This window comes from Hyperolius riggenbachi, chromosome 1 (genome assembly GCF_040937935.1).
Source record: "Hyperolius riggenbachi isolate aHypRig1 chromosome 1, aHypRig1.pri, whole genome shotgun sequence".
In the NCBI taxonomy this organism is placed as follows: domain Eukaryota; kingdom Metazoa; phylum Chordata; class Amphibia; order Anura; family Hyperoliidae; genus Hyperolius; species Hyperolius riggenbachi.
Window position 1 is genome coordinate 355,073,703 of NC_090646.1, and position 72,089 is coordinate 355,145,791.

The 72,089-nt window shown below is 43.8% G+C and overlaps 1 protein-coding gene across 1 annotated transcript; it reads right to left on the reverse strand.

Annotated features, from left to right (window-relative positions):
* Nucleotides 1-22,515: 22,515 nt before the first annotated feature.
* On the reverse strand, nt 22,516-58,658 carry PLVAP (plasmalemma vesicle associated protein). The gene is made up of 5 exons (XM_068234176.1): nt 58,100-58,658; nt 48,792-48,858; nt 39,907-40,478; nt 30,678-30,727; nt 22,516-25,752 (listed from the first exon to the last, which is right to left on the reverse strand). The coding sequence occupies exons 1-4, from the start codon at nt 58,481-58,483 to the stop codon at nt 30,695-30,697; spliced, it is 1,056 nt and encodes a 351-aa protein (XP_068090277.1). The 5' UTR covers nt 58,484-58,658; the 3' UTR covers nt 22,516-25,752; nt 30,678-30,694.
* Between the last annotated feature and the right edge of the window lie 13,431 nt (nt 58,659-72,089).

Here is a 72,089-nt window from a genome sequence, read left to right on the forward strand (position 1 = left end):
AGGGTGTAAAAATTGCATCCCCCCCCCCCACCACCACCACCACCGTGGACTCGTGAACCCTTACTTTTTACGGACAGTCACACAGCCACAGGTCACAAGTAGATCTGCCTACTTACTAGTGACTAGCCGCTCATCCAGGAGGAAGCAGGGACCAGGAAAACACACAGGCGAAGAGAACTAGAAAACCCGACTCTTCCATGGGCGCCGCGCACTGACAGCCCGCAGTACCGCTACAGGACATTAGGTGTCATCACGCAGGCAGCCCAGGAGGAGTCAAGGAAGGTGATCGTGCTGGAAGTCTTCCTCTTCCATTCGGCTGCATGGCACATCACCAGCTCCTTAGCGGTTATGTCCTTCTGCCTGTGCCCCCCCTTCTTCTACTTGCCAGCCTACGCCCAGGGCCGCCCTGCCCGCACTGCCCAAGAAACAGCCCTGCATATGGGCCCTGGTCTCTTTCTCTATCAATATTTTATCCTATAGAAATTAATTTGTGCCCTATATTAATAGCAGTGTGTGTGTGTGTGTGTGTGTGTGTGTGTGTGTGTGTGTGTGTGTGCGTGTGTGTGTGTGCGTGTGTGTGTGTGCGTGTGTGTGTGTGAGTGTGTGTGTGTGTGTGTGTGTGTGTGTGTGTGTGTGTGTGTGTGTGTGTGTGTGTGTGTGTGTGTGCGCGCGTGCGATTTATTTATTTATTTCTGTTTTACAATGGTTTAGAGTTCCTTTATTATGGTGGACTGTTTGATCAATGGGGATGACAACAATCAATGCAGCTAGGGTTAAAGAATGGCTAATACCAATTAACCCTTTCAATATGTATTGGTCATAAAGCTATAATAACACCTATAATGTAGCAGTTATTTTATACAAGATTTTGCTCATAAGGTTTTGGTTTTATCCACTTTTAGTTCTATAAATAATAGCCTGTATATCAGAATGTTGTGTATCTGTTTTCAGATTCCATCTGTGCTAGTTATTCACAATTGTATCTCCTGCAGACCACAAATTGTTCACAGTCTGATAAAATGTCTGGAAAGTATTGAATGAATGGGACAAATGTCTTCACTTGCTTACCCTTCAGATATATTTCACATTTGGGATCAAATGAAGGAAATCCAACTGTGTCACCTATCAAGATGGCCACCAGTCAAGCTTTTACAATCTTTCAAAGCTGAAGTCTGAATCTGAAATGTTAGTAGTCTTTATATGAATGCTCAGAAATTCTGTTTTAAATCATGTAGTTTAAAGATGAACTGTACAGAAAAAATGGGGGGGGGGAGGAGGGAATCAATACATTTAAAAGTTAAAAAATAGAAGCGAGCTCAAGAAATGATTTGATGTTCGCCATGTAATTTATTCATGTTGTCTGATCAACAATGAGCCTGCTAGTCATCATCTTTACCACTGGCAGACAAGAAAAAAAACTAGACAACAGCAACTGCCATTCTCTATAACTACACCCACTAACAAGGTGATAGGCTAAAAGATAGATAGATAGCTACATACGGAGATAATGTTTGCTCGGCAGTGGGAAACAACCGTTTTCTCCCACAATGCAACAAGGTTCACAGACAGGAAACTATTATGACCATGGCGCTGATATCACACTGTGGGAGGGGTTTCACCAAAATATCAGCCACACAGACCCCCCCCCCCCCCCCTTATCTAATCGAGAAAAGGTAAAGATTTCTTGTGGGTAAGGGGGTATCAGCTGATTGGGATGAAGTTCAGTCCTGAGTTAAAGCTGCCTTTTTTAACAACAACATTGTTGTCTATGTTGTGTTGATGTGATGATCATTATTATTATTATTATTAACCACTTCACCACTGAGGGGTTTTACCCCTTGAGCACCAGAGCAATTTTCACCTTTCAGCACTCCTTCCATTCATTCGTCTATAACTTTATCATTAATTATCACAATGCAATGAGCTGTATCTTGTTTTTTCTGCCACCAATTAGGCTTTCTTTAGGTGGGACATTATGCCAAGAATTATTTCATTCTAAATATGTTTTAATGGGAAAATAGGAAAAAATGTGGGGAAAAATTTATTATTTTTCAGTTTTCGGCCATTATAGTTTTTAAATAATTGCATGCTACTGTAATTAAAACCCATGACATTTATTTGCCCATGTGTCCCGGTTATAAAACCATTTAAATTATGTCCCTATCACAATGTTTGGCGCCAATATTTTATTTGGAAATAAAGGTGCATTTTTTTTTCAGTTTTGCGTCCATCCCTAATTACAAGCCCATAGTTTATAAAGTAACAGTGTTGTACCCTCCTGACATAAATATTTAAAAAGTTCAGTCCCTAAGGTAACTCTTTATGTATTTTTTTTAATTGTAAATTTTTTTAAAAAATTTTAATTACAAAAAAAATAAAAATTGGGGACTGTGGGAGGTAATGAGTTCATTTTTTGTGTAAAACTAATGTATTTGTATGTGAAAAATGCTTTAGGGTGTAGTTTTACTATTTGGCCACAAGATGGCCACAGTAACTTTTTGTTTATGCGACCTGCAAGCACGCTTGCAGGAAGTGCTATGAGGCTGGGAAAGTTTTTTTTTTTCACAATGATCACGCTGCTTCTCATAGAAGCAGCGGATCATTGCAGGGCTTAGATCAACGAACGGGAATGGTTTTTCCCGTTCATTGATCTCTGGGCGAGCGGGTGGCGGCGTGCATGCAAGTGGGAGTGCGCGCATGAGCGAGCGGGAGTGCGGGCAGCAGCGGGAGCGCGGGAAGTACGGATTTCTCCGTCCCTGGTGGTAAAAGGATGGAAAAAGGGACGGAGAAATCCGTACGGCTGGGGGTAAAGTGGTTAATGTGATGTCTGCTTTCTGTGCTTGAGATATGAAAGAAACCCAATTTTAGTTATCTGTAATTTTAGAGGGGTAGATGGATTGGTATATTCCCCAAAGAGGTGCTTGGTTGCTCTAAGGTGGTTTGTTTGGATGAAACAGTGAATTTTGGGAGTGGATTAGCAGCAGGTCAACTCAAAGTAGTACAGCATTCAGTTTAGTAGAAATACTTGTGCTGGTAGTAGCACTGCACACAGCAACTTTTAAGCTGACTGATTACTTATATCAACCAGGTACAAGTCCATGTTATTAAAAATGCCTAAATTCTGATGCATATCTTAAAGGGGAACTGAAGAGAGAGGTATATGGAGGCTGTCATGTTTATTTCCTTTTAGACAATACCAGTTGCCTGGCAGCCCTGCTGATCCTCTGCCTCTAATACTATTAGCCATAGCCCCTGAACAAGCATGCAGCAGATCAGGTGTTTCAGTGGTTCAGACTTATAAGTCTGATCTGACAAGACTAGCTGCATGCTTGTTTCTGGTTTTAATCAGATACTACTGCAGAGAAATAGACCAGCAGGGCCGCCAGGTAACTGGTATTGATTAAAAGGAAATAAACATGACAGCCTCCATATACCTCTCTCTTCAGTTCCCCTTTAAGGTGGCAATACATCTGGTGACTTGTCTGCCGATCGACAATCCAATTCGATTATTATAATCAGAATCAGATAAAAATTGGTGCCGCCAAGTGCATGCTGAAATTGGTTGCCTTAATGGGTTGGACATGCTGCAAGATGTCAGGCCGACTGGCTCAATCGGGTGTGTGGTGGTAACGGCAAGCGATATCAGCACAAGCAACAAAACCCCCGGCGCTGTACCTGCAATGTGTGTGTATATCTATGTATGTATGCAATGTATATGTGGTGTAATGTGCATTATACATGTGCATGTGCATGTGCATTATACATTACCTGTCCTGTGTCACAGTGTCCGTCTGTCTGTCTTCCGCCTCTCTTCTATTAGTTCATAGATGCTGCCGCTGCGGGACGTCACACGTACCACGCCAGCAGCTTGTATGCAGCTAATTGAATGGAGTTGTGTAACTCTCCTGCTGATCCTGTGTCTCTAATACTTTCAGCCACAGCCCTTGTACAAGTATGGAGATCAGGTGCTCTGACTGAAGTCAGACTGGATTAGCTGCATGCTTGTTTCAGGTGTGTGATTCAGCCACTACTGCAACCACAGAGATCAGCAGGACTGCCAGGCAACTGGTATTGTTTAACCATTTATGCCACGCGGACGTGAGCCTCACATCCGCAGCGGCAGCTGCTACAGCTGCAGGAACACATTAGTCACGTCCCTGCAGTTTGGGGGGCTGTGCAGGCGATCGTGCGGGCAGATGCCCGCGATCGCGATTTTGCCGGCAACAGGGGGGATTGGCTGCAGGGGACAAAAGTCCCTGTGCCAATCCATACATGTCCACCGAGAATAAACACTGTTTTTGTTCAAAGACAGTGTTTTTTCTTAAATAGAGCCGCCGCGCTTCCTTCCGCCGAAGATGTACGCCGTTGATCGTTACATTTATGAATGGGAACAAACTTCCCATTCATGAATCTCCCCGCAGGACACCGTGATCGCAGGCTTCCATTGAAGCCTGCGTCACTTCCCTAGTTACAATGTAGCAACACATTGTTTCCTATGTAGCGTACTTATACAGTATATACAGTATATTATGCAGGCAGCATAATATAGTAGCGTATATTATGCAGGCAGCATGATGAAGCTGCGCATTTGAAGTCCCGTCTTTGCCCCGCCTCCAGGAAGAGTTTATACTACCCGCAAGGAGATGTGGGGCGGCGGTTTGCTTTAAAGTCTCTTAAAGGAGACTGTGCGGCTGGGATCCCTTGTCCCCCAGGAGTAGCACGGTGGTCTAGTGCGACTGGCCAGGCAGGTGCGGTGATATGACGCAAGGAAAGTCTAAAGGGAAAGGAGGTGGAAATTTACAGACTGCAGACATAGGGGGGTTTATGGAGAAGAGACCAAGGAGTCTGATGGTGGGTCAGTGGAGATGGCGGAGGAGACCTGTAGGGCACCTGGTGTGGAGGGTGCTGCTGCAACTGTGACTGCTCAGGAACCTGCCAGGAAGAGGAAAATGCTGACCAGAGCTGAGCCAGAGGAGGAGGAGGTGAACTGGCGGAGCGGGTGAGATCTTTGCCAACTTTAACAGATATGGAGAAATTGACTGAGCGTTTGGAAAGATCATTCCATAGAGAACTGGTGGACTTGAGGTCTGATATTACATCCATTGGTCAGCGGGTGGAGGCAGTAGAAGTCAGGGAGGAGGAGGTGAAGCAGGATATAACTAATTTATCTGCAAAAGTTAACTTGCAAGAGGAGGGTTATGATTTGTTTGTGCTGGAAGAATAAAGAAAAGGGACGGGAAGACACCGGGAGCCCGATCTGGTGTATTATCTCACGAGCGATTTTATTCGATTGTAAGAAATGATCGCATATACTTACAAAGCCGGGTTGGGCGTGAGGCAACCAGTCTATGTCGCATGTGGGGAAGTACCGTCCCCACTCGGCCTTGTGAGGTAGTATCGATGGTCGCAGCTCCTTCAAAAAGATGCCACCTGCCAAGGTGGCAACCCCTTGTCTCAGGGGAGGTATACAACACGGGAGGATAGGAGGCGCTCTAGAGGGTACTCATAGCATGGCTTTAGAATCAATGAACACATTTTAATGGTAAACAATGGACCGGTTGCTAGGTTGCTATCGATATACACTCTAGTAGTAGAAGTACTGGTATTACTAGGAATTATCCTACCTTAATAAGTAGTCACTCCCATAAGGTTTGAAGAAAATAATTTATTTAATTTATTGGAGCACTTTAACCACTTCTTTACCACTATGGGTTTTGCTGATCGGTGCTGCGTGGGCTCTCCAGCCCGCAGCACCGATCAGATAGCAGCCAGGCTGATCAGACTTCCCCCCTTTTTTCCCCACTAGGGGGATGTCTTGCTGGGGGGGTCTGATCGCCGCCGGCTGCTTGCGCTTACGGGGGGGGGGGGCTCTTCAAAGCCCCCCTCCGCAGCGCTTCCTGGCCTCCTTCCCCTTCCCTCCCTCTCCCTCCCCCTGTGAGCGGCGCAGGACGGATTTCCGTCCTGCGCCTGATGGGATAGGCTTTAGCCTATCAGATGCCGGTGATCCCCGGCCAATCAGAGGCCGGGGATCGCCGATCTCCTCTACGGCGCTGCTGCGCAGCAGCGCCGTATACATGTAAACACCGGGGAAGATTTTCCCCGTGTGTTTACATTTACCCTGCGAGCCGCCGATCGGCTCGCAGGGTGTTCACGGAGACACCCTCCGTGAACTGACATGGAACGGCCGCTCATACGAGCGGCCGTTTCCATGGAATACACTTCAGGATTCAGGGGCGTACATATACGCACCGAGAATCCGGAAGTGGTTAAAGTGCTCCACTTATTAAGGTAGGATCATTCCTTTCCCTCATATTAATAACCTAGTAATACCAGTACTTCTACCACTAGAGTGTATATCGATAGTAACCTAGCAACCGGTCCATTGTTTACCGTTAAAATTTGTTTATTGATTCTAAAGCCATGCTATGAGTACCCTCTAGGGCGCCTCCTATCCTCCCGGGTTATGATTTGTTGCTATCACAGTTTACGATTCCTTCTTCTTCGATTGCGATTTTGAGAATCGTAATGGAAGGCAAAATATCAGATTGAAAGGTCTCCCTGAATCTATCGAGACACCAGATTTGAAGAATGCAGTCTTAAAGATTTTTCATATGTTGCTGCAGATAGGAAGACCAATTGAGATTGAGAGAGTGCACAGATCTTTGGGTCCTAAGAACAGTGATCCCAGTAAACCAAGAGATGTGATCAGTAGGCTGTTGCGTTTTTCAGAGAGAAAATAATGCATAAAGCTAGAGATAAAGGTCCATTGGATGTGGATGGATATACAATCAATTTATTTCCCTACCTGTCTTGGAGAACTTTGGCAATCCGGAGGACAGTGAGGCCTCTGCTAGAAGAGCTTAAAAAAGTGGATGCCATATACAAATGGGTCTTTCAATTTAGTTTAAAGGGAACCTTAACTGAACGGGGGGGGAGGGGGGGGGTAAAGAGTTTTACTTACCTGGGGCTATTACCAGCCCCCTGCAGTAGTCCTGTGCCCTCGGGGCCGCTCTGGAATCCTCCGGTCCCCTGCTGTCACTTAGTTTCGTTTTTGACGACTCACCAGTCGCCGGCCGCCATGCGTATTATTGGACGCATTCACCAATGCAATTAACGCTATTGCGTACCGCAACGCGTACAAAAATACGCGTCGCCGCATTCCGCACGCATAGATATGCGGCAACGCGTATTTTTGTGCGCGTTGCGGTCCGCAATAGCGCTAATTGCATTGGTGAATGCGTCCAATAATACGCATGGCGGCCGGCGACTGGTGAGTCGTCAAAAATGAAACTAAGTGACAGCGGGGGACCAGAGGATTCCAGAGCGGCCCCGAGGGCACAGGACTGCTGCAGGGGGCTGGTAATAGCCCCAGGTAAGTGAAACTCTTTACCCCCCCGTTCAGTTAAGGTTCCCTTTAAGTGCTAAGTTGAATGGACGATCTTTAAAGGGATACTGTAGGGGGTCGGGGGAAAATGAGCTGAACTTACCCGGGGCTTCTAATGGTCCCCCGCAGACATCCTGTGCCCGCGCAGCCGCTCACCGATGCTCCGGCCCTGCCTCCGGTTCACTTGTGGAATTTCTGACTTTAAAGTCAGAAAACCACTGCGCCTATGTTGCCATGTCCTCGATCCCGCTGATGTCATCAAGAGCGCACAGCGCAGGCCCAGTATGGTCTGTGTCTGCGCAGTACACTCCTGGTGACATCAGCGGGAGCGAGGACACGGCAACGCAGGCGCAGTGGTTTTCTGACTTTAAAGTCAGAAATTCCAGAAGTGAACCGGAGGCGGGGCCGGAGCATTGGGAAGTGGCTGCGCCAACACAGGATGTCTGCGGGGGACCATTAGAAGCCCCGGGTAAGTTCAGCTCATTTTCCCACGACCCCCCTACAGTATCCCTTTAAGGACTGAGGATGATTTAAAAAAGATTTGAGAGACACTGGAAATCCCTATAGTAGATTTTGAGGACTGGAGGTCTGCTGGTCTGTCTGCTTCTTTTTCACCCCAGGATGGCAGAGGCATACAATCCGTCCACGCGTGTTTCAGGAGAAGATTACTTTAAAAAATGGAAATGTTAAAAAATATAGATTAAATAGATGGTTTATGCAGCTTTAATTTTGTTGATGTATGTGGTTAGTGGACAAAAGGGGTCTGAGTCTGTATTTTTCTCCCTAGAGGTGGAGGGGAGGGGGGAGTTGGTTGCCTAATTGACTGAGGTTTCCCTTATGGGGTTCTCTAGGGGTGTTGAGAACAGGAGAACTCATGGGATGTTTTTTGGTGGGTTGTTTCTTTGCTTAATTGTTTTTGTTATGTTTATCACTTCCTCCTCCTATGCTTAATGTGTTTATTTTGGATAAGAGTAATCAAATAGATGGATGTTTGAGAATCCTGTCCTATAATGGAAAGGGCCTTTGCTCTCCCATCAAGAGGGGCAAATTATAGATGGAACTACGAAGAATTAAACCTGAAGTTTTGTTCTAGCAGGAAAAGCATTTTAGTGGGGACAAAGTGCCACACATGCCCTTGCACTTTTTTGCTAATTGGTTCTTTTCTAATTCCCTGATTAAAAAAAGCTAAAGGGGTTGCTATTGCTGTAGCTAAAAACTGTTCATTTGTACTTATAGGTAAACAATTACGATTTAGGTAGATTTATTTTTGTAAAGGGTAAAGGAAGGCATGGACAAGGGCATACTTTGGCAGGCACATAAGGCTGTGGTTAGAGGGGTCCTTGGCTAGAGGGGTCCTTATTTCCCAGGGAGCCAGGAAAAAGAGGGAGCATTTAGGAAAAATTCTTAGCCTGTTAAATGAAATTAATACTTTAGAGGTGGCTCATAAGCGTTCTTTAGATCGGGAGGTATTTATAAAACTGAATGAGGTGAGGAGTAAGTTGTCAGATTTACTGGGCAATAGACATTCTGCTAAATGGTTTGAGCAAGGAAATAAATGTGGTAAATGGCTTGCCAGAGCTTTGATGGGACAGTATAAAAGTGTATACATATCTAAAATCAAAGATTCAACAGGAGGTTAGGAGTTGCATGCACAAAAAATTGCAAATATATTTAAAGATTATTATTCTGCACCTAATGGTGGCCACTAATGATCCAATCTTTTTCATCCAATCTTACCAAATCTATGTAGTAGAAGGGTAAATTCAGTGAATATACTGAATGGACACTTCAGGCAGTTACCTTATGTTACATAGAAATGGTAAGATTGGATGAAAAGATTGGATCATTAGTGGCCACTTTAAGGATAAATCCAAAAATTTGGAATCAGATATATGGAAATATCTGAAAGACTCTGGTATGTCTAGTATATCCCAGGATGTTAAAGAGGTAATGGAAAAGGATATATCTGAAGAGGAAGTTGGTGCTATGATTGGGGCAATGAAGTTGGGGAAGTCGCCAGGTCCAGACGGGTATTCTAAAAAAAAAAAATTCTACCTTTAGGGATGTTTTGGTTCCTCCTGTGTAGATTTTTTAATCCACTGAAAAATGGTAATGCTCTGCCTAGAGATACGTTGGAGGCACATATAACTGTTATTCATAAAGGGGGAATGGATCCAACTGTATGTCAGAGTTACAGACCAATTTCTCTGTTGAATTTAGATATAAAGGTTTTTGCGAAAGTTTTAGTGGAAAGAATTAAGCCTTGGTTGGGTAATAAATTATGATCAGGTGGGGGTTGTGCCTGGGTGGGAGGGGAGAGACAATGTGTCTAGAGCAATGGCCTTTTTAATTGGACCTCTTTTAAAGGTGTTCTTTGATGGTGTTATCAACAGAGGCGGAGAAGGCGTTCAACAGGGTGAATTGGGATTTTATTATGTCAACATTGAAGTATGTGGTAATGGTGTCTGATATGTTTAAATGGATTGGTTCTCTATAGTCTAACCCTCGAGTTAGAGTGTAACGATTGTGGAATTATCTCCGTGGTCAGCGCACAAGATGTGCGCTGACACTGCGGAAGTCCTCCACAAGCGTATTAAATGACAGAACCCAGCTTTGGTGCAATGCACCTGGAGTGAGAAAGTGAGCACAGAGACAGAATGTATGTGTGTCCACAAATCTAGTCACCACCCGGCGACGGTGAACACACAACAGCGGAAACCAAGTGGGAACGCAATCGCAAGAGTGGCGATTGCCAACAGTGACACAGGACCGAGTAGAGACAGACACAAGTGTAGCGAGAAAGACACAGCAAACAACAATGATCAGAATGCCAAGGAAACAACAAACGCACTCGCTAAGCGTCATCACCGCACAAAAAGCGAAACAGCAACAAAACACGCTAATGGCACGGTCTCCGCACAAGAAGCGCAACAGAGACAAAACGCGCCAACCCTAACTAACCAATGTAACACGAAAATGAATAGAGAATACGAACGCTTGTTAAACGGTTACCTCACCGAGCCTACAGCAAGCGTTCGTTCCAGACAAGACAGACAGAAGGAGTACCCAGTAGCCACGGCAGCTCTGGCCTACACTCCCAGACAGAGTACAGAAGGAACCACCGCCACTACCGCTAGGGTGGATGCGATCCAGACAGACAGAGAGATGGAGCAACCAGTAGCAACCGCTGCTCTGGCTTGCACCCCTAAGACAGAAAACAGAAGGAACCACCGCCACTACCGCTAGGGCGAATGCGATCCCAACAGACAGAACGATTTTCTGTCGACCGCCGCAGAGCTGAAGCTGAAAGCTCTGCCCCTTCCAGGAAATGCCGGCGGATTGCCCCCCCTGGCGATTTGGGGGCTCTGCAGCCCTCGTTTAACGGCGGGGATGCGGCGGATTACTTGGGAGCACTGAAACGAACTATAAGGAAGCTTTTGCCGGTGAGGGACACAAAATATTGTATCGAGGGCCGCAAATGGCCCGCGGGCCGCGAGTTTGAGACCCCTGCTCTAAGATAATCTTAGCAAACAATTAGCAAAGGCTGAGACCCCAGGTAAGTTAGCAGGAACAAACCTCTATGACCAGCAGGGAATTCTGGGAGCAAAAGTTATTTATACTGCAAGCCATCAAAGGAAGCAGCTAAGCAATTTGCATGACAAGTGGATGCAAATTCCTCACCAGCAGAGCAACTTTGAAACCTGCAGAGTGAAGACAGGTCTCCTTTCCAGGGACCTGCAGCACTCAGACCTACAAAATGGTTAAAAAGCAGAGCGGACCATTACATAGAGCGAATGGAGCCCTGTCGGACGCCTTCTCCCTGTCTAATGGCACAAGGCAAGGTTGTCCTCTGTCGCCAATTATATTTATTTTGACTATGAAGGTTTTTTTATGCACAATTAGGAGAGAGGGAAGTATTCAGAGTTATGGTGGGAGAGGTGGAGCATAAGTTGTCAGCTTTTGCTGATGACATTTTATTTTATGTTTCTGACCCATGTATATTCCTACCAAATTTGCTTAAAGAATTTGAGAGATATGGAATTCTTTAAAACTTAAAGAATAATGTATCAAAATCTGAATCACTAAATGTTACTTTGAGCCCGTTAATGTTAAATCAAATAAAGCTTAATTTCTCATTTCCTTTTAGAAGTGAAGCAATTAAGTATTTGGGAATTATTGCTACCTGGTGATTTGTCCAAGTTATTCGCTCTCAATTACTTTCCTTTATTGAGTTCTATAAAAAGGGATCTGGAAGGATGGGTGGGGGAGGCTTTTCGTGGTTACATAGTTACTTGGGTTGAAAAAAGACATACGTCCATCGAGTTTGGGCGTATAGATATTATTAAGATGAATGTATTGCCCAGGTTAGTTTTTTTGTATGTCTATGTTGCCAGTTTGTGTCCCTTTAACTTACTTTAGAACTCTGAAATCTATTTTTATCAGGTTTGTTTGGTAAAATAAAGTTTCGAGGCTAGGGTATGGGACTTTAATTTGTTCTAAGGAAAGCGGTGGTTTGGAACTTCCTGATATGAGGAAGTATTATAGAGCCTGTGTATTAGTAAGGCTTTTTGGTTGGACATATGGGGGAAACATGAAGGCTAATATAGAAAAAAGAATAGTGGGGAAGGAATTGGCAGATGCTTTCTGGCTCCCTGGGAATTTTAGAGGCTCCCTGGGCATTTTAGAGGGTTACCGAAGTGGACTCCATCTTGGGAGAAGAATGTATTCAAGATCTGGGATCGCGTTAGGAAAAATCCCGTCTGCCCAACCACATTCTTTACTATGTCAACCTTGGGGGGGTTCTATTTTTTCCACCTGGTTTGGAGCGAGGGTTCTTTGGATTGTGGGCTGGGGAGCTAGAGTTAGTTTAAAGGATATTTTGGTTAATGGTAAGTTGAAATCTTTGGCTAGATTCCGCAAGGAATATGGTCAGTTTGCATTTGATTTCTGGAGGCATAAGCAATTAGAGCATTTTGTGGCGGAGAAGGAGAGAACTTTCCATAGAAATATGGAATTGACAGTTTTTGAAAAACGTTTTGTGCAGGGGACTCCTCCCGTTCATCTGATATCTTTTTTATATAAGTTGTTAGTTCAGAATACATTAATTAAATAGGTGGGAGAAGGATCTTGACATCTCTTTGAGGGCTCGTTCATACTGCAGGCGTTTTCTAAATTTTTTTCTCCTGCATTGGCTTTTTTAAAACGCCCCTGAGAACGCTTGTGCAATGAATGTCTATGAGAAGGTTCATATCAGCGCGGGCCGTGCGCTCTGCGGGCAGCAAAGCGGTGCGTGGACCATTTTTGAGGTGATTCCGCCTCAATGGAAGGTATGAGTGAAACGCAAAACGCTCACAAAATCACTTTGTGCAGCGATTGCATTCGTGTTTTTAAGAATAAATACATTTATTCTTTTCCAGATCAAAAAGTTCACTTCCTGACTTGCGTCAGGGAGTGAATTACAAAACCGCTCAGGAAAAAACACTTAGCACAAAAACCACCCAAGCGCCGGGAATCGAAAAAAAAAATATGCGTCCAAAACCGCCCAATGCTAACGGCCACGCGAACAGAACGCAGTGTGAACAAGGCCTTAGTGATATCCAGAAAAGAAAAGTATGTGTTCTAGCACATGCTACGTCTATTAGTTCTAAGATTAAGGAAGTCAACTTTAAATTGCTAACAAGGTGGTACAGAACGCCTGATAGATTGGCATATATATATATCCTGGTGTAAGTGATAGGTGCTGGAGGGGTTGCGGGGCAACAGGTACATTGTTACATTTAGTTTGGGAGTGTCAGATAATTGCAAGTTTTTGGAAAATTGTTCTAGAGTGCAGATTATTAATGCAAATATTGTTTGGGATCCTTCCATAGTGTTATTACAGGATACGTCAAAGTCTATTAGTAGTTATAAGAGATCATTGGTTCCCCAATTACTGATCACGGCCAAAAGTTTGATTCCAGCTAGGTGGAGATGTCAGGATCCTCCAACCCTCAAGGATTGGGTGGGGAAAGTTAAAGTTATTGAAAGATTCAGAGAACCAGATTGCGCTTCAGCAGGATAGACTGGAGATGTTTAAAGGAATTATCAAGGCTTTTTAAAAGAAAATAAGTGCTACTTACCCGGGGCTTCGTCCAGCCCCAAGCTCCCAGCATGTCCCTCGCCACAATTCCGCTGTCAGCCATCAGCCGCTGCTGCCTCCCGGTCCCTGGCGATGACGTCAGACCGACCTGGAGGTCAACATGTATTGCACCTGCGCGAGCGGCGCTGTCAATCACTGCCACGTGGACTGGAGCGTACTGCGCAGGCGGAGTAGTTCTGCGCCTGTGGCGGTGATTGACAGCGCCGCCCGTGCAGGCACAGTACAGGCCGACCTCCAGGTCGGCCTGACGTCATCGCCGGGGACCAGGAGGCAGCGGCGGCGAACGGTTGACGGTGGAGCTGCGGCGAGGGACATGCTGGAGGCTTGGTGCTGGACAAAGCCCCGGGTAAGTAGCACTAATTTTCTTTTAAAAGCCTGATAACTCCTTTAATGAGAAAAAGGGTAGATGGTTTATGTTTCAGATATCGTCAGATTATGAAACTCAAATGAAGGTGTAGGGGAGGAGTCTCTTTGTGGAAAATTTGGAAATTTTTAGGGCGGGATGATTTCTCAGTTGAGTTGGAAAGCTTAGTGAGATTTTTTTTTTTTTCAAATTAGATGTTGGGAGGGGGAGGAGTGATGGGGAGGCTTAATTTATTGTTTGCTTTGTAAGGGATGTGGGAGAAAATGGAGAGAAGGGTGCTCTGCGGTATTATTGATGATGGTATTTTTGCATTTTGTTTATTTTATGCATGCAATTACTTTTCTACCAATAAACGAAAAATTATATGAAAAACAGCAAATAAATATGGCAGCATCCATATTCTTCTTACTTCAGTTGTGCTTTAAAAAGGAAACATCCATATCCCTCTGAGTTTAAGTTCCCTTTAAACAATATCAGTTGCCTGGCAGCCCTGCTGATCTATTTGGCTGCAGAAGTGTCTAAATAACACCAGAAACAAGCATGTGTGCCACAAAAGTCAATACTCTGTGCCTAAAATGTTCCCCCTGCTTCTGAAGTTATCCCTCTCTTGCCCTTGCTTGTAAATAGTCCCTGTGCAGCCAGTGGTGTAGCTTTGGAGCTGTGGGCCCCGATGCAAGTTTTACAATGGGGCCCCCTAAGCACTCTTTACATAACAATTGATACGGCGCACCAAAACCTGCCAATGGCAACTACAGTGTCAGAGGTGCAAGAAGGGGATGGAGAACAGTTTGTTAATGATTACCACTATTCAAAGTGTCTATAGAAGTAGGGATGCTCCGTTTTCCGTGATTCCGGCTGGAATTTAATGATTCCGTTCCGTCGCATCGGAACGGAATTGGCATAGAGCTATAGCGGAAATTCCGCGGAACGATGCGTAATTCCGGCGGAATGCGGAATTTTGTTCGCCAATCACAAGAAAGCCCCTAGAAGAAGTTTAAACAACAGAATTTCTTCTAGGGATGCTTTCAAGTCGGAGTAAGGATGATCCGGCAGAAAAAAAATATCTCTCCCTCTCTCTTCCTCCCTTGTTTTGTCTTGTCTTCCAGGGATTTGTAGGATGTCAAAAGCAAGCTCACATACATTGGCCAGGAATCGAACCCAGGTCAACTGCTTGGAAGGCAGCTATGCTCACCACTATACCACCGACACAGCCTACATGCTGAATTTGAAGTCTGGAAGATTCCAGGGCAAGGGTGGGAAGGATGAAAAGCTAGGTGGCCATGCAACCATTCCTGCTAACCTAAAGCTTACTTGTGGCTTACAACACATTGGCTTAAGACTTTACCAAATCCAATGCTCCAATATGGGGAAGCTTCTCTGTTTGCTGTTTTTTTCCCGTTTTTTTTTGTGTGGTGTCACAGTTCACTCATCTCTTCAACTACAAGAAAGGCCCAGGAGTAGTCTTAGCTACCGTAATATCTATGTTACGGCAGGGCCCTTATTACACTTTCTCTTCCAGGGCTATGGAAACCGTTTTGCCCATGCAATAAAGCGAGGTGCAAAAATGAAATCATGCCTAGCAGAGGATGGTTTTGATCCACCAACCTCTGGGTTATGGGCCCAGCACACTTCCACTGCACCACTCTGCTTACATTTGTATACAATCTTCAAGTTTAAGAACGGTACATTAGTTGAAATAGTAACACTACAATCTTTGTTACAGCAAGGCCCTAATGACACTTTCTCTTAAGGGGCTATAGCCGCCGATTGGCCCATGTGGTAAAGCAAGATGTAAAAAACAAAGTACACCTAGCAGAGGATGGTTTCAATCCGTCAACCTCGGGGTTATGGGCTCAGCATGCTTCAGCTGCGCCACTCTGCTGCCACACAGTGAATGCTTCGTTGTAGGAAAAAGTGGCGTTAAACTTCTTGGAGCAGACTTACTTCCTCCCTCCAAAAGACACACATACATCCCCATAAAATCATTTAGCAGCAACTGCGTGCACAGTCTCTGTGGGGCAATCGGTTAGCGTGTTCGGCTGTCAACCGAAAGGTTAATGGTTCAAGCCCACCCAGGGGCGGGTGAGATATATGAATGTACATGGCTATCTGGGGTTCTCTTCGGACAATTGTTGAACACAAAAGGCAAGGCCGTCCCTGGGTGGGCTTGAACCACCAACCTTTCAGTTAACAGCCGAACATGCTAACTGATTGCACCACAGAGACTGTGCACACAGTTGTTGCTAAACGATTTTATGTGGATGCATGTGTGTCTTGTGGAGGGAGGATAAAAGTCTGCTCCAAGAAGTTTAACGCCACTTTAAACAAAACCTGTACAGGATCTTCTAAAAAAATTAGCATATTGTGATAAAGTTCATTATTTTCTGTAATGTACTGATAAACATTAGACTTTCATATATTTTAGATTCAAATATACACAACTGAAGTAGTTCAAGCCTTTTATTGTTTTAATATTGTCGATTTTGGCATACAGCTCATGGAAACCCAAATTTCCTATCTCAAAAATTAGCATATTTCATCCGACCAATAAAAGAAAAGTGTTTTTAAAACAAAAAAAGTCAACCTTCAAATAATTATGTTCAGTTATGCACTCAATACTTGGTCGGGAATCCTTTTGCAGAAATGACTGTTTCAATGCGGTGTGGCATGGAGGCAATCAGCCTGTGGCACTGCTCAGGTGTTATGGAGGCCCAGGATGCTTCGATAGCGGCCTTAAGCTCATCCAGAGTGTTGGGTCTTGCGTCTCTCAACTTTCTCTTCACAATATCTCACAGATTCTCTATGGGGTTCAGGTCAGGAGAGTTGGCAGGCCAATTGAGCACAGTAATACCATGGTCAGTAAACCATTTACCAGTGGTTTTGGCACTGTGAGCAGGTGCCAGGTCGTGCTGAACAATGAAATCTTCATCTCCATAAAGCTTTTCAGCAGATGGAAGCATGAAGTGCTCCAAAATCTCCTGATAGCTAGCTGCATTGACCCTGCCCTTGATAAAACACAGTGGACCAACACCAGCAGCTGACATGGCACCCCAGACCATCACTGACTGTGGGTAATTGACACTGGACTTCAGGCATTTTGGCATTTCCCTCTCCCCAGTCTTCCTCCAGACACCTTGATTTCCGAATGACATGTAAAAGTTGCTTTCATCCGAAAAAAGTACTTTGGACCACTGATCAACAGTCCAGTGCTGCTTCTCTGTAGCCCAGGTCAGGCGCTTCTGCCGCTGTTTCTGGTTCAAAAGTGGGTTCATGCTTCCATCTGCTGAAAAGCTTTATGGAGAAGAAGATTTTATTTTTCAGCATGACCTGGCACCTGCTCACAGTGCCAAAACCACTGATAAATGGTTTACTGACCATGGTATTACTGTGCTCAATTGGCCTGCCAACTCTCCTGACCTGAACCCCATAGAGAATCTGTGGGATATTGTGAAGAGAAAGTTGAGAGACGCAAGACCCAACACTCTGGATGAACTTAAGGCCGCTATCGATGCATCCTGGGCCTCCATAACACCTGAGCAGTGCCACAGGCTGATTGCCTCCATGCCACGCCGCATTGAAGCACTCATTTTTGCAAAAGGATTCCCGACCAAGTATTGAGTGCATAACTGAACATAATTATTTGAAGGTTGACTTTTTTTGTTTTAAAAACACTTTTCTTTTATTGGTCGGATGAAATATGCTAATTTTTGGAGATAGGAAATTTGGGTTTTCATGAGCTGTATGCCAAAATCATCAATATTAAAACAATAAAAGGCTTGAACTACTTCAGTTGTGTGTATTTGAATCTAAAATATATGAAAGTCTAATGTTTATCAGTACATTACAGAAAATAATGAACTTTATCACAATATGCTAATTTTCTGAGAAGATCCTGTATATATCAAATTTCTACAAATATTTCTATGATCCTTTCATGATGACAAAGGCCAGAAAGAAGTAGGCAAAGGAGTGCCCATTTTTCCGTACGGCTAAGCGGTCTCACTAACTTTTTCCTACAACGAAGTTTCTGCTGTACGGCAGCAGAGTGGCGCAGCGGAAGCGTGCTGAGCCCATAACCCAGAGGTCGATGGATCGAAACCATCCTCTGCTAGGTGTACTTTGGTTTTTACACCTTGCTTTACCACATGGGCCAATCGGTGGCCATAGCCCCGTAAGAGAAAGTGTCATTAGGGCCTTGCTGTAACATAGATAGTAGTGTAACTCTTTCAACTAATGTTGTACCCTTCTTGAGGACTGCAGGGCTAAACCCCCCTAGTGACCAGGCCATTTTTAGTAAAAAAGGCCACTGCAGCTTTAAGGCCAAGCTGCAGAGCCGCACAACATAGCACACAAGTGATTCCCCCCCCCCCCCTTTTTCTCCCCACCAATAGAGCTAGCTCTCTGTTGGTGGGGTCTGATTGCTCCCCCCATGTTTATTTTTTTAAAAATAAATATTAGTGTTGCTTTTTTTTTTTTTTTAAAACCCTGTTTCTTTAAATACCCTTCCTCCCCCCAGCCAGCCAATCATGGTGATCAGCTCTCATAGGCTTCACCCTATGAGAGCCGATCGCTCTCTTGTCCCCCAGGGGGACAGCCGTGCCCAGTGATCGCAGCGCTGCACCATGTAAATAGACGGTGATCACGCCATCTAACAGTCTCATGAGCGGCAAAAGCCGTTCGGAGACTGAAGGCGGGGCGGAGCTCCACCCCCCAAGCAGGATATGCGCGCACAGCCTGCGCGCGATCTCCTGAAAAACAGAGCCCCAGGACTTTACGCCAATCAGCATTAGGCGGTCCTGGGGCTGCCGCCGCGGCCACGCCCATCGGCGTGACGCGGTCGGCCAGAGGTTAAACTCGAAGGTTATATACAAACGTAAGCAGAGTGGTGCAGCGGAAGTGTGTTGGGCCCACAACCCAGAGGTTGATGGATCGAAACCATCCTCTGATAGGCATGATTTCATTTTTGCACCTTGCTTTATTGCATGGGCAAAACGGTTTCCATAGCCCTGTAAGATAAAGTGTAATAAGGGCCCTGCCGTAACATAGATATTACGGTAGCTAAGACTACTCCTGGGCCTTTCTTGAAGTTGAAGAGGAGGAGGACGAAGAAAGAGAGAGAGAGAGAGAGAGTGTTTTTCCGCCGGAATGCGGAAATTCGCAAAATTCCGCGGAAATGTAATGGCGATGGAATTTAGCGCTGGCGGAATTCCAGAATTCTGGGAACGGAATTTGTCCCCAACTTACGAACACCTGCCGATATAATACACCGCGACGTTGGGTACTTCCTGTCTTATTCTGCTCCCCCGTGTGTCAATAAAAGCAGTGACAGCGCATCTCTCACCTCATCCATAGGAGCTTGAGGTGATTAGAGACCTATCCTCTCCCTCACTTTTCCCCTGATGCCAGCTTCTGCTGATTGCATCATTACACTCGACTGATGCTAGAGGAACAGTGAGGGAGAGCTGCCACTGCTCTTTTCTTTACATGGGAGAGCAGAAGAGGACACGAAGAAGGACACAGAGGACACCAAGGGGGATACAGGAGGACACAATAATTAAGGGAAAACATCTACTACCTGGACCATGGACGCACCAAGATTATTTTTTTCCCTCCTAGTTGTTGTCCTCTAAAACCCAGTGCGTCTTATAGTCCTGTGCATCTTATATTCTGAAAAATACGGTGTTTATAAAAGCACTTATTTGCATCCATTTTTTTTTCATATTTTTCAATTCCTTTTTTTTTTCTCTTTTCACCACTGTCTCGCAAGACTTAATTACCACTTTTTCATCTTCAGTGTGTTTGAGGCCTCATTCACAGTGGGACGTTGCGTTGTAATGTGACATTAAAGTCACAACGCAGCATTACACGCAACGCAAAAAAAGGTGGTAACTCACATTAACCATTTCAGCCCGCGGGGATTTTTCACCTTATGGACGAGAGGAATTTTCACCTGTCAGCGCTACTCCCTTTCATTCCCCAATAGCTTTATCAGTACTTATCACAGCAAAATGATCTATACCTTGTTTTTTTCCGCCAGCAATTAGGCTTTCTTTGGGTGGTAAATTATGCTAAGAATTATTTTAATCTAACTGTATTATAATGGGAATAATAATAAAAAAATAAAAAAATGCATTATTTTTCAGTTTTCAGCCATTACAGTTTTAAAATAATTAATGCTACCATAACTAAAATCCACACATTTTATTTGGCCATTTGTCTTCGTTATTTAAATGTTAAAATTATACCCCTAGTTTAATGTATGGTGACAATATTTTATTTGAAAATAAAGGTGCACTTTTTCAGTTTTACATCCATCACTAATTTTTAGCCCAATATTTATTCAATTTATGTCTTCTTGACATAAATAACCATTTATTTTTATTCCCCAAAGTTAGTAGGTGTGTTATACTATTTGGCCACAAGATGTCCCTACTGAGCAAAAATCCCATTAGCGTACAATGTACGCTAATGGGGATACAATGTATCACTACATTGTAACCAGGGAAGTGACGTAGGCTTCCATCGGAAGCCTCCGATCACAGCAGCGGCGGGGAAGTTATGAATGGAAACATTGTTTCCATTCATAAATTTAACGATCGGGCGGCGGAAACCGGCGGAAATCGCGGCGGGAGCTCCATTTACAGAATAAACACTGTTTTTGAACAAAAACAGTGTTTATTCTCGGCGGACATGCTCGGATTGGCACAGGGGACTTTTGTCCCCTGCAGCCAATCCCCTCTGCTAGCAGCAGCAGCGCGATCGCGGGCATCTGCCCGCACGATCGCCTGCAGACCACCCAAACTGCAGGGACGTGACTAGCGCGTCCCTGCGGCTCTAGCACTTGCCGCTGCGGACGTGAAGCTCACGTCCGCGCGGCTGAAAAGGTTAATGCTGCGTTACCATCGCATACAGTATGTACAGTAAAGCACACAGTGAAAAATATGATTTTCTGTACCTAGTAACGTGTGCGCTAACGTCGCACTGTGAACATCCCATAGGATTAGGATTGCAGTGTAGTAAGCTGCGTTATAAGAGTTATAAAGCAGCTCCACAACGCCCCACTGTGAATGAGGCCTGAGGGTTGCTGGTTTTCCTCTACGTTAGGATATAAACGGTCCTTCTGTTCTCCAACGTTCATGCCTGGTTCTCTTGTGAAAATGCCTAGTTCCCTCTTTATTGTATATAAATCTGACATTAAAACACCAGCAAACATGTTTCAACTGAGAACAAAAAATGGATCCATGCACAGATCACAACTTTATAATTATACACAGGGACTTTAGAGTTTGCATTGGGCTAGGTTCATGCTGGGACGTTGGATACCCCATAAAACAGGATTGTAATGCAAAGGAAGGGAAATGTTGCAACATGTGTTGCACGTGGGATACTACGCATACAGTGAAGCATACCGAGCATGAAAAGTATGCTTCACTGCAATTGTACATGCACACTTTTGTCTTGTACCACACAGCATGCCTCACATTAGTCCAACAGATTCCATTGTACTGCACTGTTAAAGCAAGTGCAAAATGACTCTAAGCATCACTGAACCCACCAAAGTCCTTGAATACCTCTACTCATTATAGATTTACACAAGTATTTAATGGTCTTTTAGGGCCTGTTCACAGCTGTTCGTTTTATATTTTTTAGCGCTGGCGATTTTAATTAAAAATCCACTTAAAGAAAACCTGTATTGAGAAAAACCTCCCCTGGGGGTTACTCACCTGGGGTGGGGGAAGCCTCCGGATCCTATTGAGGCGTCCCCCGTCCTCCTCTGTCCCACGGCGGCAGAGATAAAGCTCCCCGAACAGCTGGGATGTAAATATTTACCTTCCCGGCTCCAACGCAGGTGCAGTATCGGCTCTCTGCTTCGAAGATAGGCGGAAATAGCCTGTGCAGTAGAGCGGACCAGATGGAGATCAGCTATTTTTGCCTATCTCCATGCGGAGAGCCGCAACAGCACCCCCACTGGAGCCAGGACAGGTAAATAAATCAGCGCTCGTCAGGCTTGTCGAGGGAGGATTCCGGAACACTTCGGGGGAGCCAGCGCTGAACTGCCTGCAGCTACAGGGGAGGGGGAAGCCTCATTGGGACCCTGAGGCTTCCCCCTCCCGAGGTGAGTACCCCCCAGGGGAACTTTTTTTTGATACAGGTTCTCTTTAAAAGTGCTTGTGCAATGTTAGCTTATGTGAGGGTTCTCACATAAGCGCTTGAAAAAGTGCTTTGAAAAGTGATATCCCGAGCGCTTTTAATGAATATATACATTGTATTTATTAATTTCCGGGGCAAAGAGTTCACTTCCTGACTGAGATCAGAAAGTGAAAAACAAACGCTACACAAAAGCGCTTAGAAAACGCTTTTCGAAACGAAAATCGTACTGAAAGCGCTTAGAAAAGCACTTTCAAAATCTCTCTACAAATCGCTCAGCCCTTGCGTTTGTGCTGGCGATTTATAATGTGAACAAGGCCTAAAAACTTCTGTTGCTAGTATTATAGTGTAGGTAGCTTGCACAACGTGGAATGCTGGCTTTGTGCTTGTTGCGTGACAGAGGCCTGATGACCCTGTCTCGATCAACACTGAGAAACATTTGTCTTGAAGAGTAAGTGGGAAATCTGTTGTGTATCAGATTAAGAAAACATTTATTGTTCACATCCTTAACAGCCAAGAACTATATACAAAAAGAACAATGTGCTTTTGTTTTTGTGACCAGATAGAGAAAACATCAGGGTGACATAAAGATAAACAAGGCTTTCCTGTTATAACTTCCCTGTTGTAAACTAATTTCAACAAGACTAAAACAGACTGTGCTTCAAGGGCAAATTAATAACAAAAAATACACTTCGAAAAGCATCCTGTTTAGGAATGGTCCAGTTAGTCTCCACGTTATAATAAATGGCTTATATTGGCAATATGTTTTTGGTTTTTTTTGTATAATATGCAAGAATGTGCATGTAGATCATTAGTTATAGATTGCCAAGAAAGTTAATGATGAGCCAGAACTCTGAGGGTTGTGTAAGGGTCTAAAAAGGAGCAAAAGGCCCTCTTACTAAAAATGGTATGCAAAACAGAAATTTGCCTTCATAAAACAGAAGGCATTTATTCAGCTTGGAGTGAACATATGAGGTGTCCCACAGTGCATCACTGCTGAGTATGCAAACCCTCACTTTGTTGTCCCTGAAAGCAGAAGACACCTCCAGAACCGCTGTATGCAATGATGTGTCAGCTTGGTAATATTACAGTAATACTAACAACCTGACACATCATTGTAGTCCAGTGGTGGAGGTGTGTTTAGCTTTCAGGGACAACAAAGGGGCAATTTGCATATTCAGCAGTTTGTGCACTATGGGACATCTCATATGTTCACTCCAACCTGAATAATCACAAATACCTTCTGTTTTAAGAAGGCAATTTTTTGTTTTGTATGTAGATCATCACCATTGTAATAAATTGATCCCTGACATTCTTCATCTTAAAAGCTAAATTTCAGGCACAGATTTTACAGGCATTTCACAAAATATTGTTTCAAATTAAGCCTGCATAAAGCAATTGTAAAAATGATGCTATATTTTGAAAAGAAAAAAAGAATACCCGCTGCATGAGTTCATAATCCTCATTTGATTATCTGCAGTCCACTGCAGTGCCTGCTCACTCCCATGGTCTCAATAAGGCCCGGTTCACATTGGCACTAAAAATGGTCTGTTTAGTAGAGCTAAATGGACCAGATCCTAACAGAGATGCTAATCAATTGGATCCATTCACATTGCTCCCCCAAACGGAAGTTTAGGGAGGCTGCAGATGCATTGCCTTGACTGCACACTAACAGAAAAGATCAAAAACTGATGCCCAATAAACACTGAGGCAGGGAACACACTTGTCTTTCAGTTTTCTGCGCGCGTTTTCCTGCATACTTTTTCTGCACACCTTGGGCCTGATTCACAAAGCGGTGCTAACAGTTAGCACCCTGGTGAAAAGCCCTTTATCACGCCTAAACTCTGTTTAGGCATGATAAGTTTAGGTGTGATAAGTTTAGGTGTGATAAGTTTTTAGGCGTGATAAGTTTAAGCACCAACTGGGTTAGCACCGCAGTGCACAGCTGATCAAAAGTTTTGCGCTAGCAAAGTCTGGTGCACTTTGCATAGAGTTTAATGGCGCTGCTTTGCATGCGGGACTTTGCATGCGATCTAAACTTATCTAAACTTAGCATGCCTAAACTTATCATGCCTAAACTTATCATGCCTAAACTGAGTTTAGGCATGATAAAAATGGTTATCACGCCTAGTCTCTAACTGGGTTAGCACCGCTTTGTGAATCGAGCCCCAAGTGTGTTTCTATGCAGGAAAACGCGCGCGTTTTTTCACAGCAGCTGATGTAGTTGATAGAGAAAACTGACAAAATGTGCAGAATCAGGATGCAGAATGTCAGTTTTTTTTTTGCACGCGAACAACATATTAAGTGTGTACTAGCTCATTGATTAACAAGAGTTCTCAGTTTTTCTGTGCAGAAAACGCGCACGAAAACAGTCAAGTGTGTTCCCTGCCTAATCTGTTTCACAGCTCAGTTTTTACACAGATCAGTTTTTGTTCTGTTCAGTGTGAGCCGAAACTCTGAAGGCGTGTCTCCATACTAGAGTAGTAGAGATGGTCAATGAGATGCAAATGATTCCAAGTTAATGCGAGATTAGAAACATGCATGCAACTTTATGCAACTTGAAAATGGACCAATCAAATTCCACCTTGGTCCATTTTCAAACTGCATAAGGCTACTTGCACACCAAGACGTTGCGTTAGGTGCTACGTTAAGGTCGCATAACGTGCACCTAACACAACGTATGGTGCTGCAAGAGCCGACGGTAGAGTGAGCAACGTTAGGCGGCTCGATGCCTATAATGTCTCCCAGAGTGGCGCTGATTGGCCAGTGGGTCCACGTGATGCGGAGCGAGACACTCTGCATCACGTGGTCCCGCCGGCCAATCAGCGCCCGCCAGTGCAGTGAAAATTAATTAGCCATGTGCGCGGCTACTGTAGCTGGCTCTCCCCGCCTCCTCTCCGCCCCCCACTGCGCATGTGCAAACAGTCTAACGCGGCTATAGCCGCTCCAACGCCGTAGCATGCTGCACTTTGCGGAGAACGTGCAGCGTTACATGTAACGCAACGTGGGCTGTGTGAACAGCCCACTTGTGTTACATTACTGTGCGTTGGGGGAGCGTTACAGGCGCACTAACGTGCGCCTGTAACGTCTTGGTGTGTAAGCAGCCTAAATCTGCATTCAAAATTTTGCATTATCCTACATCAACTTGGAATTGTTTGCATTGTATTGACCATCTCTACTAGAGTGTGACAGCCACACTAGCCTATCAGAAGCGAGGTGTGGCTTTAGCCAACAGACCTCAACAAGCCTCTGTGATTAAAGGCAGAGTGTTTCAGACTCACTAAAAATGCATAAGCAACTTCAGGTCTCCGAAAAGGAGATGAGAATCTGTGAACTAAAGCAGCCGGTATTTTAGTTTTTTTAATTTGTAAAATAATGGGGATACAATTTTACTCCAAATAAGTACATAATATAAGCAGTACAATATAAAAACCTGCAATCTTATTTTACAATCCGTTGTTAACACATTTGCTTTGATATACTATTTGGTATATTTTTTATATTTAAAATGCCATGACTGTCATAAGGATTTGAAAATATGATAGTACTCTCTACATCCATTTTTAATAAATTGATTTTATGTATATAAACAAAGAACACTCTACACCCTTGCCTTACTTTATACACAAAATATGCTTGAGCAAGAAGCATTATTATTATTAATGTTGATTGTAGATGATTTTCTACATCTTCTCTTTTATTCTTTCATTTACATTTCTGGAAGATAAACAGATAATTAGATAGATAGATAGATAGATAGATAGATAGATACCGTAGATAGGCAAAATAGATACTCATATCCTTCTTTAAATCTATTGTATCAGTTAGTTGGGGAAAAAAGTCTGCGCCTCCCCCTTGCTGTCTGAACTACTGGATGACACAATTTAAAAAGCAACAGCCCAGGTCACAAAGCCTGTAACAATCTCTCTCAAATGAGCTCTTTCTGTTCATGTGCTCTAATCTTTATATTGTTACTAGCTGAAGACCCAGCGTTGTCCAGGGTATGTATTTGGCTGTTGTTGGGTCCAGCCACTTTTTGTAACCTTGACACACAGTCAGTCAATAACCAAGTTTGTGAGCTTTGTGGTCCTTGGCATCAATAATGTGAAAATGGAAGCAGTTGAAATCAATCAAACACAACTGTTTATGGCTTTGTCTGTCCCGGTTTTCAGAATTTAAACCCCAGCCACCCAATGATCAACTGTAGCAGGTTTGTGGCCTCTGCATTAACAGTGTAACATTTAAATATTGCCCCAGTTTATCAGTTAAAAAAATCTGATTGGCTGTTTGTGGCCCCGCACCCTTTTCTGAATTTGAACCCAAATTACCCAATGGTCTACTGCAGCTGGTTTGAAGCCTCTGATATTAACAGTGTAAGAATGGGAGCAATTGAAATATTCCCCTTGGAAATCAATAGGTGAATTTTGATTGGCTGTTGTATGCTCCACCCACTTTCCTAAATATTAATGGCAATTATCCAGTGACCAACTGTGCCAAGTTTGAGAACCTTGCCATTAACAGTATAAGAATGGCTGCAGTTTACATTTTCCTATTTATAATTGTGGTTGTATTGGCTCTGCCCCCTTTTTGTAGCCATGACACACATTCACTCAATGACAAAGTTTGTGAGCTTTGGGGTTCTTGGCTTCAATAATGTGAGAATAGAAGCAGTTTATCAATCAAACAAACGTAATTGGCTGTTTGTGGCTCTGCCCCTTTTCTGAATTTGAACCCCAGTCACCCAGTGACCGACTGTATCAGGTTTGAGGCCTCTGCCATTAACAGTGTAAGAACGGCAGCGGTTTTAATATCCCTCTTGAAAATCAATATGGGATTTTTGATTGGCTCATGTAGGCCCCACCCACTTTCCTGAATATTAATCCCAGCCACCCAGTGACCAACTGTGCCAAGTTTAAATTTGTATTCAAAATTGGCATAATCCTGCATGAACTCAGAATGATTTGTATCTCATTTACCATCACTGCTAACTACAGTATATGCAGTAATCACATAGACAAGTAACAAAAACAAAAAGGCAAGTCCACAAACAGAGACATAGCTAGAAATCCTGATGCCCTATAGAAATATTTACACACCCCCACGAACAAAAAAAATATATAATTATAAGATACCTCTGTGCCCCTACATACATCAATTGAAGGTAACCAGTAGTACTCCATAGTAGAGATGGCCCGAACGGTTCGCCGGCGAACGGTTCCAGGCGAACTTCCGGTGGTTTGCGTTCGCCAGTGAACGCACAACTTTTCCGGAAGTTCGGTTCGCCCCCATAATGCACCATTAGGGTCAACTTTGACCCTCTACATCACAGTCAGCAGGCACATTGTAGCCAATCAGGCTACACTCCCTCCTGAAGCCACTCCCCCCCTTATAAAAGGCAGGGCCGGCCATTATACTCACTTGTGTGCCTGCAATAAATAGAGAAGGGACAGCTGCTGCTGCTGACTCTCATAGGGAAAGATTAGTTAGGCTCTTGTAGGCTTGTTAGCTTGCTCCTTGCTGATTCTTATTTCTAAAATAGCACCCCACAACAGCTCTTTTGAGAGCTAATCGTGTTCTTGTGATCTATTTTTTTTTATGTGTGTCCCACTGACACTTTTGTTGCATAGACAGCCTTGATAATTCATACTGTGTGTGTGCCACTGCCAGGCCCAGCACATTCAGTGACTACCTGTGTGTGTGGCAGGTGCACATTGTAATACCCATTACTGCATATACCTACCTACCCGTTGTTCACAGTGCACCCACCCACCTACCTACGTGAGTTGAGCTCACGCAGTGTCACTGTGCCTGTCCGTTACCTGTCTGTGTGTGACAGGTGCACATTGTAATTCCCATTACTGCATATATCTACCTACCTACCTGTTGTTCACAGTGCACTCACTTACCTACGTGAGCTCACGCAGTGTCACTGTGCCTGTCCGTTACCTGTCTGTGTGTGACAGGTGCACATTGTAATACCCATCACTGCATATACCTACTACCTGTTGTTCACTTCAGTGCACCCACCTACCTACGTGAGCGCATGCAGTGTCACTGTGCCTGTCTGGTACCTGTCTGTGTGTGACAGGTGCACATTGTAATACTCATCACTGCATATTCCTTCTACCTGTTGTTCACTTCAGTGCATCCACCTACGTATGTGAGCACACTCAGTGTCACTGTGCCTGTCCGATACCTGTCTGTGTGTGATAGGTGCACATTGTAATACCCATCACTGCATATACCTACCTACCTGTGTTCACAGTGCACCCACCTACCTACGTGAGCGCTGCATGTCTATATGAGTGTCTGGGGGGGGGGGGGGGGGGTGGCACACCAAAGATAATAGGGTTGTTGCTTCATTGTGGACAGACCAAATTTGATCAGCTGGACAGTCACTGTTCTGTCATTCAGCTACCTCAGCCCGGCGACCATATGGGCTGAAAAGCCGCCATCACCTGCACTCTCGTCATGGTGCGCACTGCATACCTTCCACTGCATCTTTGACTGGACATTGTATTATACCTGGCAGTCAGTGCATACCTTTCACTTGAATGGATGGCAGACTTGCCCTCCATAACAGATTCTCGTTAAAGGATTTAAAGTTGATTCATCTCATATACAGCAGGGCCTCGAAAGTCCTCCTGTATTGTTATTTTTGGTCACTACCTCGGGACGTGCATGCCATGCCTGCTGCCTTCCTTAGATGTGTGTGGTAGCCGTTCCTGCTCCTTTGCCCACAGCGTGCCTGCTGCCTTCCTTGGATGTGTAGTGGTAGCCGTTTCTTAGGCTCCCACTCCGGACCGGAATCGAACCAGGATTCCCCGGCCATTACCCGTGGTCGCTTGCAATGGCAGACTTGCCCTCCATAAAAGATTCTCGTTAAAGGTAATAAAGTCAATTAGTGTCATATACAGCAAGGCCTCGAAAGTCATCCTTTTGGTCACTACCTCGGGACGTGCATGCCATGCCTGCTGCCTTCCTTGGATGTGTGTGGTAGCCGTTCCTGCTCCTTTGCCCACAGCGTGCCTGCTGCCTTCCTTGGATGTGTAGTGGTGGTAGCCGTTTCTTAGGCTCCCACTCCGGACCAGAATCGAACCAGGATTCCCCGGCCATTACCCGTGGTCACTTGCAATGGCAGACTTGCCCTCCATAAAAGATTCTAGAAGCAGGTACTGAACAGCAAGCAGAACAAGTATTTAAAAAAATAGATGTAAGCTTTAACAATGGTAGAGAAAGAACCATCGAAAGTTGATAAGGCAGTCAGACATTACCTGACATCACTGAGTGAGGAAGAGCAATCTCGCCATGGTGCGCAGCAGTCCAGCACAGCCGTCACTACGCAAACAGCTGTTTGCGGTACGTTACACAGTGAGTTTGGTGTGTCAGTGTGAAGCAGTACTCTAAATACACTCCCTGATTGATGTATACACATGCAAGATGTTTTAAAGTACTTTAGGCCTGCAATTTAGCATTCATTGTGATTTCTGCCCTTAAAAGCTGCTTTCCCCGGGACTTTTGGCGTCTATCCCACTCCGCCATGCCCCCTCCAGGTGTTAGACCCCTTGAAACATCTTTTCCATCACTTTTGTGGCCAGCATAAATTTTTCTAGTTTTCAAAGTTCGGCTCCCCATTGAAGTCTATTGCGGTTCGCGAAAGTTCGCGCGAACCAAATTTTCCGAAAATCGGAGGTTCGGGCCATCTTTACTCCCTAGTATTCGATAGTTCCACCAGTACAGATAGCCAGAAGCACCCCCCAGTATTAAGTACTAGTGTTGGTGCTTGAATTCAGAACATTGTTCTGTATTCACCGAACACCGCACTTCAGCACCATTCAGCACCAAATCCGCGGACAGGGTCAGGGGGCATTCACTTACTTGCGGTTCATGGTGTATTTTCACATGACTCCAATACCAATACTTTCTCCTTCAGCTTTTGAAAGGAGGAAGTATGGGAGTAACTCCCATACTTCCTCCTTTCAAAAGCTGAAGGAGAAAGTATTGGAGTCATGTGAAAATACACCATGAATCACAAGTAAGTGAATGCCCCCTGACCCTGTCCGCGGATTTGGTGCTGAATGGTGCTGAAGTGTGGTGTTCGGTGAATACAGAACAATGTTCTGAATTCAAACACCAACAGGTAGTTCACTTTCTTGTGCTTCACGTTACATTTTATGTAACATAAAATGTAACGTGAAGCACAAGAAAGTGAACTCCCCCTGATCCTATCTGCAGGTTCAGTGCTGAAGTGTAGTAGTATGTAATTTATTTATTTATTTAGTATGTGTATGTGTTTGGGTGAATTTGAAGGTTGACTTTTTTTTGTTTTAAAAACACTTTTCTTTTATTGGTCGGATAAAATATGCAAATTTTTTGAGATAGGAATTTTGGGTTTTCATGAGCTGTATGCCAAAATCCTCAATATTAAAACAATAAAAGGCTTGAACTACTTCAGTTGTGTGTAATGAATCTAAAATATATGAAAGTCTAAGGTTTATCAGTACATTACAGAAAATAAAAAACTTTATCACAATATGCTAATTTTTTGAGAAGATCCTGTAAATAGGACACCTTTGTACATAGCAATATAAAATTTACAAATCCTGAAAATATTCCTTTAGATTTCACAGATAGATTCTTACCTTTTTTTTTACTCTTTTTAACCTTGGTACCCAGTGTATACTGGCCGTGCCTGCAAAATAAATGTGAGGTAATAACAAGAATGTAGGAGATGTCTTGTCAAGATTGTGAAACCTAGCAATAAATAATGCCAATGCCACACCTAGGTAATGCAATCATTTATGTGGTATATTTACATATTGAGGCACTAAAGCAAAAAAAAAAAAAAAGAAAAAAAAAAAAGATAAAGAAAAAAGGCAAGATAACCATTTTTGCCCAACTGCTGATAATCACTTGGCATTTTTAGTAAGATTAGGTGGGGCTAGCATCCACCAGGCCCTAGGCAACTAGCTAGGTTTGCCTTGTGGATGATCCGGATCTGCACTAAAGGCAAACCCTTTACGTAATTCAGTTCTTATAACTAATAGATGATAAATGGCCAAGAGAGGATGGTTTATGCATGCAATAATGTCAAAGCAGTCATGTCATTAGATATAGCAAGCTTACACACTGAGAATCACATGGATCATAGACATGAGACTGTTGTGTGTGTGTAGGAGATGGCCACTCCTAGTTTCTTTCAGGCTTGGAACTCACTACCAGTACCTTACTAAGCCATTACTAAGCAGTTGTAATTTAAAAAGCTCTTGCTAATGCATACATGTCAAACTCTGGCCCGTGAAGCCCTCAGATTTGGCCCCTTTAGATGATTTTCCCACTTTGCATTATATTTGGCACACTCTAGAACGCCAGCTTTATTGGGGGATAAGCCCTAGATCACCAAGAAAGCCATATGGGGATGGGGACAGCACTAGATACCAGGGAACTGTATAGGAGAGAAGGGCTGTAGAGTCGGAGTCGAGGAGTCGGAGCAATTTTTGGATACCTTAAGTCGGTGGTTTCAATAAACTAAGGAGTCGGATGATTTTTTAACCAAATCCACAGCCTTCGTAAAAATTAGACTAAGGAGTCGGAGTCGAGGAGTCAGAGCAATTTTGGGTACCTGGAGTCAGAGGTTTCATAAACTGAGGAGTAGGAGTCTGATGAGTTTTGTACCGACTCCACAACCTTTTAGGAGAGGGAAGGGGGCCAGTAGACACCACACCAGGGAACTGTACAGGAGAGGGAGGGCCATTAAACATCAGGGAATTGTATAGATGAGGGTTGGGGGAACAACTAAACATCAGGGAACTGTATAGGGGATGGAGGGGGCCGTTAGACACCAGGGAACTTTCTAAGGTAGAGAGGTGGCCACTAGACAATGAGGTTGGCCCGCGACTTGGTCCCATAGCTCAGTTTCGGCCCAGTTTGTATTTGAGTTCGACACCCCTGTGCTAATGTAATGCTATGGATGTGATCCCACTGAAGCGGAGTGCTTTTATAAAAATCTTCCATAGCATTGCATTAGCAAGAGTTTTTTCAAATGACTAACACTTAGGAAAGGCTGCTAGTGGGTTTGAGCCCTCAGAGTTCAGCAGAGATTAAGCAGGCTAAAAACATGCCCCATCTCTACAATACCTCCTAAAGCTATCTACACAAGCAATAAGACTGTCCCCTCAAACAATCGTTTCTGATTCCGTTTAGTAACAATCACTAGGAAGCAGTAAAAAGGGTGCATATGGCTAATGGACAAAAAGGGCGCCGCCATAGACTGCAATACAAAATATCGGCTATCGGGCGCCCGACAGGAAATTTAGGTTGCGCCCGAGAAATAGCGGTTGCAGGGATCGTGTTAACAAAAGTTTTCATTTACTGAATAAGGTTTATTACAAATATTGTTAACAAATTCGTTTTGACTTTGTGTTTTACCTTTTTTTTCGTTTTTAAATTTCGCTTTCAGGACTGTAACAAGTAAACTTTCGTTTACACAGTTTAAGGATTAACTATATTATTGTTTATTTGTGCGTAAGGGTGTTTGTACAGTGGGGATGGTTAGGGTTAGGCACCACCAGGGGAGATTTAGGGTTAGGCACCTCCAGGGAGGTCTTAGGGTTAGGCACCACCATGGGGTCTTAGTGTTAGGCACCACCTGGGGGTGGTTAGGGTTAGGCACCACAAGGGGTGATTTAGGGTTAGGCACCACCAGGGAGGTCTTAGGGTTAGGCACCACCAGGGGGGTCTTAGGGTTAGGCACTACCAGGGGGTGGTTAGGGTTAGGCACCACCAGGGGGGTTCTTAGGGTTAGGCACCACCGGGGGGGGGGGGGAAGTCTAGGAGTTAGGGATAGGTACAGGGAGGGTTCTGTGTGAGAGTAGGGTTAGGTATCGTTACAGTACAATATTTGTAATATATACAATTTATTAAATTATGTATATTTACACAAAGGGGGGGGGTCTAGGGGATAGGAATAGGGAGAGATCTGTGTGAGCCTACAGTTAGGTATAATTTCAGTAAAATACCTGTAAAATCTACCATTGTTTTACTATGCTTAATACAAGTGTAAATACCGTTTTTTGTTATAGACGCTATTTGACATTTAATTTACTAAATCGTTTTTGTTATAGACGGTATTTTGCCATTTCATTTCTGTTTATTCAACCTATTTAGCACTAGAATTTCTTTCATAAGCTATAAACGAAAAATATTGTTTTACATTACAACTTATAATTTCGGCTATGTCCTGTATCCTTTTTTCTAGGCGCCCTTTTTTGAAGCAAGCTAATCACTATACCACTGTACTGCTCAGCCAGTGCGGTACCCACTGCAGTCACACAATGGCATCAACCAAGGAATTTACATCTTGACCAATTACTAAAGGTACTACACTTGTAGCCACTCTAGGGTTTCATCCCAAATAATCTTGAACAATTATTTTGCGTGATGAAAATGAAAAGGGTGAGCGTGGCTTAAACTAATTGGAGCTGGTAGCATCTTCAGCATCTTGCTGACAGTGGTAACTTTAAATGTAACCCTTAAAGAGAATCTGTACTCTACAATTCTTACGATAAAAAGCATACCAGTCTATTCATTATGTTCTCTTGGGCCCCTCTGTGCTGTTTCTGCCACTCCCTGCTGCAATCCTGGCTTGTAATTGCCAGTTTTAGGCAGTATTTACAAACAAAAGACATGGCTGCTAACCAGCTTGTGATAGGCTGAGAGGAGCTCAGTCTGTGATTCACACAGAGCCTGGAGGGGGCTTGGAGAAGGTGTGTAAAGCTTCTGCCTATCACAATAGAGTAGCACATTCCAGCCTCAGCTGACAAAGCTGTCAAAGGAAAGAAGATTTGATTATATAACAGAGATAATACAGCCACTGTGCAACTAGGAAAGGCTGCAGTAAGACAGACCACATTAGAACAGGTATAGGAACATATAGGATAGAAGAAATAAGGCTGAAAATGTTGTTACAGAGTCTCTTTAAAACAAACCTGAACTGAAAATAAAAAGTCAAAATAAACATACATAGGTCATACTTACCTCACGTGTAGTCTACTCATCAATCTCTTTCTCCTCTCCTGCGTCCTGTTTGTCCACTATGATCAATGGAATGCTCCGTCTTCCATTTTGAAAATGGCCATTAGCTCATAACCGCTTCCGGGTCAGCACACTTTTAAACTGTAATATCGCCCACTTGAGCCATGGACATTACCTTGCTCAGCCAGATGTCCTTTCAGTTATAACTGACAGCAACTGATAAATAACGGACAGCAACTGATATATTTCAGTTCTGACCAAATCTTGTCAGAACTGGAAGGAATCATTGTAAGAAGAAAATGGTGAGCATCTGAGAGGAACTGACAGCGAGGTAAGTATGTAATCTTCATTTGCAGGTACATCATGTGTCTATTTATTTTTAATTATTTTACTCTGTTCAGTCTAAAATCTAAAATCGCAGTCTATTTGCCGAATGCAAATAGACTGCAATGATTCTGATCAATGAGCCGGTTCTTTTTGTATTGAATCGAATGAGCCGGCTCATTCGATTCAATACAAAAAGAACCGGCTCATTGATGAGCCGGTTACTATACCTTAGGATGCGTCCTGTGCGGATGCATAGCATCAGCTCCCGCGATCTCTCCCCACCTGCCTGCACCCGTCACCCTCACCTAGGGTGGCACCTGGTGCACCCATTGGTGCACCAGGTGCCAGGCTAGGTGAGGGTGACAGGTGAGGAGGTGGGGGGGACAGCGGTAGCCGGTGCTATGCGTCGGTACGCAGGACGCATTGTAAGGTATAGTATTGCTAATTGGCGTGGGAGATCTTCAATCAAGGTAATTGAAGATCGCAAGAAAGAGGATACTTTATACGATGGATCGTTTACCGAGGATATGGCGTGGGAACATTTTTTTAAAGGTACAGGTAAGTATTTGTGGTTAATTTAGAACATTAAAGGACTTTTCTCGTGGTTGCGTTTTTATTTCATTTAACCCTTTGTGGAAATGGATAAGGGGTACCCCTATACTCATTTCTCCTGGGAGGGGGTGGGCATCTGGGGGTCCTCTTCTTAAAGGGGAATCCCAGATGCCACCATGAACCCCCCCCCCCCCGGGAGTCGTCGCCCCCGCCTCCACCTGGGGCAAGGGAGGCGGGGAAGAGCCCCTTGTCCATGGATTGGACAAGGGCTCCGGGGGGGAGGGGGAGGCTCGGCCGCCCCTCCCCTCCAGAGCCCCCCATACCATGGACCATGTGGGCTGGTATAGCTCAGGGTGCGAAGCCCCAGTCGGCCGGGGCTCCGCATTCTGGCTATCCCAGCCTGCATGGGGGACAAGGGGTTATAGAGGCTCGGGAGGGGGGACCCCACGTCATTTCTTTTTTTAAATTTATTTCCCACATTCAGAACATTAAAAAAAAAAGTTGATAGCAATTTATAAAAAAACGTGGGGTCCCCCCTCCCGAGCCTCTGTAACCCCTTGTCCCCCATGCAAACTGGGATAGCCAGAATGCGGAGCCCCGGCCGACTGGGGCTTCGCACCCTGAGCTATACCAGCCCGCATGGTCCATGGTATGGGGGGGCTCCAGGGGGGGGGAGGGGCAGCCAAGCCTCCCCCTCCCCCCCCGGAGCCTTTGTCCAATTTATGGACAAGGGGCTCTTCCCCGCCTCCCTTGCCCCAGGTGGAGGCGGGGGCGACGACTCGCTGGGGGGGGGGGTTCACAGTGGCATCTGGAAATCCCCTTTAAGAAGGGGACCCTGAGATGCCCACCCCCCTCCCAGGAGAAATGAGTATAGGGGTACAAAGTACCCCTTACCTATTTCCACAAAGGGTTAAATGAAATAAAAACGCAACAACGTGAAAAGTCCTTAAATGTTCTAAATTAACCACAAATACTTACCTGTACCTTTAAGAAAAAAATTCCACGTCAATTAGGTCCCACGACAGTATCCTCCATCTTGCGACCTTCTGTTACATGTTGATTGAAGATCTCCGCAGCCCCGATGTCACACACACCGCCCCCGCCGCACTGCTCTTAGCTATACTTAGTATAGCTTAGAGCAAAAAGCATCTTTAAAATGTGGCTCCAATGGCCCCCATTGGTTTCTTATCAGACCAATGGGAATCAGGAGGATCCCCATTGGTCGATGAGGAACCAATGGGGAGCCTTGGAGCCAAATTTTAAAGATGCTTTTTGCTAAGCTATACTTAGTATAGCTGAGAGTGCGTCTATATAGACGCATTACCGCTGGCTCCTGCTGACCTCCCTGCCTCTCACACCTGTCACCTTCACCCATGCTGGCACCCAATGCACCCATGGGTGCCAGCATGGGTGAAGGTGACAGGTGTGAGAGGCAGGGAGGTCAGCGGGAGCCAGCGGTAATGCGTCTATATAGACACACTCTCAGCTATACTAAATATAGCTTAGCAAAAAGCATCTTTAAAATTTGGCTCCAAGGCTCCACATTGGTTCCTCATCGACCAATTGGGATTCTCCTGATCCACCATTGGTCTGATAAGAAACCAATGGGGGCCATTGAAGCCACATTTTAAAGATGCTTTTTTCTCTAAGCTATACTAAGTATAGCTGAGAGCAGTGCGGCGGGGGCGGCGTGTGTGGCGTCGGGGCGCGGAGATCTTCAATCAACATGTAACAGAAGGTCGCAAGATGGAGGATACTGTCGTGGGACCTAATTGGCGTGGAATTTTTTCTTAAAGGTACAGGTAAGTATTTCTGGTTAATTTAGAACATTAAAGGACTTTTCTCGTTGTTGCGTTTTTATTTCATTTAACCCTTTATGGAAATGGGTAAGGGGTACTTTGCACCCCTATACTCATTTTTCCTGGGAGGGGCGCAGGTATCTGGGTTCCCCTTCTTAAAGGGGACTCCCAGATGCCACCATGAACCCCCCCCCCCCAGGGAGTCGTCGCCCCCACCTCCTCCTGGGGCACCGGAGGCGGGGAAGAGCCCCTTGTCCATGGATTGGACAAGGGCTCCGTGGGGGAGGGGAAGGCTTGGCTGCCCCTCCTCCCCGAAGCCCCCCTATACCATGGACCATGCGGGCTGGTATAGCTCAGGGTGTGAAGCCCCAGTCGGCCGGGGCTCCGCATTCTGGCTATCCCAGCCTGCATGGGGGACAAGGAGTTACAGAGGCTTGGGAGGGGGGAGCCCACGTCGTTTTTTTCCACAAATTTCCCACACCCAGAACATGACACAAAAATTTAAATAAAAAAATAAATAAAATGTTTTAATTTTTTTTTAAATATTGTTTCCCAGTATCTTTTTAACATATCCTGCAAATTTGATGTTGCTATGATTTAAGGGGACTTTGCTATTAACTGATAAAGTCGGCGGGAATTGTTTCCCCGCAGAAATGTCATTAGCGATTTAAATAGATACATTTTCCTCTTTGAACATTTAAAATCGATTTTCTCAGAAACTATAAGGTCTTTTTGAACAATTTCTTTTTCTTCGTGTTCCCACTGTTCTTCTTAACATTCCCACATACTTGGTGTTTCTGGCATTTAAAGGGGCTTTGCTATTAACCGCTAAAGTCGGCGGGCGTTTAATTTTCCCACGGTCAGAAGAAGAATATTCAAAATCGATTTTCTCAAAAACTATAAGGTCTTTTTGAAAAAAAAAAATTTCCTCTTGTTCACAATTTTCTTTTTAACATTCCCTGCAAATTTGGTGTTTTTAGCTTTTAACCACTTAACATCTCAGTCGTTTTCAGCTTATGCATCCGAGCAATGTTCACCTCCCATTCATTAGCCTATAACTTTATCACTACTTATCACAATGAACTGATCTATATCTTGTTTTTTCCGCCACCAATTAGGCTTTCTTTGGGGGGTACATTTTGCTAAGAGCCACTTTACTGTAAATGCATTTTAACAGGAAGAATAAGAAAAAAAAATGAAAAAATTCATTATATGTCAGTTTTCGCCCATTATAGTTTTAAAATAATACATGCCTCCATAATTAAAACCCACGTATTGTTATTGCCCATTTGTCATGGTTATTTCACCATTTAAATTATGTCCCTATCACAATGTATCGTGACAATATTTTATTTGGAAATAAAAGCACATTTTTTTTCTTTTTGCATACATCACTATTTACAAGCTTATAAAAAAAAAATAGAGATAAATATTTCATCTTTACATAGATATTTAAAAAGTTTAGACCCTTAGGTAAATATTTATGTATTTTTTTTTTTATAGTAATGTTTTTTTTGGTTTTTTTTTATTAAACATTTTATGTGGGCATTTTTGGGAGGGTGGGATATAAAAGTGTTTTATTTGGGGAAATATTGGTGTAGTGTAATGTTTTTGGGTATTTACTTGTAGTTTTACTTTTTGGCCACAAGATGGCAATCTCGATTTTTTTTACATGACGTCACTCTAAGCGTACAATGTACGCTTAGAGGGACACAGCTTCAGAAAGAGCGAAGCTTCCGAGAGAAGCTGTCGCTTTTTCAGCGGGGGAGAGGAATCAATGATCGGGCTCCCTAGCCCGATACATTGATTCCGTGGCTACCGACTCCGCGGCCGGGAGTGAGCGTGCACGCGCGCGATCGGCCGCGGGAGCGCGCGGGAGCGCGCCTGTCCTCCTTGACGTTTTTATACGTCAAGGAGGACAAAGTGGTTAAGGGGGCTGTGCTATTAAACGTTAAAGTCGGCGGGCAGACATTTTCCAAAGGGCAGCAAAGCAAGGCTTAAAACGGTAAATATCGCTCAGGCAGGACCAAAAAAAAAAAAGTTTTAAAACGATAAATTTCGTTCAAAAGGTCGGCGCCATTGTTTAACCTTTTAAAACGATAAATATCGTTTGATAATGTAAGTGAATGGGGCGCCATTTTTATCAAACGGTGCTGGGCGCCATTTTTCACTGACCCGGAGTGCTGACCCAAAAGCTGTTACAGGTCATCGCCATTTTTAAAATGGAGCACAGAGAATACCATTGATAACAGTGGACAAACAGGACATAGGAGAGAAGAAAAACATTGATAAGCAGACTATGTGGGAGGTAAGTAAGTCTGAACCAGTGGCGTAACAATAGGCCCTGCAGCCCCTGCTCCCACGGGGGGGCCCGGCCCCCCCTGGGGCCCGCTCGGGGCCGTTTTGTGGGGGCTGGAGGGGTGGCAGCATGAGGGGAAAGCCTTGGCTACAGTCGGCGGGGAGAGGGGAATTTCCCCCCCCTCTCCCTCACCTCAGGCCTCCCCCCTCTGCGCTCCCCTCCAGCTAGTTACAGTGTGTGGGCAGCGGGCAGCGGTGGGCAGATACATACCTTCTTCCGTGCGTTCCATCGCAGACTCCTCGCTCTAGCGGCTGACGTCACTTCCGGAAGTGACGTCACTTCCGGAAGCGACGTCAGCCGCTAGAGCGAGGAGTCTGCGATGGAACGCACGGAATAATGTATGTATCTGCCCGCCGCTGCCCACACACTGTAACTAGCTGGAGGGGAGCGCAGATGGGAGAGCCCCGAGGTGAGGGAGAGGGGGGGAACTTCCCCTCTCCCCGCCGACTGTGGCCAAGGCTTTCCCCTCATGCTGCCACCCCTCCAGCCCCCACAAAACGGCCACGAGCAGGCCACGGGGGGGCGCTCTGAAATTCTGCAGGGGGGCCCGGTGGGGCCTAGTTACGCCCCTGGTCTGAACTAAGCTATGCCCTGCCTAAAATATGAACTGTCTATTATCTCTGGATGGCAATAGTGACCAATCACTAGAAATGACTGGAAGAATAACTTTCACAACCTTCGTACTATATTAATTGGAAGGGGTGCCTTTATATACACAGGGTAGAGCATAATCACAAATACCCCCCTTCCCCTTCAAAAGTGCAACCCCAAATACAGTCCTGCATGTTAGATAACTCTCACCTGTATCTTTCGGCAGTTTTCTAGATCTTCCTCTTTCTTCATGTAACGGCTTGTCAATTTACTGAATTCAATGATTGCTTGTGCTTCCTTCTTTTCTAAGTCTTCTTTCTGCACTGCTATCTTACTTTTCTCTGCAAGGGCAGCATCTTTATCTTGAGTGCACTTCCTCAAATCCTCACTCATTCCTGCCTGGCTCGCCTTTAGCTGGCTGTTTTCAAATACTATGTTGTTGACATTTTGCCTCAGTCTGTCCACTGTGAGTTGCATGTTGTTGATAGTTGCATCAGTAATACATCTCAGAGATGAATAAGCGTTATAAGGTGTTGTATCAATGCTAGCTTTCATCCTCTGGATCTCTTGCTTAAACAGCATATCAACGTCAGTGCATGTGTCCATAGCTAACTTCAGCTGATTCTCTAGGTTTGTCTTTGTTTTTCGAAGCGTTTCATTTTCATCAATGGCCTGACTCCCTTTGGTAGAAAGCTCGCCCACTGTCTTGCTGTTGGTCTCCTTATATTTGCTGAATTCTAATTCAAGTTGTAAAATTCTAGTTTGTAACTTTAGCTTATCATCTGTCCAAAAAAGGAAATTGTTAATTAGAGTGGTATATATACTGCTGAGACTTTTTTACCCACCCACCTCCAATTCTTCTTAGTTCAACCATCCCCCAGAAAGTATAGATATTAGGTTAATCCATAATTCTGCACTTGCTCTAGGGAAAAACAGCTCATGGACCTCACCCCACAGACAATCTGTTTGTGAAGTTATATTAAAATGGTTACTGTAAAAAAATTGATATGACATGTATCAGGGTACGGAAGACATTATGTAGTTCGATTTTATTGAAAATTATATTTCTGTTTCAGTTTGAAGCCTGCTGTGCATGTTTTAACAGGCGTGGAGTCTCAAATAGCAATATTTTTCACCATTAAAGGGTTCTTTCAGACTGTGCATATTGCTTTGCGATAAGATCGCAGCGAAAGGAGCTTAACCACTTTATACCACCACTACAGTAGATCTAGGTCATCTGTGATTTCATCTAAGCCACAAGGACGTAGACATACGCCTTGTAGTTGAAACACAGGTGTGACTGATTGGGCCTGCTTCTGTGCACACCTCCGGCACTATCTGCTGCAGAACTAATTGGTGAAAGGGAATATATGTTCCCTAAGCTAATAAAAGCATTTTAAATGGTAAAAATAAATTTTACTTTCTCAGTTCATAGTGAAAAATACATACTTTAGCATTATTTCAGAATCGAATATTCAAATAAAGAAATAACCAACTAAATTTGTCTTTATCTACAATAGCGCTTTTTATTGTTGATTAAATAGGGACATGGATAAGATGTTAAAACTGCTCTGGTCCATAAGAGGGAAACAATGCGAAGTGGTTAAAAGTCACATCATGTGGTAGCGTTGGAGAGTGACCATGCAGTGAGGCATACAGTACAATAAAAGAATGCCTCACTACCACTGTAAATGGGTACATTGACCGGTAAACATACAGCATGCTGTGTGTTTCCCCTGACGGAAACCACCGCACTCACTGTGAAAGCACCATAGGAATATCATTGCATCTTGCGAAGTAATAATATTTTATGTTGCGACATAACGCAAAGGGCACAGTGTGAAATGACCCTTAACCACTTCAGGACCACAGTGCTAAACCCCCTAAAGACCAGGCTGTTTTTTTTATTAATTGGCCATGCAACACAGCACACAAGTGAATCCCCCCCCCCCCTTTTCCCCCCACCAACAGAGCTTTCTGTTGGGGGGTCTGATTACTCCACAGTTGTGTATTTTTATTTTTTTTAATAAATATTTATTTTATTTATTTTTGAATAAAATTGCCTTTTTTATTTTCATTCCCCTGCTCCCTCCCTCCCCCCGCCAGCCAATCAGAATGATCATAGGCTGTTCAGGCTGACAGCCGATCACTCCCCAGCCTCAGGAGGGGACAGCGCTCCTCAGTACAGTGCTGGTGCCGATCGCAGCGCTGTACATGTAAATAGACGGCGATTACGCCGTTTAACAGTCTGAGGGGGCGGAGCGTCGCCCCCCCCCCCCCCCGAGCAGGAGATGTGCGCGATCTCTTGCAAACTGCAGCCCCAGGACTTGACGCCAATCGGCGTTAGCCGGTCCTGGGGCTGCCGCCGCGGCCACGCCCATGGGTGTGGTGCGGTCTTAAGGTAGTTAAAGCCCTTGTGCATCTTCAGTCTTTAATAATACATTTAATACACAGGCAATTTAGAAAAAAATATGTGTCTAACATAAAGTTGTAAAATTATTCATTTTTGCAGTTTAAAAATTGAACATACGGTACCTACTGTAATGGATCACAGGTCTCCAGCTCCTGACTGTTGAAAGCCTGATGCTTCCTTGCAATCCCCCACCTCTCCTCCTTAGCAGTTGAAATGTGGTGCTCTACAAATCATGTGATAACTGCCCATATTACAGGACCAACTGCAATCCAAGCTACAACCACACCTCCCTGTGATTTATTACAGAAAAAAATTAAGAAAATTTGAAAGAGATAAGATTGATTATATGACTAATTCTGTGTTTAGTTGGGAAGCCCATAACTACAAGGGATCAAGCAAGAGTTCTGTTCTACACCTAGGGACACCACAGACCAATAGGGCAACCACCCTCATGAATACTGACAGATATAGGTCCCCTAGAACCTCCCACTTAGACCGTCCCCATAAGACAGCCACTAATAACGTGACAGAAAACAAAGACCATGACTGGATGAAGGTACAGAAATGACAGAGGAATATAAAGCCACAAATAAAACTTTCCAGTCGCATAAACAACCCCCCCTCCCACCCCCCCAAAAAAAGAAATCTGCCCGAAGTCATGAAGACATACACCTGCAGGCATTATAAACATATTGACAGAAATACTGAAGAAATAATGTTTCAGTTCCCCACCAAAACAACCTACCTTTCTAGAAAGATATAGGTCTAGATATGTATATGAGGGGGCCATCCCTAAAAACATCAATAAGCTAGGACCCAATATTTCTAAACACATCAGGCAGATTGATGCAGCAATAAAGGAAAGAAAGACTGGCACTAGTTGCGGGTAGGGAGGTCATGGGTTGACCCGGATAGTGTACTTCATCTTGCAGCGTGCTCCCGAGAACAAACAATAGTATGTGTGGTGAAGAGAGAAGCGAGGCACTGAAGCAATGAAAAGTGTACCTTTAATCCACGGTTGCAGACACAGCGGGGTGTACAGTGGGGGTGAGGGGATACCTGACAGCTGTTTCGCTTAGAAAAGCTTCTTCAGAGGCACGTGGAACCACGTGCCCCTGAAGAAGCTTTTCTAAGCGAAACAGCTGTCAGGCATCCCCTCACCCCCACTGTACACCCCGCTGTGTCTGCAACCGTGGATTAAAGGTACACTTTTCATTGCTTCAGTGCCTCGCTTCTCTCTTCACCACACATCAGGCAGATTGAGTAGGAAAAAACAGATGAAGACTCCCAGAAAGTAGGAAGAGGTAAAAAGAAAAGTGAAATTCCACAGACAGTGGGCCCTAGATGTCATTGAACAGGAACAGGAACAAATGGGTATGGAGTTGTCCACTCAAGATATCACCTCCCCCCCCCCAACCCAGCTAAAGCATTAGATGATCACACTTCCAAGGAGAGAAGTGATTGGGAAGTATGCTTATTTGTCTGGAGAAATCCAGAGAGATCCCAAACAGGACCATTTTTTAGGTCCACCAACCCCAGTATCTCTGAAAAGGCACATAGACCAACTAGAAAGAGACACAGAAGTGGAAGAAAGGCCCCCCCAAAAAAGAAAAGAGAAACAAAGAACAAGAGAACAATGTTGCTCCACTATCAAAACTTTTAATCTATCTTCACACCAGTTCACTGACAGTGAGATCAGTTTATTACAGAAAGGTCTCAATTTTGCCCCACCAGTAAACCTAATGAGTTCCAGCACTATAAAGACCTTCACCGGTTTATAAGAAAACTAACACTAAAAAGGTTCATTGCCATTCAGGAAAAGAAAAACCCAGCCCATCAGGCCACACATTCCAATACAGTTGATAATCCCGACTCAATTGAAGACCTCAACGTTGATGTAGGACTTGGGACTGCTATGACTGACCTGATGGACCTATTAGCTGAAGGGACTGAGATCGAAGAGAACGAAAATTGGTTACAATATCTCCCTAACTATGATATTACACATACTGCATTTAAACCTAAGTACATTTTTTATCCTACACATTGTAAGGGCCAATATATTAATACATTTTACAAAATTGTTTTGGATCAATTTAAGACCCTTTATCACAAAAACCCCCAACACACCAGGTTTAATCTCACAGGTATGGAGTGAGAGGCACTGAAAAATGTATTGGAGAATAAACAAATTGTGGTCAGACAGGCTGACAAGGGGGGAGGCATAGTTGTGCTTGATCTGGACAAATATACAGAAGAGGGCCTTATGCCTAGTACACACCATACAATTTTCTGTAAGATTTTCTGTTAGATTTACCTGCCAGATCGATAATTTCCAACATGTTGGAAATGATCTATCTAACCATCTATCTGCCTAGCAATTAAGCATTGTTCTACTCAGCAGGAGATAACCAGAAGACAATGCACCAAAGATAATGACCAGTCTCTACCAGTACTTTGCAGAACATAATCTAATTACAGAAAATCTTACAGAAAACCTAACAGAAATATCTAACAGAAAATTGTATGGTGTGTGCTAGGCATTAGACTGTTGTCAGACAGTTCCACTTATGTTCGCTTCCAGAAAGACCCTACAGAGAGTTTTAGTAATGAATTAGGGGATGTGGTGGATAGGGCATTTGTTCATGGGATACTTAACGATAACGAGAAGAAGTTTTTAATGGCACCTCATCCCGCATTCCCGTGATTCCCTATTTCTACCACATCCCTAAAATACATAAAAATCCAGAGCACCCCCCTGGGAGGCCCATTGTGGCAGTTATGAATGGGCTCTTCGCCAATGTATCCTCTTATGTTGACTATTTCTTACAACCCCTGGTACAGCGTATGGATGCATATACCAGAGACTCTTTACATGTATTGGACATTCTTTCCGATTACAAATGGGCATCTCTGGATGTGACGTCTCTCTATATCTGTATTCCGCACGAGAAGGGGTTAGAAGCGGTACAATTTTTCCTATCAGAGGATGATACTCTGGCCCATGATCAGGCCAAATTGATCCTTGCCCTCACCAGATTTGCATTGTCCCATAATTATTTCACGTTTATGAACCAGATATATCTGCAAACATGTGGTACGTTGATGGGGCTGGTTTCACCCCCAGCTTTGCCAGTTTATATATGGAATATTGGGAAAAGTTTTACATCTGGACTTATAATCCCTTCATTAAGCATCTTGTTTTATTTACAAGGTATATAGATGATATCTTGATCATCTGGGATGGTGATCAGGAATCGTTTACCCAGTTTGTGGCCCATTGTAACAACAATCGTTTTGGACTACAATTTACATCAGTAATGTCTGCTGAAGGAATAGTATTTCCTGATCTGGAGTTGATTTCTGACACCAATATTAATATATGCTCTAGAATGCATTTTAAACCTATGGCAGGCATCCCTTACCTTCATACCATTAGTTCTCATCACCTTAGATGGAAAAGCCAGTTCTGCAGATTGCGTTGGTTCCCGCCTAGAAGCCAGTTCTGCAGATTGCGACGCAACTTCACAACATTAGAGGACTATAACGAGCAAGGGAAGGTACTTACTAAAAAAATTCCTTGATAAGGGTTTTAAAGAAAATTATATTGCAGAGGTGATGAATGAATACAGAACTAAAAACCATGCTGGAATTTGGAGATCAGAGAAAGAGAGAGGAAATTAATTGTTTGTTCATCACTAAATACACCAACTGTTCTTTTGAAATAAAGAACAGTATCAAAAGAAATTGGGAAGTAGTGAAGCAGGACCCCTTTCTGAAAGGGGCTCTCCCGAAAGAGCCTGGGGTACTGTTCAAAAAGGCTAGATCCTTGAAAAATGTGATAGCACCCAGTAATGTCACCATGCCATGTGTCAAATCGGATATGTTTCCTAATATTAGGGGTAATTTTAAATGTAATGTGAAGAGATGTAGATGTTGCCCATTTATTAAGCATAGGATTGGAGAGGTATTTGATGCCAACGGTCAAACAGTCCAGATAAAGGAATTTATAAATTGCGGTAAAAACTTTGCGGTCTACTTGTTGTCCTGTGGGTGTCCCAAGTCATATATAGGTAGAACCACAAGAACACTACTACAGAGATTTGGGAAACATAAACAAAATATTACTGATGGTATAGAATCGCATAGTGTCTCTAGACATTTTAAGAAATACCACAACAGTTCCATAGATTCATTACGGATTATGGGCCTAGAAGTGGTTTCAGCTAACCTGCAAAAAGGTCAGAGATATAAAAAACTATGCGAACAAGAAAGCTACTGGATTTTCAAATGTAATGCCCTATCCCCATATGGGCTGAATGAGAGATTAGAAATTTCAACATATTTATAGATTGCGGTGGATTTGGTCCACATCCATTGTTAATTCTGTTCTCCTCATCTTTCTCTTCCAGGTTACAACACCTATGTTTCTTCACCCAATTTTCCTCCCCTCTTCACTTACCTCACTCTTCCTTCCAGGTGGTGAGTAACACTCGTATCGTAAGCATAATACAAGTACCCCTCGGTCTCTAACATTGGTGGTGCATGTAGTACCTTTCTTGCTATCCGACAGCTTTTCTCCCCTCATCTTGCTCCCCCCCTCCCCCCATGGCATTGGGGAGTACACTTGAAGCAGGCCGGTCCATCACATTTACATACATATGTTCTTTTGGCAGTGCATGGTTGTGTACTTCTTAATCAGTCTGTATATTGTTCAATACAGTCTTTACCTGTCAAAGTTGTGCCCATATATATCTTCACGTACTGTTTATCTTTTCCCTAGCCAGCTACACTAGCCTGGTTATCATATGGATAGTTCTATGAACATCAGCCACTGTCGTTCCCCTTATTGTGGTATACAGAGTCAGTGTGACCATAATAGGGATATACTAATCGTTTTAGAGCTTGCACTGTTTTAGTGTCTTGTATCGCAAAATATATATAAATATTTTATTTTTTAGAACTATCCAATATTAGTTGTTGGCGATTGTTGTCCTAAAGTGTATTATTTATGCTAAGGTTTACATTTAAGCTTTTGATAGAACTTTTAAATAACAATCTGTTTTATATGCATGTGGATAATGCACACACATGCAAGTTTGTAAGTGACAGGCGGTGTGAGCGGTTCCAAATCCATTGGTTATAATCCATCCCCCACCTACGTCACTCATTCATCCCAAACACCACTTCCGCATTAGTGTGCGAGTGGTGAGCGGCACTCTTATTGGACATCTGCTCCACAACGCCTACTGTTGCCATTGTTGCTATAGCAACCAGATATCAATTTAAACTGTGCCAGGGGCCAGCAGCTTCATCTGAAGAAGGCGGAGTCACGATGAAACGGGTAATGACGCTGCTGGCACGCATAGGATAGGCCCCGCCCACAGCCATCACTGAACATTTCCTGATATCCTAGGAGAACTGGATGCCTGCACCGCCGGCCACGGAGCGTGGTGGGTGACAGCAAGAGAGGATGATACATTTATATGCTTGTACCATCCTACATCTAGTAAGTTTTATTCTTTGTATGCTGATAATAAAAAAAACACTTTTAATGCACCATAGAGTGCTCTAACTCACTTATACACACCTCACTTGTGACTGGTAGACTGGGCCATGTGAGGAAGTAGCAAGCTATCAGTGATGTCAGAGATGGAGACCAGTGATCTGTTGCAGTGGGACATTTTACATTTTATATTAGAAAAAAAAAACACCTTTTTTTTACATTTTAACTTATATGTCATTTTTGAGGCTTGGTTCTTTTCAAGTCTACCAGTCTGCATTTTTGACAAAACAAGCAGACACACATGGAAAGCATGAAGCTGGTACGGATATTCTCTTGGTTGCTTCCCGCCAAACTGTTTTGCCTGTTGCATTTCCATAATGGATAAGCCTGACAGAATCTCCTCTGAGGTGGCACAGGGCCGTGTAATGGGCCCTGGTGGAGTACAGCATATCTATATGGACACAGTGCTGCTTCTGCTGAGTCCATTGCAGTGTGGATTGAGTTTCAGCCTGAATTAAATATTTAATGTAAACCTACCCTGAACGTTTTAACAATATTTTGCCTTTAGGTGGCAAATGTTTGCACCCCTCACTTGGTTAATAAGAGTGAAGATTGCTAGCAGTTAGTGGAATAAATCCAGGTGCAATGTATATGACTGCATGCATATAACTGCATTCACACAATAACAATTACGCTAACAATTTAGAAATTCTCACTTTGGTCACTTATGTCAAGGGCCACAAACTTTTTCCACTGCATTGGAGACAGTTTTATAAAACATCCAGGCTGGGTTTCATGGATCACTTTGCTCTACAGTTCTGAAAAATGTTGGCTCTTCAGGTTCAATTTAAGTTCAATACTTCATGTATTGATTGATGGGAATGTACGATAATGTACGTCCTGTATCATTATTATTCCTCAGTTTCTGCTTGGTGGCAGGACTATGAAACCAATATATGTTGGTAGCTTTCTTTAACACACGCACGCACACACACACCTACACCTTCCTGTTTTTGGATAGTGACTAAGAACAAGCATAAAGTTTGAAGTTAATTTTTTCCTGGATATGGAAAACCATGGTAAAGATTTTGTGATGATCCAAAAAAACTGGAATTTCTGTAGAATTTCTAAGTTTATTCTCTATAGGTTCTTGTGTTAGATGCTAATAACACTCACTAGTGCAGGTAATGTTCATATGGTCCAAGGTCATGGTGTAGAATTTACAGGGATCCTGAGGTGATTGCTAAAAAGAAAATAAAAATGAAAAAATGTTGTCAGTATTTACAGTATGCAGCTATGAAATAGACAATGTATTCAAGACAACACAATGGCTAATTTATGAAAGGGCAGAGGTTGGATTCAGCTAGCATTTAGTAGTCATCGGCTGATTTATATAAACAACTGGTAGGTAGTACAACTGATGGAGGCGCTAGCCAAGTACCTGAACAGCACTGTACTCATACTAGTGTTGGTGCTTTTGGCATATTCAAACTTGGAACCTTGTTCTGAATTCTGCCGATCTGAACCTGAATCTTTATGCATGTGCCCCGCTGCTGGGATGTTAACTCACCCTTGTTGCCGCTTCTGTGATGCCTTTTACGTTGCGTTCCAGTTCCCATATACTTCCACATTGAGTTCCAGCCCACATATACTTCCATGTTGCATTCCAGCGCTCATATACCTCCTTGTGAAGGAGGAGGTATGTGAGACCTGGAACGTGACGTGGAGGGCAGCGCACAGAGGGAGCGACAAGAGTGAGTTAACACCTCCTGCCACAGTGCGCATGCACAAAGATTCAGGTTCTGATTGGCAGAATTCAGAATAAAGTTCTGAACTCAAATATGCGGAATGCACCAAAACTACTTAGTACAATAATAAAGTGCATGGAAATTACCCCCCAAAGTTTATATACAATGTTTCCAGCGCATGTTGGCCAGCGATCCCAACCACCTGGGTGGACGGCTCTAGTCATTTTCATATAAAGGAACCAAGTAATGGTAACCATGCAGTTTAGCCATGCCCGTGAACTACTTCTCAGAAAATAGTATGGTTATAAGTGTTTCAACTGTACAATCAATGCAGTGTTTCAACATATGCAGTCCAATCAAATCATATGACTTAGTTTGGCCATTACAGCACACAGTTGATGGTAGTTTTTCAGAAAAGTACTGTAGTTTTATCAGATTACTATGTCTTTGCCTAGCAAAAAAGTGTAAAAAGCTTAAAGTGAGCCTGCAGTAAGAGAAATACATATTTTTTTCCTATTAAACAATGTCAATTACCTGGCTGTCCCTCTGATCCTTTTAGGCATACTGCTCTACACACTGGGCCTAATGGTGAGTTAAATGCATCCTCTATCTTCTCCTCATAGCTGAACCCAAGACTGATGCCTTGCTTGCCATTGCCTTAGCCTGTCTTTGTTTAAATGTATAAATAATCGTTATATCACTTATATCCAGCAGTGGCTGGATAGTGTAATGGTTAAAGTGAACCGAGCATCATTTTTAACACCCAGGGCAGCTCAATAGCAAATTAAAAATGCATTCTAAAAATGTGGTTTATTATTAAAAAAAAACTTTAATTTTACCTCATTTTTTTACATCTAAGGGTTAAAATAGCCACTTTGTCCGTCCGTAAAGGACCTGCGGTTACTGAGCAGGAGATTGTGGAACACAGATAAGAAATCACCTCTTTAGACTTAATTGACCACAAACAAACCCCCATTGTACTTCAAACAGAAAACATCAGTTACAGTTGAAGAATTTCACACCTAGTCTGGACAATGCTAGTTGTAAAATAGCAGGGGGTTGAGCTTCTGAACAATGGCAGCCCTTGCAGCTATTTGAAGCCAAGAGCTACTTGGATCCCTTTAAGGGTTCTGCCTCTGAAGCAGGAGACCTGGGTTCAAATCTTGGCTCTGCCTGTTCAGTAAGCTGCACTTATTCAGTAAGGGCTCTCCCCGCAAGCGATTTGAGTCCGACAGGAGAAAGTCGCTATATTAAAATTCTGGAAGTATATACAGTTCTACATTCACTGATGGTACTGTTATCATCTACCTCTGACACAGGAAATCTCTGCTCTTCCTGTTCAGTAATCCAGCACCTATTCAGTAGTAGACCTTGGGCAAGACTCCCTAACACTGCTACTGCCTATAGAGTGCATCCTAGTGGCTGCAGCTCTGGCGCTTTGAGTCCACCAGGAGAAAAGCGCAATATAAATGTTATTTGTCTTGTCTTATCCTTAACCACTTCCCCTCCCCCGGGACGAGTGACTACGTCCCTGCAAAATGCCATAACTCTGTGCAGGGATGTAGCTAGTAGATCCTTCCCTGCCGCCTGTTCCCGCTCGTCCCCACGCCCGTTACCGCCGCTAATCGTTAAGCGCTAGATCAATGAATGGGAACACATTCCTCTGTGAATGACCGCAGTCCTCTATGAGATGGTGTCGCCATTCACAAAGACCGTCCATGCAGTGCTTCCTGTTTGCGTAGTAATACTATCACTAAGGAAGTGAGCTGCGAATACATCTTGTGACCAAATATTAAAATTACATCTACTTTTTTTTCCCAATAAATGACCTATTTTGACATTTAAACATTTTAAATTAACCCCCGACTTCCCACACTCCCCAATAGGTACCCAAATATTTCTTTTTTTGGGGAAGGGGGGTGGGGGGGGGGGAAGAATTACAATTAAAAAAAATACATAAGTAGTTATCTTAGGGACTGAACTTTTTTAATATGTATGCCAAGAGGGTATATTACTATTACTTTATAAATTATGGGCTTGTAATTAGGGATGGACGCAAAACTGAAAAAATTCACCCTTACTTCCAAATAAAATATTGGTGCCATACATTTTACTAGGGACAAATTTTAAACGTTGCAATAGCTGGGACAAATAAAATGTGTGGGTTTTTATTACGTTAGCATGTATTATTTTAAAACTGTACTGGCCGAAAACTGAGAAATAATGAATTTTTCCCATTTTTTTTCTTATTTTTCCTGTTAAAACACTTTTAGAATGAAATAATTCTTAGCAAAAAGTACCCCTCAAAGAAAGCCTAATTGGTGGCAAAAAAAAACAACATATAGATTGTTTTGTTGTGATAAGTAGTAATAAAGTTATAGGTGAATGAATGGAAGGACCGCTGACAGGTGAAAATTGGCATAACAATAGGAGGGGGGGGGGGTGATTTTTGCAGGGGGGGATTGGATGTTGAACTAGCTTATGGTAGAGGCGTGATATGCATATTGATAGTGAGCATGCGCACTATTGTAGCGGTCATTTTCTAAAGCTCCACCATGTGCCACCTATTACCACAGCTCCAAACACAGCCATGTGAGGAGTGATAAATTAACAGCCACTCAGGGGGGTGCAACACAAGTAAATTATTTTTGAGACTGAGCAGAGAAACAATGGGGGATGGGACAGAGGTAAAAAAGAGGCACAAACCACAAATGTGGAAGATAATACTGTAGTTTAAAAAAAAAAAAACTGTGGTGTTCTTTTGCATTAAACCAGTTCACTGATTACACGGCTTCCTCTGCCAGCCTAATCCATACATTACTCCATGTTAAACAGCAAACAAGCAGATATACCAAGCATCAAACCTTAATTGAGAAAATATTGAGGATCAAAACCTTTTACAGAGGAAATGCACACATTGGTGCTCCACAAGAAATTAGTTTAAAGCATAAAGTCTAAAGGTGGCCACTAATGATCCAATCTTTTTCATCCAATTTTACCAAATCTATGTAGTATAAGGGTAAACTGAGTGAATATATTGAATGGATAATATAGGAAGTCCCTTATATTACATAGAAATGGTAAGATTGAATGAAAAAGATTGGCCACCATTACGCTTACATTTTTTTTTAAATACAAAAATGGGCTGTAATGGTATATGGTCAAAAGGACAACACTCCTTAGTCAGGCCACTTGCCCCTGAGACATATATTCCTACACAAATAGAAATGTCATATGAAGCAACTAATGCTTGGTTAACAATGAAAAAATGTAATTTCCCACTGAAAGCTTATGTGTATCTATCCACCAAAGACTCCTATTGGTATACACTCTACACAATGGATCAGTAGGAAACTCCAATGGGAAATACAAATCTGCTGACGAGGTCTCCGTTCATTTAGTGATGTGATGAGGACAGACTACAATCAGGATTACACAAAACTAGAGGAAAAAGGCAGAGAAGGTATGAAAGTATGAGGCTTGACAGAAGATTAAGGCTAGGTTCACTGTGGTATGTTATGGTTGCGCGTTATAAAGTCTTATAATGCTGCTTACCACACTGCAATGATTAGTCTATGCGACGTTCACAGTGCGGCATTAGGGTTATGGTGTAATCTGTTGCGTTATGGTAATGCACTGCATGCAAACGTCATCTAAATGCACACATTAACAGATACAGGGAAGCATACTTTTAATTGTCTGTATGCTTCACTGTACGTTAATGCTGCGGTAATGTGCGGTATAACTTTTGCTGCCTTGCGTTGTGTTCTTGTTGAACAGGGAACACAACGCAACATCCCACTGTGAACCTAGCCTTAAAGGAATGATCTGCGCAAAATTAAAAAAAAAGTTCCACTTACCCGGGGCTTCCTCCAGCCCGGGGCAGCCGTCCTGTGCCCCCGCCGCAGCTCCTGCGTCTCCTGGTCCTCTTCGCCGAGGGAGCCGAACTCGCCAGGTTGGGTTCCGGGTCGGCCTCTTCTGCGCTCCACGGCGCGGGTCACGTGGTCCGGCCGACGTCATCTGAACGCTACTGCGCAGATGCAGAAGCTGCGGCGGTGGCACAGGACGGCTGCCCCGAGCTAGAGGAAGCCCCGGGTAAGTGGAACTTTTTTTAATTTTGCACGGATCATTCCTTTAAATAAGTAGAGACATATACCTTTTACCTATTTTTTATGTATTATTACAAGGAGCATATCACTGCACTAATAATATAACCTTCACCACTTCCTTGGGTGGAGAAGATCCTCCTGTTGATAACCCTGGACAATGGTTAGCACCACCACATGATTCACCTACTCCTGGATCTCTTCCCTGCTTTTTCTGCCCTGTCAGCACTCCCATTTTGTCGTTGCGTCCTCTGTATCAGTTGGCATCTTCACCGTTATGGCGTTGACCCGGAAGTACTTTTGGGTTACTTCTGGTGAGCGCCATAGCAGTGAAGACGCCGGCAGATACAGGAGACACGGTGATGGAACAGCAGGGCTGACAGGATGGAAAAGGCAGCGAAGGGATCCAGGAGTAGGTGAGTTATGCGGTGGTGCATTTTTGTATACGTTTTACAACTATGGCGTTACAAGGGGGCATTCCTAGGGAGGATTACTGCCGTTTCCTCTCCGCCCATATTCGACGTTCTAGTCAGTCAAACATTTCGGCTGACTAGAACGGGGACCCCTGGAGGCACTAGTGACAGAATGGTGCTGTGACATAAGTAAACTCAGTAAACTCAGTCCTCAGGTCCCAACAAATAAGTTTGTTTAAATATTCAATGTATGATCAGTTCTGATATTGTACATTTCTGATATAGTAAACTACTTTTATCTGGTTCCTCTGAGTTTACTATAAAGGGATTCTGCTGTAATCACAATGGCACAGTTAAATAAAACCGTGAAAAAAATAAAAGGCTACAAATACTACCAGTAAATATATATTGTAACTTAGACATTGGTATGATCTATGGAGTAACGTTAAAGGTGGCCAGAATGTTAAAGGTGAATGGAATTATTTTGCAATCTGAAAATATTTTTCCATTAAAAAAACTGTTTAGAAAAAAATTGAATATTACATGGTGGATTGGTTTGATTTTCAAAACAATACAATCAATCAAGAAGAGAGATTGTATTTAAAAGATCTAAAGAAAAATTGTGTGGTGTTATGGCCACCTTAAAGAGAAACTCCAACCAAGAATTTAACTTTATCCCAATCAGTAGCTGATACCCCCTTTTACATAAGAAATCTATTGCTTTTCACAAACCGATCATCAGGGGGCTCTGTATGGCTGATGTTGTGGTGAAACCTTTCCCACAAGAAGCTCTGAGGACCGAGGTACTTTTGGCAGTTTCCTGTCTGTGAACCTTGATAGATTGTGGGAAATAGCTGTTTACAGCTGTCTCCAACTGCCAAAACAGCTAGCAGAAGCTACATAACCTGCCCACAGTAAAAATGTCACCATGTAATAAATGTCAGAATGTAAATCGTGGAGAGGAAAGATTTTACAATGAGCAAACACTGACTAAATCATTTATACATAATTATTGTAAAAATGAAGCACTTTTTTATATTACATTATTTTCACTGGAGTTCCTCTTTCAGAGTGCTAGTGGAATATGTGCAGTTATGCACCATGTAATATAGAAGGACACTATGCTATGTGTGGAGACCCATGTGGGTAGCCCATAAAGATGATAAATTAGACTTTCGTTCATTTGAGTTGATGCAAATGTGTTTGCAATTTGTATGCAGCTTGTGAATAAGCCAACCAAAGTCGTCTGCAACTGCATTTGATTGGCCCAATTTGCAACCACTGTTGCATTGACTCACAAATATTCGAAGTTCATTGATTATCTCTAGTATCAGGCAATGGATCTGTAACCACAGTTTACACTGTTTATTCAAGAATATTTTGAGAATTATTTTTTTCTTAAATTAGACTACACAAAAAGCTCAGTGTGTATGAGATCACATAGAAATACATAATCTATGAATTTCAGATATTAATAAACAGATTTCAGTCTAACACAGAAGTAAAGCACAATGTGGTTATAACCCTTGTAAAAAAAGCACTAGGGCCAATTAACATCCATAGCAATCAAGAAAAGAATGCCCATTTGGATAAATAGATTGCATATCAATGATTAGTGAACAAATATATTGTAAGTTTATTTAAGGACTTGTACAGTTACATAAAAACAAATAAAAAACTTTTAAAATCTCCCTTAATACTGATCATCATCAGAACTCTCAAAATGCCTGTTAAATGTAGTATCACAATATAGGTCAGGGTATACAAAAATGAGGGTCAGCAACAGTGATAAATAGTTAAATACACAAGAAAAAAAACACATAATAAGTATTGTGAATCTGTAAAAAAATATCCTTAGAAAAGCCAATCGTATCATATCAAAAAAAGTGGTACAAAATGCAGTGAAAAATGTCCAACAACAATATTCCGAAAAAGTGTCCTGTGCAGCAAGGGTTAAACAGTACATGTGGCAATGAAGGCAATAAAGATAAGGTGCAGCAGCAGTACAGAGATAAAGCTCTATCATCAGAGTGCAGTAGTGAAGAGGAGCTGGCTTACCTAAATAAAGGCTCATACATACCTACCAACAATCTGTCCAACTATCTTCCAAACGTATCTAGTGCAAGATAAGTTGGGTGTGTGTATGGCTCATGGCTGGCAAACCGATGATCAACTGATAACAGGTTTTTTGCTAGATCCAACCGGAGGATCAATCTGGCCAACTATCATGAATGTGTGTGCAAGTATTTTGAACAACTTTGTTATTTTTGAATGCAGACATGTTGTACAGTTTGCCATTTTTGTTGCATGCATAGTATTTAAGTGAATTGGTTGTTTAGTTGGTTGGTTGGTGTGTATGTACTTGTCAAGTAAACAACTTGTGGTTGGTCATGTTGTGCGGTTGGTTGTGCATTAAGTTGGATGTGTCTATGAGACTTAAAGGGAAGGTTCAGGGAGGGTGGGTAAAAAATAAAAATCAAATTCCACTTACCTGGGGCTTCCTCCAGCCCGTGGCAGGCAGGAGGTGCCCTCGCCGCCGCTCCGCAGGCTCCCGGTGGTCTCCGGTGGCCGACCCGACCTGGCCAGGCCGGCTGCCAGGTCGGGCTCTTCTGCGCTCCAAGGCCCGGAACTTCTGCGTCCCACGCCGGCGCTCTGACGTCATCGGACGTCCTCCGGGCTCTACTGCGCAGGCGCAGAACTACTGTGCATGCGCAGTAGAGCCCGGAGGACGTGCGATGACGTCAGAGCGCCGGCGTGGGACGCAGAAGTTCCGGGCCTTGGAGTGCAGAAGGCAGCCGGCCTGGCCAGGTCGGGTCGGCCACCGGAGACCACCGGGAGCCTGCGGAGCGGCGGCGAGGGCACCTCCTGCCTGCCACGGGCTGGAGGAAGCCCCAAGTAAGTGGAATTTGATTTTTATTTTTTACCCACCCTCCCTGAACCTTTCCTTTAAGGCACTGGAAGAGAGGCAGGAAGACAGCCGCTGATACACATGTCCAACTTAATGCACAACCAACTGCACAACATGACCAACCACTCAACAAGTTGTTTACCTGACAAGTACATACACACCAACCAACCAACTAAACAACCAACTCACTTAAATACTGTGCATGCAAGCTAAATGACAAACTTCACAACATGTCCACATTTAAAAACAATAAAGTTATTCAAAAGACTTGCACACATATTCCAACCTGCATGATAGTTGGCCAGATTGATCCTCCGGTTGGATCTGGCAAACAACCTGTTATCAGTTGGTCATCTGGTTGTTTGCCAGCCGTGAGCCGTACACACCCATTTTATCTTGCAACAGATACGTTTGGAAGATAGTTGAACAGATTGTTGGTAGGTAAGTATGAGCCTTTATTTAGGTAAGCCAGCTCCTCTTCACTACTGCACTTTGATGATAGAGCTTTATCTGTACTGCTGCACCTTATCTTTATTGCCTTCATTGCCACGTGTACTGTTTAACCCTTGCTGCACAGGACACTTTTTTTACACACATTTGGCATAACTATTTTGTTTTAACTGGATTTTAACCTTCAAATTATGTTCCCAAGACTAAATATCATATACAAATATATACAAATTTAAAATTAAAATAATTTCTGATGTTATTTCTCCATGATACAACTAGCTGATGTAAAAGTGAAACATAAAGTATGGTTTCACTTTTTTACTTGGGGATCTGATAAAATAAAGACAGATAAGTTGCTAATGGCTGCTGCCTTATACAACCTCACTGCTTGTTGTACTGTTAAGCCAACATATTTCTATTACCAGGGGCGTAACAATAGCAATTGCATGCATAGCAACTGCTATAGGGCACTGGGGCACAGGGGGCCCAGGTGGTACTTTATGGACTCACTATTAACTTTCTTGTGTTCCTCTACTCTCTGAATTTGTCTCAGTGCCCATGGACTATATGCAGTGTAGTTTGTATGAGAATGTAAATTGTAGGTTGCATTGCTCAAGAGTACCTAAATCTGAAAGCCCCATTATAGTTTTGTTATGGGGCCCTACAATCTCTAGCTACACCACTGCCTATTACCATAATATAAAAGAGAAATATGTTAAATCTAACTTTAATAAATTATCCAGTTTAAAAATCAGATCACATCACATAAAGATCACATCACATAACAATGGTCAGAATTAACAAAATATACATAAGTCATGATGTATAATACAATGTTTCATATAATAACTGTACTCACAGGAGTTCTTTGGCCAAAGATTATTCTGGTCATGGTCATGTTCTCTATTTGCTTATTCTTTGCCATCACGATATTGGTGCAGTTTTGCATTTGCTTCTCCAGACCGGAATGTCTTGTTTTCAGCTGACTGAAATTTCCTAATAGCAACATGTTTTCATATGTTAGGGCTTTAAAGCGACTCTCCACGCTTTGCAGACGAGATTCTGTACCACCGTGGGCATTGCCATACAACATGAAGAGCACCAGGCCTAGGATGATGAGGAACTGAATAATAGATGAAAAGATAAAGACATATTTCATGTAATGCCAGCAACCTTTCTGCTTGGACCTGAGGATGTCCTTGGACTCCAGGCCAAACTTGGCCATTGCATAGCTTGGGTCCATGTTTGGTCTGTGCTGTTTTTGTTTTCTTCTTTGGCTCTTCACAATATAATTGCTACGTCTGAAAATGGTTTTAAAGGTACTCCATGCAGAGTAGACCGTAGCCCCGTGGTGACCAGTAAGAATTCAGGAGACCTTTAGCTCTCCTGTCTGTAGCCCTAATTATCTGTATTCTTCTTTGCCTTATTATGTTATCTTGAAAAGGGCGGCAGAAAAGGGTGGGATTATCCACTCACTGTTTATGTAAGATTTTTTAAGTGTTTCTCAAGACTGGCTCCATCCTGCTGCTCAGGATGCATCCAACTTCCTCAAATTTGTCATAACAGTCAGTATTGGAAAAAGAAAGAAGCAAAAAACATTGTAATGGATGCATTCACTGGTGGTATTTTTCATTTAAGAACCAAATGCTACTGCGCCTCTTTTTCATAAATATAAATAAACTACTAGTGTTTGCATTGCTCCTAGCTTTTCTAAAGATTTTGAAATGTAAATAGTAAATGACTTATTTTTTAAATAGAATCTGTGAAACTCTTTACGTTTCCCACTGCAACAGGTTGAATGTTTTCATTTGACAACATTGCTTGCAATATTTATCTATTTATCCCAATAAACCAATATTCAACAGCCACACAATGAAATACATACCTGATAAATATAAACAAAACCTATAGCAAAAGTAAGTGTTAAAAAGATTATTTAAGAAAGGTGTTACAATATAAGCGAAAAGAAAATACACTGTAGGTGGATTATGTATATGGAGACCCTTAAGAGAAAAGACAGGGAGTAGCATTGGCAGTGGAGAGCAGACATGGGGGGAAGTACTGGCGGGCGGGTGAAAGTAAGCTCTGCATGGCCTGGGGTGGGTGAAAACATAGATGGGGAGATCCGGCCAGGGCAGTTTCCAGGCTAAATTTCACCCAGGGCGAGGGTGTAAAAATCTCCCCCCCCCCCCCCACGTGGAGCCAGGTATAGGTGCCTGCAGTATAGGTTAGATAGGTAGGTGCCAGTATAAGTTAGATAGGTAGGTGACTGCAGTATAGGTTAGATAGGTAGGTGACTGCAGTATAGGTTAGATAGGTAGGTGACTGCAGTATAGGTTAGGTAGGTAAGTGACTGCAGTATAGGTTAGATAGGTAGGTGACTGCACTATAGGTTAGGTAGGTAAGTGACTGCAGTATAGGTTAGATAGGTAGGTGACTGCAGTATAGTTTAGGTAGGTAAGTGACTGCAGTATAAGTTAGATAGGTGTAGGTGACTGCAGTGTAGCTTAGATAGGTTGGTGCCATAATATGTTAGATAGGTAACTGACTCAGTATAGGTTAGGTAGGTAAGTGACTGCAGTATAGGTTAGGTAGGTAAGTGACTGCAGTATAGGTTAGATAGGTAGGTGCCAGTATAGCTTAGATAGGTAGGTGACTGCAGTATAGTTTAGGTAGGTAAGTGACTGCAGTATAGGTTAGGTAGGTAAGTGACTGCAGTATAGGTTAGGTAGGTAAGTGACTGCAGTATAGGTTAGATAGGTAGGTGCCAGTATAGCTTAGATAGGTAGGTGACTGCAGTATAGTTTAGGTAGGTAAGTGACTGCAGTATAGGTTAGGTAGGTAGGTCACTGCAGTATAGGTTAGGTAGGTAAGTGACTGCAGTATAGGTTAGATAGGTAGGTGCCAGTATAGCTTAGATAGGTAGGTGACTGCAGTATAGGTTAGGTAGGTAAGTGACTGCAGTATAGTTTAGGTAGGTAAGTGATTGCAGTATAGGTTAGGTAGGTAAGTGACTGCTGTCTAGGTTAGGTAGGTGATTGCAGTATAGGTTAGGTAGGTAAGTGGCTGCTGTATAGGTTAGGTAGGTAAGTGATTGCAGTATAGGTTAGGTAGGTAAGTGATTGCAGTATAGGTTTGGTAGGCAAGTGATTGCAGTACAGGTTAGGTAGGTAAGTGATTGCAGTATAGGTTAGGTAGGTAAGTGATTGCAGTATAGGTTAGATAGGTAGGTGACAGTATAGACTAGGTAGGTAAGTGACTGCAGCGGTGGTGGGAGCGGGCATAATAGTAATAACTCACCTTCTTTTGTACCGCATGTCATCACAGTGGGCGCTGTTACCGAGACAGATGCCGGGAAAGGAAGGACTTTGAAGCTGCATGGAATCGGCTATTCGGCTGAAAGAAGGTGAGTTATTACTATTATGTCCGCTCCCACCACTGCTGCGCCCCCCTCCGCTGCAACAATCCACCGCCCCGGGCGATTGCACCGGGAAACGGGGCTGGATCCGGCAGGCAGTGTGCACAGATTTTCAATGAATATAATGCTGAAAGCTATTCAAAATCTGTGTACAGTGAGTAGAGGGATTTGCTCAAATAGACCCCTTTCTGATCAGATAATGAGCTGAGAGGCATCTATCTGTTGACCACTTTGACCAGCAGGGGCGTTGCTAGGATCCTAAGAGATCCGGGGCACTTTTTGGCACTGCAGATGGAAAAATAGGTGTGGCCATGCACCAGAATGTGGCTGTGGTCATGGGTGGAGCAACATTTACATGAACTTAACAGTCTAAGTAGGCTTGCCCAGCAAAATGTTGGATGAAGCTCCCCTCTCCTTTAAAAAAAACAAAAAACAGAATATATAGGTGGTGGCACTTAAACATAACTGGGCAGAATTACCTTGCTTCTGTGCAGGCTGGTCTGGCTTTCTGCTCGGCAGGCTGGCCTGCTACTAGATTGTCTGGCAGTCCCCCAAGGCGTTCCCTGCACTCCCTCCCATGCTCTCATGGGCTTCCCATTGAGGCACCTCAACTTCCAGCAAGCCCCTATAGAAGAACCACAGCTCCCTGCATGCCCCATAAAGGCATCACAGTACCCAGCATGGCACCACAGCACCCAGTTTACCCACATAGAGCCACTGCAGCACCCAGCATACCCGCCATTGATGCACCACAGCCCACCATTGAGGCAACACAGCTCCCAGCATGCCTCCATAGAGGCTCCACAGCTCTATGGGGGTATGCTGGGAGCTGTGGTGTCTCTATGGCGATATCCTGGGAGCTGTGGTGCCTCAATGGGGGCATGCTGGGAGCTGTGGTGCATCAATGGGGAGTATGCTGGGAACTGTGGTGCATCACTGGGGGGTGTGCTAGGTGGAGGCAAGTACTGCTGCCTTACTCTGCCTGGGGGACATCCGGGGCACCCCAGAATAGATCAGGAGCACGTGCCACTGATCTTTGGGGCTAGCAACGCCCCTGTTGATCAGTGTATGGACATCTTTAGAGTGGTATAACAAGAGTCTTATGAACCATAAGGCCTCTTGCACACTACATACGATTCCGATTTTTTTATATGTCCGATTTTTGGTTCCGATTAAAAAACGTAGCAGCATGCAGCACGTTTTTTAATCGGAATAAAAAAATGGATCAGATAAAAAAATGGAATCGCATGTAGTGTGCAAGAAGCCTTACGCATGTTCAGTATGTAATAATAATCATATTCAACTAAACAACATCATTGATTGTGCAGCATTGCCTAATCAAGTCATTCTCTCACCACCAGGCAGTTTTTTGTTGATTCCCAGAATCTGAGTGAAAGATGCATACAAACATACAGTTTTGATAGGCTAGCCCTACCACTTCCATGTAAAATGAGGGCCAACAGACTTTGAAAACTATGAACAGATTGTGTAGGTAAGCTGTCATAGTACAAGCAAGTGGTAAGATTGGCCAATGATTGGTCAATCAAAATTGGATGTGTCTACTATGCTTTAATACTTCAAAAGTAACAGCAGTAAGATGTAACTGGTACAACTCAGGCTTAAACACACCCCACATAAACTGAGCTCATAAGAGAACCTGTCTTGACAAGGGAAAGTTTAACACTATCACATTCATTATAAAACATTATAAAGCATATAATATTTTTTTTTCTTTATCAAACCAATATATACTCTTTACCTTATATACTCTAAGGCAGGGGTCTCAAACTCGCGGCCCGTGGGCCATTTGCGGCCCTCGATACAATATTTTGTGGCCCTCGCCGGCAAAAGCTTCCTTATAGTTCGCTTCAGTGCTCCCAAGTAATCCGCCGCATCCCCGCCGCTAAACGATCCAAATCACCCGGGGGGCAATCTGCAGGCATTTCCTGGAAGGGGCAGAGCTTTCAGCTTCAGCTCTGCCCCTCTTGACGTCAATCGCCGCATGGATCGCCGCCTCTCCCCGCTCCTCTCTGTGAAGGAAGAGTGAGAGGGGCAGGCAGAGGCGGCGATGCGCCGCGATTGTGAAATTCCTTATGCGGCCCAGCCTCATCCTGACTTTGCCTCCTGCGGCCCCCAGGTAAATTGCGTTTGAGACCCCTGCTCTAAGGGGAGGTACATGCGTGACTACTGCTGCTCTCTGGATTTCGGACTCGATCCTTCAGGTAACAGTGCAGACCTGAGTGCTGAACAGAGGCATGGTCAGCTTAGAGCAGAGGTGTCAAACTCAAATTCAAAATGGGCCAAAATTGAAAACTGGGAAGTCGCTGGCCAGCCTCAATGTCTAGTGGTCACTTCCCTCAATAATAAAGTTCCCAGTGTCTAGTGGCCCCCTCCATCCCCTACACAGTTCGCTGATCTCTAGTGGCCCCTTCCCACCCCTATACAGTTCCTTGGTGTCTAGTGGCCTCCCTCCCTCCCCTATACAGTTCCCTGGTATCTAGTGGCCCCCTCCCTCCCCTACACAGTTGCCTAGTGTCTAGTGGCCCTTCTCGCATTCCTAAACAGTTCCCTGGTGTGTAGTGACTCCTCTATAGCGTTCCTTGGTGTCTAGTGCTTTATCCCTTCTTCTCACATATAGCTTCCCTGGTAATCTATGGTTCCAACATAGGTTCCCTGATGGTCTAGAGTGGGCCAAACATAATGCAAAGTGGGAAAACTGCTTGTCGGAAAAGTTTGATGGGTCTGTGGGCCAAATTTGGCTCTCAGGTCAGAGTTTGACATGTATGGCTTTGAGGCTAGCAATGCGTTTGTTGCTATGGAAGAGAGAGGATGGACAATGCAAGGTGCATGAAAGAGGGATTTCCTGTGGGCAGGGAGGAGGGAAATAATGCTCTTGCGGTTGGTCAGGCACCATTGCGGCTAAGTATCTTCAGGCAATGGCTCTTGTACACATGCTAGATTCTTAGCCAAAACGGTCATCACAGAGTGTCATCTAGTGTGTATACCTAGCTCAAGGCAGAAATAATTGATCAAAAAACTAGCACATTTAAATCAACAGAACTTGCCCTATATAAACATAAATTATCTTTTTGTCTGTTTCGTCATCATAAAGCCAACCAGGACTAATCAGATTCATTAACAATTCTATTTGTTAAAATTGAGCTGTATCTAATTGTTTGTCTGAGGTAAAAAGAAGTCAAGAGAAATGTTGTCTCTTTAAAGTTCCAAAGCAAAAGGATCTGTTTTGGAAGGTTCCAATAATCTGGAATCAAGCTCTGAAAACTGTGTACATTTGCACTTTAGGCCTCGGACCCACAGCAAGGTATTTAGCAATGTTTTGGAAACCCCGGCAATTCCAAAAGCGCAAGGCTAATGTAAGTTAATGTAGATGATTCCTGCATCCAAATTAGCGATTTCCCCAACAAGAAATTTTGTATCCAGCAGCAGGGGGGGTTGGGGGGTGATGAATGCAACATCCAGGCCTGGGGAGGATCCTGACCAGGGTATTGAAGAAAATTACAGAAAAAGTAGAAGCTATTTTATGAAGTTTCAAAGTCAATGAAGGAGGACAAAACTTGCTCTGTAAAACATATCAAGTTTTTATTATTTATTGTATTTATAAAGTACCAACATATTATGCAGTGCTGGACAATAAATAGAGATACATACAATGTTAACACGTGTCAGGTAGAGAGGTAGCACAAAGCTATACAAAATACAACATAGCACAAGGTTATACATGCAAACATGGAATAAGATACATGATCATGCAAAAAAAAAAAAAAGAGACCCAGCAATTTAAGTCCCAATCCATGGGAAAGGTCACATGGGGGGGGGGGGGGGGGGGGGAGGCGGCTTACAATCTAAATCAGAAGTGCAAGTCCTCACTCATAAGCCAGACATCATGAAGAGATGGAGGGAGAATTTAATGGATCTGCTGGAGGAGTGGAGGTAACAGAGGAAATACAATTGCGTCTGTAATAATCATAGAGGCATCTCACTCATGAGGGCAACTATTTGTGAGAATACTTGAGAGAACGCTAAGACCAGGGGCATAACAATTGCCCCTGCAATAGCTGCAGGAGGGCGCTCATCAGGAAGTAGAGTGAGCTGTGTTGGAGACAGAGAAGACCAGCGGCGCGTGGAGCTCAATCATTGCATGGAACTCAGAAGAGGTGAGTCTGTGTTCCCTGCCCAGCTGCTGCTCTAATTTCTGGAAGGGGAGCACTGAAGGGGACCCGGGGTCAGGGTGGGGGAAATCCGTCCCCCCTCCCTGAGGCTGGGGTATAACCCTGGAGTACCTATACCTGGCTACCTATACTTGTGGCACCTATACCTAGTTACCTATACTGGAGTTCCTTTACCAGGCTACCTCTGCTGGGGGCACCTAAACCTGGCTACCTATATTGGGTGTACCTATACTGGGGGCACCTATCCCTGACTACCTATACTAGTGGCACCTATACCAGGCTACCTATACTTGGGGCACCTATATATGGCTACCTGTATTGGGGGCACTTATACCAGGCTACTTATACTGAGGGCACCTATACCAGGCTACCTATACTGGGGCACCTATACCAGGCTACCTATATTGGGGGCATCTATACCTGGGTACCTGTTTTGAGGGAACCTATACCAGGCTACTTATACTGGGGTCACCTATACCAGGCGACCTATACTGGGGGCACCTATACCTAGCTACCTATACTGGGGGCACCTATACCAGGCTACCTATACTGGGGGCACCTATATCAGGCAACCTATATTGGGAGTACTTATACCAGACTAAATACCTATACTGGGGGAACCTATACCATGCTACCTTTACTGGGGCACCTATACCAGGCTACCTATATTGGGGGCACCTATAGCAGGCTACCTAAACTGGGGGCACCTATACCAGGCCACCTATACTGGGGCATCTATAGCTGACTCTCTATACAAGGGACACCTATACCTGGCTACTTATACTGAGGGCACCTATATCTGCCTAACTATACTGTGTTTTAATATCCTGACCTTTCCAATTTCTGTTTTGGGGAGGGGGAGAGGGGGCATCCAAAGTTTTGCAGGGAGGACCAGTGATTTCTAGTTACGGCCCTGGCTAAGACCTAATGCTGAGCACACTGTTGATGAAAAATGGTGGGGTTTTAGGTCCAACAAGAGAACTCAACACTACATATTCATTTTATCAACTTTGACAAAGTCTTCAATAGAAAACCGAGAAGGGAGGACAGAGATATTGAAAGAAGCTTCATAGAAAATCTAAAGTTTTTACAAAAACTGTGAAAATCATGCCAACAATTATGACACTTTCGCAATAGTGAAGTTTTTGTCTGTTTCACGTATCTCTAAGCCTTTTTTACACTACATGCAATTTTTATGCAATTTTCCAATGCGATTCTGATTTTTAATGTGATTTAAAAAAATTCCTGCATGCTGCGTTTTTTCTGCGTTTTTTCTTCCTGTGTTGCTAGCATCCAGTGAAAATCGAAATCGCAATTTGCAGGGTAAAACAAAGATCCTTGTAGGTTTTTCACAAACAGGCAAAACTTGTGACACCTGAAAGACTACTACAAACTCTATCAAAAGGAATATGAGGTAATAGACATATGGAGGCTGCCATATTTATTTCCTTTTAAACAATACCAGTCACCTGGCAGTCCTGCAGATCTCTTTGGCTGCAGTAGTGTATAAATTACACCCCAGAAACAAGCATGCAGCTTCAGCTGTATGACTGAAGTCATATAAAACTGCATGCATGGAACTACAGTATTGACCTCATGTTTTTATACAAGCTCAAGCTGTCGCAGAATTATTAAAAGAAACCTTCTTACATTGGGCGGATGCATGCACCTGGAAGCACTAATGCTAATTTAAGTCTTGTCCAATACGAGTCAGGCAAGGGTTGTGGGTTTTTAGCCATCTAGCTGCATACAAATTTACAAAATCCAGAACAGGTTTGCAGGGGCGTAACTAGAAATCACTGGGCCCCCCCTGCAAAAGTTTGGATGGGGCCTCCTCCCCCTACACCCTGAATAGGGATTGTCTACAAATCTTTGCCTACAAAACTTTGTATGATTCATTATAAGTGGCTGAGGAGATGCAGTCATTAGAACAATTGTGCAGAGAGCAGAAAGATTTTTTCTCCTTGCACTTAGTTGTCACTCTCTCAGTACGGGGCCTCCTGTGGCTTCTGGGCCCCCCTGCGGCTGCATCCCTTGCAGGGTCTATTGTTACGCCCCTGCAGGTTTGCAATTTACCTTGAGTTTTACAATATTTTCCCCACATCATGTCACTGAAAATGTGTTTAAAAAGCAGAGATATTTTTTTTTCATTTTAAAATGCAGTTGTGTGAACAGTAGAGATGTCGCGAACCGAAAATCGGAAGGTTCGGTTTGCGAAAAAGTTCGCGAACCGCAATAGACTTCAATGGGGAGGCGAACTTTGAAAACTAGAAACACTTATGCTGGCCACAAAAGTGATTGGCAGAGTGGGATACACGCCAAAAGTCCCGGGGAAAAATCTGGATTTGATGCAAAGCAGCGTTTTAAAGGCAGAAATCACATTGCATGCTAAATTGCAGGCCTAAAGTGCTTTAAGACATCTTGCATGTGTATACATCAATCAGGTAGTGTAATTAGTGTACTGCTTCACACTGACACACCAAACTCACTGTGTAACGCACCGCAAACAGCTGTTTGTGTAGTGACGGCCGTGCTGGACTACTGCGCACAGGGGCGGCGCCAGGGGGGTGCTTGGGGGTGCTCGAGCACCCCCTAGAATTGTCCAAGCACCCCCAAAGCACCCCCTGGAGTGAACTGACTTCAGGCGTCTAAAAGACGCCAAGTCAGTTCACACACCGGCAGCACGGAGCAGCAGGCAGGGCTACGGTAAGATGGCCGCCCAGAGCCCTGTTCTGCAGACTTCGGGCGGCCATTTTCCCGTAGCCCTGCTCTCTGCATGCAGGCAGGAAGTCTCGTGGTGACGTCGGGAAGGAAGACGATCGTGGGCGCGCGGGCGCTGCGCGCCACAATGAGGTCGGGACTCGGGACAGGAGGTCGGGAAAGAAGGTCTTCTGGCTGTAGGTGAGTAAATGGGTTTTTCTTTTCTTTTTCAGGTGATGCGGATTGTGCATATTGGGGTCATTTCTGCTACGGATTGTGCATATTGGGGCGATATCTGCTACCGATTGTGCATATTGGGGTCATTTCTGCTACCGATTGTGCATATTGGGGTCATTTCTGCTACCGATTGTGCATATTGGGGTCATTTCTGCTACCGATTGTGCATATTGGGGTCATTTCTGCTACCGATTGTGCATATTGGGGGTCATATCTGCTACCGATTGTGCATATTGGGGTCATATCTGCTACCGATTGTGCATATTGGGGTCATATCTGCTACCGATTGTGCATATTGGGGTCATATCTGCTACCGATTGTGCATATTGGGGTCATATCTGCTACCGATTGTGCATATTGGGGTCATATCTGCTACCGATTGTGCATATTGGGGTCATATCTGCTACCGATTGTGCATATTGGGGTCATTTCTGCTACCGATTGTGCATATTGGGGTCTTATCTGCTACCGATTGTGCATATTGGGGCCATATCTGCTACCGATTGTGCATATTGGGACCATATCTGCCACCGATTGTGCATATTGGGACCATATCTGCCACCGATTGTGCATATTGGGACCATATCTGCCACCGATTGTGCATATTGGGACCATATCTGCTACCGATTGTGCATATTGGGACCATATCTGCTACCGATTGTGCATATTGGGACCATATCTGCTACCGATTGTGCATATTGGGGCCATATCTGATAACGATTGTGCATATTGGGGCCATATCTGATAACGATTGTGCATATTGGGGCCATATCTGATAACGATTGTGCATATTGGGGCCATGTCTGATAACGATTGTGCATATTGGGGCCATGTCTAATAACGATTGTGCATATTGGGGCCATGTCTGATAACGATTGTGCATATTGGGGCCATGTCTGATAACGATTGTGTATATTGGGGCCATGTCTGATAACGATTGTGCATATTGGGGCCATGTCTGATAACGATTGTGCATATTGGGGCCATGTCTGATAACGATTGTGCATATTGGGGCCATGTCTGATAACGATTGTGCATATTGGGGTCATTGGACGTGTTTTTTGTTAAAATCTGCTCACATTACGTGTATTTTCTTGAGAAAACCTGCTCACATTACGTGTATTTTCTTGAGAAAACCTGCTCACATTACGTGTATTTTCTTGAGAAAACCTGCACAATTATGTGAATTTTCTGGGAAAAGGGTCACCAAAACTTGGGCCCTCTGTCTTTGCGTTGCACTTTTAAAGGGAACCCGAGGTGAGAATAATATTGAGGCTGCCATATTTATCTCCCTTTAAGCAATACCAGTTGCCTGGCTGCCGTGCTGGTCCTCTGCCTCTTATTCTTTCAACCATAGACCCTGAACAAGCATGCAGCAGGTCAGGGGTTTCTGACAATATTGTCAGAACTGACAAGATTAGCTGCATGGCTTGTTTCTGGTGTAATTCAGTTCACTACTACAGCCAAATAGATCAGCAGGGCTGCCAGGCAACTAGTATTGTTTAAAAGGAAATAAATATGGCAGCCACCATATCACTCTCACCCTGGGTTCACTTTAAATTACAGTTAGCCCCGCCCTCATCCGGTCATGACCACGCCCATTTTTTCGACGCGGCGCGCTTTGCGCGCCGCAGGTTGTAGCCACACCCATTTTTGGCGCGGCGCGCTTTGCGCGCCGCAGGTCGTCAGCTCCCCCGGAAATTGGTCCAGCACCTGCATAGCACCCCCTAAAAAAAATTCCTGGAGCCGCCACTGACTGCGCACCATGGCGAGGATTGCTCTTCCTCACTCAGTGATGTCTGGTTAGGTGATGTCTGTCTGCCTTATCAACTTTCGATGGTTCTTTCTCTACCATTGTTAAAGCTTACATCTATTTTTTTTTACATTACATTTTCTACTTGCTGTTCAGTACCTGCAACGAGAATCTATTATGGAGGGCAAGTCTGCCATTGTGACCAAGGGTAATGACAGGGGAACCCTTCCTGGTGTGATTCCGGTCCGGAGTTGGAGCCTAACAAATGGTCGGCTATCACCACATATCCATTGCAAGGAGGGCAGCAGGCATGCCCGCCCCGAGGTAGTGACCAAAAATAACAATACGGGAATACGGAGGCCCTGCTGTTTTTGAAATGAGTTGACTTTAAATCCTTTAACGGGAATCAGTTATGGAGGGAAAGTCTGCCATTGTCACCACGGGTAATGGCCCGAAGTGGAAGCCTGTTGAGACCCATGCTGTACCTGCCCTGACCGTGCTTTGCAGACCAGGCATCTGAGGTCAGGTGGACCCTTGACCCAGCAGAAGACAAACCAAGTCGAAAGCATTTGCCAGGAATGTTTTATGGAGGGCACGTTTGCCATTTTTTTCAATTGTGTGAAACCGTTTGATGGTACTATAGTCTCAGTACCATGGTGACCAGTGACCACTGACCACGGGTAATGGCCGGGGAATCCGGTTTCTATTGCGTTCCGGACTTGGAGCCTAAGAAACGGCTACCACCACACATCCATTGCAAGGAGGGCACCAGGCATGCCCGCCCCGAGGTAGTGACCAAAAATAACAATACGGGGCTCGGGAGGCCCTGCTGTTTTTGGAATGAGTTGACTTTAAATCCTTTAACGGGAATCAGTTATGGAGGGAAAGTCTGATGGTGCCTTCACTACGATTCACCAGGTTGGTCTCCGGCGTGAGCTGGGTTCACTCAACACAAAGCTAGGTATATGCAGTGATGAGGTGGGTTAAGTAAAAACACAACACGTACTGGGTATATGCAGTACTGGGTAGTACAATGTGCAGCTCCCTGTCACACACCCAGGTATTCACTGAATGTGATGGGCTGCTGGCAGTGGCACACACACTATCAATTAACAAGGCTGTGCATGCAACAAAAGTGTCAGTTTGACATACAGAAAAAAAAAAGTACAGGATTAGCTCTGAAAAGAGCTGTTGAGGGGTGCTATAAAAGCAATAATAGTCAGCCAGGAGCAAGCTAAGCAGCCAAGAACCTAACTAATCTGTCCCTAGGAGAACAATCTGCAGCAGCTCGCCCTAGTCTGTCTAATAGCAGGCAGACGAGTGACTGTAATGGCCGCCGGAGGATGCCTTATATAAGGGGGGGTGGGGCTCCAGGGCTTAGTGTAGCCTGAATGGCTACAATGTGCCTGCTGACTGTGATGCAGAGGGTCAAAGTTGACCCCCATAGTGCATTATGGGGTGAATCGAACTTCCGCAAAAGTTCGCCTGGTGCAGGCGAACGCGAACCACCAAAGTTCGCCTGGAACCGTTCGCCGGCGAACCGTTCGGCCCATCTCTAGTGAACATGCCCCAAAGTAATTTTTCCTACCTATTCCTTTGGCCCACATTATATGGTGTATAAGTGGATAGCATACTCACCTTGCAGTGCTAGGATCCCAGGTTTGAATCTTACCAGGAAACTATTTGCATGAAGTTTGTAAGTTCTAGTTATGTTTGTATGGGTTTCCTCAAGGAACTCTCACGACCTTTTACATACCAAAAACATATTAATAAGCTAATTAACACCCCCCCCCAATATTGGCCTTAGATTAGGGACTACAGACTACATATTAGCATATTAGCTTGTTAGCTCTATGGATGGACTGGTACTGACATAAATACGGTAGCACCCTATGTACTTTCTTCTGATCCTTAGAGCAGTTTTCTTTTGTGGCCACTAGATGATGCTCCTAACAAATATTTAGGACACAGTAAGTTTTAATGAGGCCTTTTTCATTAATAAAATGTCTATCAGATATTCTCATTTTTAATTTGCAGTGTGCCAGTTTGTGACAGCATTTGCTTGTTAAATATGTCACTTCAGCTGATGACTAAGCGCATCAACAATCGTCACTCTGCATATAAGGTACAAGCAGGGATTTATTACATGAAAAGCGTTTTTTCAAATAAAAAAAATAATTATGTCACTTCAGCTGATGACTAAGCGCATCAACAATCGTCACTCTGCATATAAGGTACAAGCAGGGATTTATTACATGAAAAGCGTTTTTTCAAATACTGGTATCTGATTTAGACTGTACTCTTACTGTATTAATGTATTCCCTAGGCCTAACATAAAGATACGCACTGTATTTCGATTGTAGATATTGAAGATATGTGTGTTATATTCTATTTAAGCCCATATACCTCATATAGTAAACAGATAACATCAGATACGAACAGTGGCATAACTAAGGAGCTTGGGGCCCGAGTGCAAGGTTTACATGGGGCCCCAAGCACTCTATACATATGGAGCCCAAAACCTATCAAGAAAAGCTGCAGTGTCAGAAAA

Coding starts and splice junctions, on each gene's coding strand:
- PLVAP (XM_068234176.1), bottom strand. CDS start 58,483: ATGGACCCAAGCTATGCAATGGCCAAGTTTGGCCTGGAGTCCAAGGAC. Junction 40,479..48,791: donor TATGAACATTACCTGCACTA/GTGAGTGTTATT, acceptor TTTTTTGGACAG/ATGATAAGCTAAAGTTACAA. Junction 30,728..39,906: donor AAAACTGCCGAAAGATACAG/GTGAGAGTTATC, acceptor TTTATTTTGCAG/GCACGGCCAGTATACACTGG.